The sequence below is a fragment of the Perognathus longimembris genome, chromosome 2, assembly GCF_023159225.1.
Source record: "Perognathus longimembris pacificus isolate PPM17 chromosome 2, ASM2315922v1, whole genome shotgun sequence".
Taxonomy (NCBI): Eukaryota; Metazoa; Chordata; class Mammalia; order Rodentia; family Heteromyidae; genus Perognathus; species Perognathus longimembris.
In genome coordinates, this window is record NC_063162.1 from 152,520,482 (window position 1) to 152,581,429 (window position 60,948).

Below are 60,948 nucleotides of genomic sequence, written 5' to 3' on the forward strand. Positions count from 1 at the left end.
TTCCCTCCCCACGACCACAATTCCGGGGCTTTCCCTTTACAACATAAGGCAGGCGAGTTACCAAACGTCACTGTTGCTTAAACTGGTCCTTCACTGACTGCAGGCCAGGTTTCAGGAATGTGTGCAGTGCCAAGTGTTTCAGAGATGGCTGGAAGCTCCTGGAACCTTCTTCAAAGGGGATAGCAGGACCCAAATGGCCCAGACCCCTTCCTAAGAGGCTGGGACCCACAAAGGCCTCCTTGTTCCGGACCCCAGCCTGGACATGAGTCAATCCAACACATGGGCGGAGGCTGCAAAGCCATCAATCAGCTGCCCTTGGGGGAGGAGATTATCCTGCTTCACCCATTAGCTAACCCTTAAACCGGGAGGAGGGAGGCAGAAGGCCGTCAAGGAATGAGAGAGAGGAGGGAGCTACAGGAGTCAGAAAAGGCTTCCTGCCAGGAAGATCCCCACCAGGCCAGCAGAGGACAGAGCGAGCCCAGAGCTGGAGCAGAAAAGAAAGCAGGCGACCTTGGGCCTGGCTGCACGGTGGGGTCACCTTGAGGTCTACAGCGTAAGTCCAGGAGGGAAGAGCCTGTAAGTCTGACTACTCTGGAGGCTGAGGTCTGAGGATCTCAGTTAGAAGCCAGCCCAGGCCCAGGTAGAAAAGCCTATGAGACTCTTATCTCCAATGAACCCACCCAAAGCCAGAAGTAAAGGCGTGGCTGAAGCAGTAGGGCACCAGTCTTGAACCACGACGAAGACAAAGAAGAGCTCTGTGCCTTCAGTTCAAGCCCCAGTATGAGGTTGACAAAAACAAAAGATACCGGCGTCAACACTGCTCTGGGCCACCCAAACTGTGATGGGTTCTCAACACAGCGAGAAGAGAACAACTTGCGAACAAAGAAGGACAGAGACACCCAGAAAACTACCAGGAAAAGAAAAGGAAAAACTCACGCTTCAGACCAAAGCCGAGAGGGGAAGGTAGTGTTGTAGGGAGCAGAGCTGACTCCATGTTGACTAGGGAAACATGGTAGGAAATGTTGGGAGTAGATTAGGTCAACCTGACCCCGAAATGCTGCCTCTGTAAATGGCTTGCTTAACTTGTTATTTGCTCTACCTCCTGGGTCAACCTCCTACATCTGTGAACTTATTGCGCGCTTTACCTCCTGGGTCAACCTCCTACATCCGTGCTACGCCTTTACCTTTATAAACCCCAATTTGAGGACTGCTCAGGGGTCACGGTGGCAGCTCCCGAGTCTGTGCTGCGTCCCTGGCCGGTCAGCCCATTTTTCAGGGGTGTAATTTCAGCTCCCAACTCTGTGCTGCGTCCCTGGCCGGTCAGTTTGCTTTTCGCTTCCCCAATAAACCCATCCTTTTGCTTGAGACAGTCTCTGAGTGGCGGGCTCTTGGGGGGACATGGAACACACACCCCCCCCGGACCCTGTAACAGTAAGAAGGGGTCCACTTCCGGCCAGTCCTGCCTCACATCCAGCCCTGTCCCGCCCTTGTCCATCAGTGACCGGGTCACGCCTCCTCGGGGGGCTGAGGTCCTGTGTATGCCGGCAGCCAGCACGATGCACAGGTGAATGCTACTGAGCGCGGCTGGCCTGTGCCCCGACCCGACCGGGAATTCTTAATGGGGGAGGAGAGAAACTTGCAAAAACTTTTTTTTTTTTTTTGCCAGTCCTGGGGCTTGAACTCAGGGCCTGAGCACTGTCCCTGGCTTCTTTCTGCTCTAGCTCTAGAGCCACAGCACCACTTCTGGCTTTTTCTATGTAGGTGGGGCTGGGGAATCAAACCCAGGGCTTCCCGTAGGAGAGGTGAGCCCTCTACCACTAGGTCTTATTCCCAGGCCCAGAAAAACGCTTTGAGGCCTCTTCCTGACAGCAGTTTAGAGTTAATTGCCTTTTCCACCTGACTGATCAGTGAGCTGCTTACGTGACTGAGGGCAGAGGCGGGACCCAACCTCAGGCCCCGCCCATAGCCGAGGGCCCAGCCATTCCCCACCAAGGCCTCCAGGCCTCCCAGGAACTCCATCGCTGCTCCAGGGGTTCAAAGGGCAGGAGAACGTGCCCTGGATCCCGTAGCTTGGTCACTTGCTTGTTAGGTGTTCCATCTTCAAGGAAGGAAGTCAGGTTGAGATAATGGTGTCTGAATGGCCCAGGTTCTGGAAGTGGCGATGTTGTAGGCAGGAAGTGGTCGTCCTGTGGACACCATTTCAGCCGAGTGAGCCCCAGGGACCGGCCAGGCCGCCCCAGGAGCAGAGCTCAAGTCGTGTCATGCCTTCGAAAGGCCAAGGCCGAGTTCAGCCAAATAAGACACTGGGAAGCTGGTACTGGAAAGGGGCGGGGTGGGGTCGAGGGAAAGCGGTGGACCAATGAAGAGGAGAGGAGGGAGAGAATGCTACGAAATTAACAAGAGTGAGGGAAGCCATGTGGAGGAAAGGGGAGAATGTTGAAAAGAATGACATTGATCTAGATACACTGTATTCATTAACTGCTTTGTTGAATGGCAACTCCTGCTTCCTCTGCCTAGACCTTCATGGCCTTCCAACCAAATACCACCCTGACACCTCCACAGATGCAGAAACAAAAACAACCATCAAAGCTTACTTTGTGCCAGGGCCAGTGGCCCACACCTTTAATCTCAGATACTCAAGGGCTGAGATCTGAGGACCCAGCTTTGAAGCTAGGCAGGCAGGCAGGCAGGCCCACGAGACTCTTATCTCCAAGTTGAGAAGCTGAGGCCCCGGGTTCAAGCAGTGCAGTGATTGCAGTCATCTGCGGGAGCTGCCCCAGACCGGTCGCTATGGATTTGGTATCCATTGATGACTAACACTGTCTATACTGTACTTTCCACAACCAAGAAAATCACCGCCGTTGGTAGAGACGCAGCTCGGCAGGCTGGCAGAGCAGGTTTCTGGCCTGCAGGCACAGACTGAAGACCAAAACAGTGTACAAGAGACTGCTCTGCAGGTGTGACTGTGTGTCTGTGGACTCGGGGTTGGCAGGGCACTGGCCCTAATTAGAGGGCATGCCCAGCTCACGAGCGAGGCCGGGCAAGGCCAGAGCCGGGCAGGCTGGGCGGCCCTGGGCCCTGGTGACCCAGCAGCCTATCATTAGCCTGGCTCGGGAGTAGGCCCTGCTCACGCCGTGCTGGCCTTTTTACTCGTTGGAGAAGTGTGGGTTCAATCAGAACGCGGGACCACTGCACACCCCAAAAGCCTAATTAGAGTTAATCATAATCCCTAAAGAAAACATGGGAACCCGGAAACACAAATAACCACCAAAGGAGCTCGCCCTGCACAAGCCTCAGCCACGTGAACACACCTAGCTGAGCGTGCGTGTGAAGAAAGGTGTGATGTTTCCTTTCACGCGCAATTGTGCAATAACTGAATCTAGGCGATGAGCGTCTCGACCGCAGCAATTCTCCGTGGGTAGGACCATGGGACGAGCCTTCTCACTTGGGCGAGCGCTGTGCCCTGTCGCTGTCCCCTCGCTGGGCAGGCCGGTCCCCGCAGTACCACCCCGGGGTCCCTTCTCCACACCGCCCCCCCCCACCTCGTAGGGAGCGGACGGTGCAGCAGCTCTCCGCTCCACGCTGTCTCCTTCCAGCCCCCGGGTCCCCGGCTTGTGCTGCCATCGAGGAGATGGGTGAGCGAGCCGGGGGGAGGGGATGGGGCTGCAGAGCTGGGGGGGGGGGGCGAGGTCACCGCCCAGCGGGGCCAGCGCGGCACACAGCAGGAGCGGCACTGCGGGCCGTGTCCTTCCATCTCACCAACCAGGTCCTTCCCGGTGCGCGAGTCGTCCAGCGTGATCCTTCTCAGGGTCACGCTTTACCTCACTCCCTTTGCTTTTTGTTTTGTTTTAATTGCTACCCTATCTGTCAACAACAATTGAGCAACAGCCAATTGGAGGCATCTGTTGTCAAACGTTGGGGTGCCTCCCCCCAATCTCTCTTTGGGCAGAGCCAGTCCGCGAGATCTACTCACCTGTCCTTGTAAGAGCAAGGGTCTCTGTTGGAAACGTCCCTTTGTCCCATCGGAAGGAACTGCAGGCTTTGCACACCTAAGCTGCCCATCGCCGCGGCCATCTCCGCTACCACCCTGCAGAGGAGCCCCCCCACCCCCCCGCCGTGGGCCCCCGCGCCGGCCCTCAGCCGGTGTCCACTGACAGCACTAGCGTGGTCTGTCTGGTGTGGACCAGTGATTTGGACGCTGGCCACCACGCAGAAGAGCCCCGGAGACACGCCCCGTGAAACTGACGAGTCACACAGCGCAAGTCCTGCACACCCCTTGCGAGCTGGCTAGGGCATAGTGCTCCCCCTTATCTGTAACATCACTTCCAATCATTGGAGCGGATCACAGTCCAACCTACCCCAGGGAAAGTCCCAGAAGTAAACCGTGCGTACGTTTATACTGTGACACACACACACACCCCCCCTTCTGAGCAGCTAGGAAAGTCTGTGAAGCTCTTATCTCTAATTCACCACCAGAAAAGCCAAGGGCAAACCTGTGACTCAGTGGTAGGGCACCAGCCAGGAGGGATAAAACCCAGGGACAGCCCTCAGGCTCTGAGTTCAAGTGTTTGTTTTTGTTGTAACAGCACACATTAAAAAAAAAAAAAGAAGAAAGAAAGAAAACAGCTCTAAGTTGGTTGCCCAACAATGCTTCTATGAACTATGTACTTTTAGAAAGTGGCTAAGAAAGGACATTTTACTGCAATCTAAACAACAACAACAAATAAGCCCAAACTTATTTCCCCCTTCAAAGTTTTCCCCCTGGGCCAAGCCCGGACAGCCCAGTGGGGCCTGAGCACATGAGTTCATAAACCCAAGGTGGTCGCTGGGAAAGAAATACAGACTTCCAGGGCCCTGGGGCGTGCTCCTCTGGGAACCTCGGTGAGGGGGGCGAGGGCAGGGGGCGGTAGGTAACCGTCATTCTTGTTTTCCACAGGCATTTATTGAGTGAGCACTTGGGTTGTGCCGAGAACCAGGGACGGCGGAAGCCCCGTCTCCCAGGGCCAGGACAGGAAGGACCCTTGGCTGTCCCCGCCGGTGTGTGTCCTGCCACCTCTGCTCTGGGGTCACCGCCGGGTGGACACCCACCAGAGGTCAGGGCAAAGTCCTGGCTCTCCCTGTTTTCATTCACAAGGAAGTAGGCCATTATAAAACAGGATTAGAAGTTAAATAACCCAGTACAATGGTGGGTGGCGATTAGCAAAGTGAAAGAACGAGAAAGCAAGCAGGAGGAACTTGAAGAGAAGACACCTGAGCCAAAACCAGCAGGGGAGCAGGCAGCTTGGGACGGGGGAGGGAAGGGGAGGGAAGGGAAGGGTCGGGCCCCCCCCCAGGGAGGAACTAGGACGAGGTGGGCTCCAGGGCTGGGAGGTACAGCCCTATCTCCGTCTGTGTTTCCAGAGGTTTCTCTGCACCAATCTAAACTGAGGAAGAAGCTGAGCTACACAGACCAGGGGGGATGGGGGTGGGTGGGAACAACGGGTAACAAACTCCGGGGACCAGGAATCTCAGGGCCGGTCAGGTCCAGCCCGGATGGGGCACCAGGCGGCTGGTTAGTTGGGAAGTGAAACCCGAGACTCAAAGACGCTTTGCAGGTATTTGCCTGAACACTTGGGCAACAGGCTGGCATTTGAACGGCACGGCAAAGAATGCCTGGGGTTCTAGCAAGGGATGAAGGGGCGGGACACTTCGGGAGGGGCGGGGGTGAGGAGAGGAAGTGGTGGGAAACACCTGCTGTCACCTTAGCTCCACGGGAGACAGAGGTCAGAAGGACCCCAGTTCAAGGCCAACCCAGGCAGAAAAACCAGGGGCTAGGAGGTGCACCGTGCCGGTGACCCCAGTGACCAGGGCGGTACAGGTGGGGGGGGGGGGCGGTCTCAGTACAAGGCAACCCAGGGAAAAACCACCTGGAAAATAACTAAAGCAGAACAGGGCTGGGGCCCAGCCGGGGCTCAAGGGGTAGAGGGCCGGTCCGGGGCAAGCAAGGCCCTCGGCACTACCAAAATATAAAAATCAAAAGACGAGACTATAATAAAGACAGTTCCGGATAGAGAATCATCTGGAAGTGGGTTCTCAGCACCATGGCCTTTGTTTTTACTTTTAATCGCGAGCGTGTGCGTGTGTGTGTGTGTGTGTGTGTTGGTACTGGGGCTTGAACTTGGGGCCAGGGCGCTGTCCCTTAGCTTTTCACTCTACCACACTTGTGGCTTTCTGCTGGTTACTTAGAAATGAGAGTCTCAGAGACTTTCTCACCCACGTTGGCTTTGAGCTACCAGTCAGATCTCAGCCTCCTGAATAGCTAGGATCACAGGCGTGAGCCTGGCTGACCACCGTGTCATTGTAAGGGCCCCACACTGGGTTGTGGAGAGGAATGGAACAAGGCCGTATCCCTTCAGAGAAGGACGGCCCTTTCCTCCCCACCCACCCCCCTCCGCCAGCCAGACACCTTGAGGTTACACATCCTCCTCCGGGAACCCTCAGAGAGGGCGCTGACCGGACTCTCCCATCAGCCGAGGTCCCCCAGCTACCCTGAGCCCCAGGGCTGGTTGACCAGCCTGCTTGCCTGTCCTCCGTCCCTCCCTCCTGCCCGCCCGCCCTCTCTTCTTGCGTGGTCAGGCAAACTGCTTGTTTTGCAGAGCAGAACAAGGGAGGTGGAGGAAGCTCTCGGTCCACCTGGCTGCCAGCCCCGCCCGCTGGCCTGCCCCACTCTGGTGTCACGAAGGCAGCGTAGACAGAGCGGAAGGCGGGGTTCTCGCGTCTGAAAGCCGTGCCCGGCACCCGGGGACATTTTGTGGAGGACAGGGTCAGCAGCCGGCGATGCCCCTTGCCCACTGGCGTTCGCGGCGAGCTTGCGCGGGGGTCATCAAGAATAAATACAGAAGAGATCCCTCTTCCCTCCACTTTTTGTTGCACACCCGTGTGTGTGCACACGCGGGCTCTGAAAGGCGGGGGGCGGGCATCTCGTCTCCAGGGGGACCCAGTGTGCCACACACAGGTGAGCTCGGCCGCCCTCAGCTCTGCCTGGCTCCCTCCTGCGGCCCAACGTCCAACACGATGGCTCTCTTCCCCAGACAGACTGCCCGGGCTCCCTCCCCATCCCCCCATCTCCTCAGTGCTCCCTCCCTCCCTCCCACAGCCCACCCCCCTCCCCGTGACCCGCGATGGGGTCCAGGCCCCCCCCTCCCGGGCGGCCTGGCGGGGCTCACGCGGCTGGCTTGCGGAGGGAGGGAGGGGCGTGGCTGCGGGCGAGCCCTCACCTTTAGCCAAGTCTCCTGGCGCACATTCCAGGGTGGCACCACCCTCGGGGACGGCGACCATGGCGCTGGGGCGCACGGCCTGGCTGACTCCGCCGCGTCCCCCGAGCCCCGGGGCCTCCGGCTCCGGTTCCCGGAGGAGGGGCCGAGGCCGAGGCACCCGGGAGAGGAAGATGGGGTCACGGGCTGCGGAGCTGCCAGCCCTGGGAGTCCGGGAGCCCCGGGCGCGCGGGGCCGGGGGGCGTGCGGGGTCAGGCTTGTGCAATCCGCGCCGTCACCATGGGCCCCGGGGAGCGTGGGCTGTGCTGGGGGCCCCCGGGCCGGCCTTTCCCTTCCTGGGGGGCACCCTGGCCGGCCGCAGCAGCCCGGAGGGCGGTTTGGGCGAGGGAGGGCATTCGCCAAGGCGCCCGGGCCAGCCCCGATCCGATGACCCGGAGGAGTTCATCTGCCCTCCATGAACAACAGACTCATTTGCGCCATTGCTGGGGCGCGGTGGACGAACCCGGGCAGGGAGGCGTGAAATCCCCGCGCAGAAACGATGCCCCACACGGAGGAGGCGGCGGCTCCCCCCCCCCAACAGTATTTGAAATACTTGAAATAGCGCGTCGATTGCCAGGAGCCCTTGAGGAATGCCGAGGTGGCATTCCAGAAGATTCCAGCCCAGGACAAGCTCAGGGAATACGCCACACTCCCCGCCGCTGCCCTTCCACCTATCCCAAGGTTCCGGCTTTCCGGCTGCTGACGGCCTCGTCCTGCCCGGCTCCCTGCCGGGCCTCGGGCCTCGGGGTCCCAGGGGCCCCGGGACGGCGCAGAGCCACGTCTCCCGGCAGCTTCGCTCCGCCGGTCACAAGTCCAGGCTGCAGGGAAGAGCGGCGAGCGGCCAGGAGGAGCCCCGGCTGCGCGCACGGGCACTCCGGAGCCATGGCCAGGGGCGGGATACCAGACACAGTGCCTGACGGCCCCCCGGGGCAGATTCCCGGGACCCTGGGTGCACAGCAGGCCCGGCAGCCCGGCGGGGTGGGGCGGCTTTCAGGACCACCAGGCGGGAGCTGCTCCAGCAGGGGGAAGGCAGCGCTGTCCCCGAGAGCCACGGTGAGGTGGCAGCCGCCCACAGGCGTCTGTGCGGCCCGGAGCCCTCCATTGGCCAGGGAGGCCCGGGAACCACACCCAACATTGCCTTTTAAATGAGATTTTAAGAGAGGAGGCCTTGCTCTGGCCCTGGGGCGCTGAGCTCATGACATCGTCGCAGTAAAGAATCTGACCTGGGCGTCGGTGGCTCGAGCCTGGAATCCCAGCTACTCGGGAGGATGAGATATGAGGATTGCGGTTCGAAGCCAGCCAGGGCAGGAAAGTCTCCAGGAGACTCTTATCTCTATAACCATTCAAAAACTGAAAGTGACTCAAAGTGGTAGAGCGCTAGCCTTGAGCAAAACAGCTCAAGGGCAGCACCCAGGCCCTGAGTCCAAGCCCCACAGCTGACCATAGGGAGGGGGCTGGGGATATGGCCTAGTGGCAAGAGAGCTTGCCTCGTATACATGAGGCCCTGGGTTCGATTCCCCAGCACCACATATACAGAAAGCAGCCAGAGGTGGCGCTGTGGCTCAAGTGGCAGAGTGCTAGCCTTGAGCGGGAAGAAGCCAGGGACAGTGCTCAGGCCCTGAGTTCAAGGCCCAGGACTGGAAAAAAAAAAAGAAAGAACATATGGAGGCAGAGACCAGGAAAATCCCCTGGCAAGGCGAAGCGAAGGAAGGAGAGAGAAAATGGAGCAGGGCGACAGCTGCTGGCGCGTCTGATGCTCGCTCTAACCGTGCACTCGAAACACAGGTAGTGGTGGTGGAGAATTCACCTTAGGTAAGTGACGCCCTCGCATCTGACACCTGCTCAGATCGGGCCATGGGTCATTTTTTTACTGTTACCACTGTCTTATCAATCAGGCCCCAAAATTTCAGACGCTGATCCGCTTCTAGGAGAGAGCACCGCTTTAAACTATAGCTGAATTGCAACTGGCAGGTCCATCATTTCCCTCCTTGGACTTGAACTTAGGGCCAGGGTGCTTTCCCTTAGCTTTTTTGCTCAAGAGTGGCACTCTACCACTTGAGCCATAGCGTCACTTCTGGCTTTTTGATGGTTATTTGGAGATAAGAGTTTCACAGATTTTGGTGCCCAGTTTGGCTTTGAACTGAAATCCTCAAATCTCAGCCTCCTAAGTGGCTAGGATTGCAGGCGTGAGCCACAAGTGCCAGCTTTTCTTTTCCTTTCCTTCCTTTTCTTTCTTTCTTTCTTTTTTTTTTTTTTTTGCCAGTCCTGGGGCTTGAACTCTGGGCCTGGGTGCTGTCTCTAAGCTTCTTTTTGCTCATAGCTAGTGCTCTATGTCTTGAGCCACATCGCCACTTCTGACTTTTGTGAATTGTTTATTGGAGGTAAGAGTCTTGTGGACTTTGCTGCCCAGGCTGGCTTTGAACTGTGATCCTCTGATCTCAGCCTTCTGAGTAGCTGGGATTACAGGTGTGAGCCTTGGCTCCCAGCCAGTGCCCAGCTATAAGCACTATTTTTTTTTTTTTTTGTATTCCTGAGGCTTGGGTGCTGTCCCTGAGCTTTTTCTGCCCAAGGCTGGTACTCTAGCACTTGAGCCACATTCCCACTTCTAGATTTTGTTTTGTTTTGTTTTGTTTTTTGGCCAGTCCTGGGCCTTGGACTCAGGGCCTGAGCACTGTCCCTGGCTTCTTCCCGCTCAAGGCTAGCACTCTGCCACTTGAGCCACAGCGCCGCTTCTGGCCGTTTTCTATATATGTGGTGCTGGGGAATCGAACCTAGGGCCTCATGTATCCGAGGCAGGCACTCTTGCCACTAGGCTATATCCCCAGCCCTACTTCTAGATTTTTGATGGTTAATGAGAGTCTCATGGACTTTGGACTTTCCTTCCCAGACTGGCTTTGAACTGCGATCTTCAGATCTCAGCCTCCTGAGTAGCTAGGTTTATAGGCATGAACCATCAGCTTCCATCTTAAATAATTTCCTTCACATTGTGTGTGTGTGTGTGTGTGTGTGTGTGTATGTGTGTGTGTGTGTGTGTGCTGGTACTGGGTCTTGAACTCTGAGTTCAAGCCAGGGAATCTGTCTTAGCTTCTTCACTCAAGTCTCAGCTTTCCATCCTTGAGATAAGCAATTGCCTTTGCAAACGTTTTTCACCCCCTCTAGCGAGTCCTATTCCCCAGTGCTCCCAGGGCGGGATAGGTCTGCTCGTGCCCAGAGTGGCCTGACTATTTGGGTAAGAGGCCGAGCCAGGCTGGAGGGAAAGGGCTGCTCTTCTTCCAGACTGGGTGTGTTTGTGTTGGTTTTCCCCAAACGCTGGAGAGGGTGCGAAGCTTAACGCGGTTGTTCAGGCCGTTCACACGCGCGGCGTTTCCCTGACCTGCCTCCCGCTCCGCCTTTCCTGCGGGCCCTGCCACCGCACCGGGCAGGGTGGAGGGTGGGTTTCGGGGTCTCGCCCTCTTTCTGACGGGTCTCTACCCCTCGCTGCCCGCTGGCTGGGGGCCGAGGTGGGCAGGACTCCCTGCAGTCCGCCCTCTGCTCTTCGCGTCGAGCCTCTCGGTGTCTTCATTGCGCCGAAGCACCAGGAGAGGATTTCCGGGCTGAGTTCTCGCAACAACACATCCGGGCCTCTCCACCCAGGAACAGACCTGGCCCCCCCACTGCCCCCCCAGGGCGCCGGTCCTGCCCCTCCCCAGCCGTGTTCCTCCCTCCTTACCCCCACTCAGTCCTGGTGGAAGGCCCCATCAGGCTCACTTTCTAGATGCTTCCAGGAGCTCCACCAGGCACGAGCGCCTCCTCCCGACTGGGCGTGAGTCTCCAGGGAGGGGTTTGCAGGGCTGTTTGCCTAGCTCGCGTGGCTGCCCTGTGACCCTGTGGCGGTGTCTTGGTGACGGGGTAAGGCGTGCTGGAGGAGGGCGGCGTGGGAGGGAGGGAGGGAGGGAGGGAGGGAGGGAGGGAGGGAGGCCTGGGAGGCTAAGTGTGTGAGGATGGCGCATCTTCGTGGAGCTGTTGGAAAGTCAGGCCCCGTCGGGCCACGCTGGCTTGACGCGCACCCCCAGAGGAGAGCAGACGCGGCGGGCCTCCTCCTCTGCACCCCAGTCAGGGCCACGGCCCAGCAACCGGAGGACCGGACGTTCCTGGGGAGGAGAGCGTCCTTGGGTGCCATCGCTTGAGCGAGCACTGAGTTCAAGTCCGTCCCGTGGCCTCCGCCCGGTAGCTCTGAGCCCCGTGATCTGGAGTTAGTAAGGAGGCGGATCGCGGGTGGAGGGTCCAACCTTCGGGATCTCTGGGCGACAGTAAGGCTTCCGGGGCGGCCTGGGATGGAGGCTGGCGCCCTTAGAGGAAGAGACTGGGCCCCTCCCCGTTCTCTGCCGTGTGGGGAGCCGGGCCGTCCTCCGTCCACAGGCCCCCCGGCCCCCCCCCCCCGGCCCGCCACCCCCTGGCCGTGGCTCCGGTGTCCAGCAGTGTGCAGCAGCCCCTTCTGCCACTTGAGCTGCGGCCGGCGGGGTTGGGTTCGGTGGTCTCAGTGGTGACCCCGGCTCCGGGCGGCAAGGGCCAGCAGGCGAGCGGGCGGAGCAGCGAATGATTCCTAGAGGGCGCCAGGCGCACAGCTCCGGGATCGAGGCCCAGAGGCCAAGGGCACAGAAAGCCCGGGCCGCAGACGCGGCGGGGCCCGGCGGGGACTCGCTGTGTGACTTCCAGCGTCGAGTCCACGGGCTCGCCGTTCCCTGGGGAGACGGGACACCCGTGCTCGTTCGTGACTCAGGCTGTTGTTTATCCCGCTCTCTGAGTGGGAGAGGAGGAGAGAGTCCGGCCGGCCGGCCGGCGGCTGGGGAAGGCAGGTGAGGAGGCCTGCGACGGAGAAGAACTCACTGTCCTCACCACCCGCGCCGACAGCTGGGGGCGAGGGGGCGGGCGGCAGCCTCTCCTGGCACAAATAAGAGCTTGTCTCCGGGGCTCGGGGCGGCTCTGTGGCACAATGTTTGCCTGCTAGGTGACATCCTGGATTTGAACTGCAGACACACACACACACACACACACACACACACACACACACACACACACACACAGAAAGAAGGGAGGAAGGAAATTCACCATCGACCACCACTGGGCTTCTTTCTGTCCCTCCGTCTTCTGTGATTTCCCTTCACTCACGGGCTCACAGCCTCTAGGTGACTAAACACACTGACCCCTGAGCCACGACGGGGACTGAGCGTGAGGGAAGGGAGGGCCAGAGGGGTTTGGTCGGATTCAAGTACTGGCCATGAGAAACGCCACAGTGAACCCCCCCCCCCCCCGGAGCAATCCGCACACACTAGGAACGAATGGCAGCGAAGTAAAGCAGGTCCCGTCGGGTGTGGGAGACCAGAGGGGCTGGTGTGGCCCCCGTGCTTGGTGCAGGTGTGCAAATGCAAGCGTGAGGCTGGCTGAGACCGGTTTGGGAGGAAGGGACGAAGGAGAGCGACGGAGGCGGGAGTCTGATCAAGGCTGCTTGATGGATGGACGTGTCAAAAACACCTGCCGTGAGCTTCACAGGTCTGTTTGGCTGACATGCTTTTACCGTCCAGCGTCACGGAATCAAAGAGGAAAAGGCGCCTCAGAGCCTGAACACCAAAGAGTCCCCGGCTTCCTCAAGGGCAGAACTTTGTGTAAAAAAGAGTCTTTGGAAAGCACTGGCCCCCAACTGCCATTGATAGCCTTGCTCCAGGGGCCCCCACAGAGCAGGCAAGGGGACCCCCACAGAGCAGGCAAGAGCGGAAGCCTTGGCAGAGGGGACCGGAGCTGCAGTCTACACTCAGCATCTGATTTGAGGAAGGAAGACGAGCGCGGGTTGGGAGAGGGAAAATACTCTGAATTGTGCGAAAGGTCTCCTAGGAAGCGGACGGGCCCTGAGGCAGAGAGTTACTCCACGGGACGGACGCCGATCCCAGCCTGGCTGCGGGGGCCGGGCCGGGGCCGGGCCGGGCCGGGGCGGGAGGATGGTGTGACCCCAAGGTCGTCCAGTCACGCGGCTGGGGAGTCGCCGCCGGCGGCACCCGGCGGGGCCCCGGGGCGGAGCGGCTGGGCTGGCGGCCAGCTCCGGGACCCGCCGTCCTCCTCCGCTCCCTCCTATTGGCTAGCCCGGCCCCGCCCAGCTGTCATCTGACCAGTATAAAGCTGGGGTGAGCTGGTCACCTCACTTACACAAACATTGCTGCCTCAACTTTGGTTTCCCAGTAGTTACTTCTGATTACCAAAACAATGCAATAGCACTCCAAGGAACGAAAACACCTGCTTCACACGCAGCTGATTCCCTCTCTCTCCTCTGGAGGTGACAGTCCAACGCACCTCCAAGGAACACCGCCTGGCTTTACACAGATCCTCTTTTCTCAGTAACCGGGGGGGCCGGGAAGGACGGGCAGTGGGCAGCGGTTCCTGTAAGAAACATGTCCCAGGGGCCGGCGGAGGGGCGGAGGGGCCAGGCGGAGGATGGGGGGTCACGGGCACTGAGAGCCTGGCCAGGAGGGGCTCCGGGAAAGGCAGAGGTCTCCGGAGAGTGAGTACGCTCAGGGCCAAGGCGGCGCACCCTTCGAGAACAGGGGTCTGAATTGCGCTCTTTGGTAAATTAAGAAACGAACGTCGCCGGCTATGGACATGGAGGGCTGTGATCCCAGCACTCCGGAGGCTGAAGCAGGAAGTCTGAGAGTTGGAGGCCAGCCTGTCTCAAAAAACCTGGGAGGGGGGGCTGGGAAGGTGGCTTGGTGATACAGTGCTTGCCTAGCGTGCATGAAGCCCTGGGTTCGATTCCTCAGCACCACATACACGGAAAGGACCGGAAGAGGCGCTGTGTAGAGTGCTAGCCTTGAGCACAAAGAAGCCAGGGACGGTGCTCAGGTTCTGAAAATTGGGAGGGAAAAAGAAGGGACAGAGGGAAAGAGAAAAACTATGCCTTAAGAGCTAGAGGACTGGAAGATGGTTGGGTCATTTACACAATAGGCACTAAAGGAGTATTTGATTGAATTAAAGTTTCCTGGATTTATTTTAAACGTCAATGTCAGTCTCCTTCTTCCTTTTTTTTTGGCCAGTCCTGGGCCTTGGACTCAGGGCCTGAGCACTGTCCCTGGCTTCTTTTTTGCTCAAGGCTAGCACTCTGCCACTTGAGCCACAGCGCCACCTCTGGCCGTTTTCTATATATGTGGTGCTGGGGAATCGAACCCAGGGCCTCGTGTATCCGAGGCAGGCACTCTACCGCTGGGCCATATCCCCAGCCCTCCCTGTTTCTTAAAAACAAATTATTCGGCCCTCAGAGACACCTTACCGGGACTGAAGGACGTAAAAATCTAAAAAGCCGGAGAGTGTAAGAAACTTGGTTTCTCGCCCTCCCGACGACGAGAAAAGGTCACATTCAGCGCTGCGATTCCCCCTCGCTTCCTGGAAGGGACGGCAAGCTTGGAGTTTGGGGGAGCGTGGGCACAGCAGCCAGCTGAGGCGCGGAGAAGCTGAGGCGCGGAGAAGCTGAGGCGCGGAGAAGCTGACTGTGCTCACACCCCGGGCTTGGGAAATCACTCAGCATTTTGTTTTTCTCACTTGGGGTTAGCAGCCCGTCCGGGTCATTCCAGCGCCAGATAGCCGCGGTGTTGAAACCCGGCCAGCCTGGAGAGTCCGTCCACCCACGCGGGTCAATGGCCTCTCCTTCCAGAAGCGGGGGGCATCCGACCGGGAACGCGCCTCAAGCCCTTCGAGAGTGGGGAGGGGCGGGGGGACCCGGTCTCCCCACCTTCCTGGGGATCCAGGAGGTTCTGTCTAACATCAACCCCGAGTGATACGTAACTCCGCACACCTCCTGGCTACGGTAAGCAGCATTCCGGAAAGTTCTGTGCTTCCTCCTCTTCTCCTCCTTCATCTTCCTCCTTTTCTTTGGGGGAAGTTGGGGCTCTGGGCCTCGCTACCTAGCGAGTTTTCTACCATTTATAGCCACACTTCCAGCCCAAGGAGGCCCCTCCCTCCCTCCTTCCCTCCGTCCTCCCTCCCTCCCCCTCCCTTCCCCCCTCCCTTCCAGGCTGGTGACTGAGCCTAGAGTCCTGCACCTGCTGGACAAGTGCTGGACCCCCCTCCCCCCCCCGAACATTCTCTGAAATGCTTACCTGAAAGGACACAGGCCATGGGGACTCAGGCTCCACGACGCCTCCTGGTTCCAGAACATTCTGTCGCTCCCATGATGTTCCGGTGAGCCCGCAGACCTGGAACACAGATGCAGCGTCCGTCCAGAGAGCTCGGGTTCCTGGCCCGCACCAAGACACAGTGCCCCCCCAACACCCCCCAAAGCCCCTGAGTGCTGGCCACACCCAGCGTCGGAGAGGTGGGGGGGGGGCTCCGGGGCGAGGCCGCCTCGGCCCGGCTCCCCAGGGCGCACAGAGGCGCCCCGGCTCCGCTCAGGAAGGAACCCGGCAGGACCAGCTGACAACCGGGGCAGACTCGCACTCCCCAGCCACAGCCACGGGCCAGGGGCAGAGGGAACCCCGGAAACCGGGAGCGCCCACCGAGCCCCGGGCCCCGGGCGGGATGCAGGCACTGCAGGGGTTAATTCAGGGTGGGAGGATTCGCTTTTATTTGCTCAGCGATTCAAGCGCACAGGTTAGAAAGCGCTCGCCCAGGCCGCCAGCGTTCACCACGAAGGTCACGCAGCGAGGGACGCTTCCATCCGCCCCGGCAGTGGCCTCCGGGCGCGCCCCGTCGCGGGGCGGCTGCCGTGGACTGCCCGGGGTCACGGCGAGCATGTGGCCACCCCGCAGACCCGCTCTCCTCTCTGCTCAGGCCGGCCAGCCCCGCCCCGCTGCCGCGGACACCTCCACCCCACGACGTGCCACCGCCTTCTGTTCAGACAAGCCCCAGTCCTGGGGCTTGAACCCCGGGCCGGGGTGCTGTCCTCGGCGCTCTACTTGAGCCACGGCTCCTCTTCTGGCTTTTGGGGTGGTTAACTGGAGGAAACAAGAAAGGGAGAAAAAGAATCTCACGCGCTCTGCTCTTTCCTGCCCGAAACGGCTTCAAACCACCGCCCTCAGCGCTCAGCCTCCGGAGCAGCTGCCCGGCCGTCGTTTTCTATTTAAACACAGAAATGCAAGCGCAGAGGCTCAGTAGGCTGCGGGACCCTGTGGCAGGGTGGGGGGGCGGGGTGGGGGGTAAAGGGTGGGGGGAAGGGGGGCCGCCCACCCCCCCCCCGAAGGTCTGTCCGGTTTCCTGTGCACTGGGCATGCACGCTTCTGCTTTGTTTTTTTTGCCAGTCCTGGGCCTTGGACTCAGGGCCTGAGCACTGTCCCTGGCTTCTTCCCGCTCAAGGCTAGCACTCTGCCACTTGAGCCACAGCGCCCCTTCTGGCCATTTTCCATATATGTGGTGCTGGGGAATCGAACCCAGAGCTTCATGCGTAGGAGGCAAGCGCTCTTGCCACTAGGCCATCTTCCCAGCCCTTCTGCTTTGTTTTTGTTTGGCTTTGCGTCATAATAAATCTGCTCCTGCTCCCATCTCCTCCGTGTGTCTGTCCTGGAGTTGTTTTGCCCATGCGACCGAGAACTTTCTGGCCCCTGGATTCGGTGACCCAAATCCAGCTCCGTGTTTGCGGTGAAACTGGTTCTGAGAGTCACGCGAAGCCGGAGAGGCATTTGAGCAAAAGCGTGTTTGGAAGGCCAGCGGTAGATTTCACGTCCCCGCGGCCAAAAACAACAACACCCTAAATCCCTTAAACTGGGGAACCTCCGCCTCTGAATCCCCGGCGAGACGCTGGGATAGCTCTTGGGTTTTTAATTTTACCTAGAAAGCAGCTGGGCGCGCCAGCGGCTTGGGGTCTTGGGCTGAGGCCAGCCTGGACGGAAGCGTTCTCCAGATCGATCGCTCCTCCACCCCCGGCTCTGGGCGGCGGTGCCCGGCGCTCACGGTGGCACCGGACCGTCTAAACTAGGCAGGTCGGTCCCGGCTCGGCAGAGCTCCAGGCTCTGCTGGAGTGGAAACCCCGGGGTTGCCGGAAAGGGGAAGGGGAGGGGCTCGGGGGAGGGGGGAGGAGGGAGGGGAGGGGAGGGGAGCCGGGCAGGGGACTGGAGACTCTTCCAGAGATCGGTGCTGAGCTGCTGTGCCAGGTGAAACAGGAATTTCCAGCTCCGGCAAAGGCCGCGGCGGCGTCTCAGCTCCGACTCCAGACATCCGAGGGTGCTGGGGTCTCCGGCCTCTCAGCCCCCGTGTGAGAAATGGGGGTGTGTGTGTGAAATGGGGGGTGCACCCATTCCACTGAACTTGTCTGCCCCCCCCTCCTCCTCCCCTGGCAGGTGACACCCCGGGCCTACCGCCCCACATTTGCCCGTTTCTCAGCGTCCTCCTCTGTTTCCTCGTCGTGTGCCAGCCGCAGAACAAGGAAATTTATCATCGAAAGTGTTTTGATGATGGCGCACCGTGCGTTCTTGTGGACAACAATAAACCTGTTTTCACAGCCATTGATCTCTTTCCCCTGCATAGAACAGCGAAGGTGTAGGTAGGGCCCAGGCCCCCTCGCAAGCTGGGTGAGCTCCTCAGGTGTGTGTGGGGGGGTCTGTTGGGGGGGGGTCCTTAGAACCCATCTGAGATCTCCTACAAACACAGAGGCCCTCCAGGGGAAGAGATCCGCCCTTCCTCAGAGTCCCCTACAGTAGGCACCGTCCCCTCCTCGGTGGGCCCTCCCCCCGCGGGGCCTCCCTCCCCCCCCCGCCCCCCGTGGGGAGGGGACAGGGAGCCGGTCAGCTTCCCACCCAGTTCCCATCAATTTGCACAAACCTGAGATCCACAACAAAAAGCCTGTCAAGCGGTCTCACAAGGCAGAGGTTTAGCAGGGACTTAGTGGGGTCAAAGAAGATTAAAAAAAAAAAAATAGAGAAATAGAAACAGGAGAAATGGGAAAGGAGAAACAGGGAAAGGAAACATCTGCTTCCTGACCGGCGGGGCGGCTCAGCTCGAGGCGAAAGAGGGCTCAAGCAAGACTCCACAAGAGCGCCAGCGGCCCAGGCCTGCAATCCCAGCCGCTCCGGAGCATGGCCGGCCGGCGGAAGCCAGCCCCGGCCCGGGTGGGGTGGGAGAGTCTGTGAGACTCCCATCTCCAACTTGCCAGTAGAGCGCCAGGGTGGAGCTTTGACTCAAGTGTGGAGTACAAAGAGCCGCCGAGAGGGAGCGCGAGGCCCTGAGTTCAAGCCCCGTCACCGGCCCCGAAAGAAAAACACAATCAAAGGTCGTATCCTCCCACAACATGGAAGCCAGTGGGTGGCCCACATCTGCCGAACCGCAGGCTGAGGGACCGCCAGGCCGGCCCTTGCTGCCCTCTCTGTCCACGCGTCCAAAGAGCCTGCGCTTCCGGAAGGCAGCCCGCCGCGTCGGAAAGGAGGGCGTGCCGCTCTGACCCCGCGTCTTCCCCCGCCTGCTTCTGTTGTAGCGCCTCCGTACTTATTATTATGATGCACGCCCCGGTGCTTCGGCCACCCCAGCAGGTGAGCGCAGTGGCGAACTGGAATCCTCACAGAGGCTTCCGCCGTCGGCGCTGAAGGGCGCGGACGCCTTACTTGGGGCTCGGGAGGAAAATCCAAGCAGAATAAAAGCTGGGGGTCCCAGCCTCCCGTGCCGGTGCCCTTTGCCCCGAGCCCATTCCGTCACGTACAGACCTCCCGGCACGCGGGATGGACCGGGCACCTGCCGGGCACGGGCGTCCGCTGCTGAGACCCCGGGCCGGGCCTCGGCTCCCCCCCGGAGAAGAGGCGAAGCCGTTCTCCGTCCACTTAAATCCACAGCTCAGGGCTGGGCCCTGAAGATGACCGGGTTCGGGCTGAAGTGCCGTCTTCCGGTGACACACGCGTGCCCTGTAATAAATCTTCACCACGTCTCTTTGTCTGGCATTTTGGGGTGCGTGGAGCCCAGGGGTCTTGGCCTGGGGGCTAGGACTCCAGTTTCGTCATGTCCAAATTATAATCCCTAAGGTTTTACTTACTGCAAACGCAGGAATACATAATTCCACTACCTAGCTTCAATGGCTGCTCAGCAAAACCGAACACATAGCAAAAGCAAACGACATCTGGCAGCAATGAATTGTACCGATTCTGTTTTCTAATATCATTTTAAAAACTACCAAGTACAGAGAAGTCTGAACAGCTTGAGGGTGTCCAGTGCGGGCATACCCCACCGCAGCCCTGCGAGACACACCCCCAGATCCAGCTTCAGTGACCCTAGAAAACTCAGCACTGTGAGTGAAACACAGCACAAGAACACCAATGGACAGAGATGTGGCCTGCGATCGCCACACAACCGGGAGTGTCGGGAAGGTCTCTCGTCCCAGAAGGATGCTTGCCCGCCGTCGCGGGAGGAGAGTGCAGTCCTATGTGGAAGCATGGTTTTACTTGTAAAAAGATGGGCACACATTTACACGGATAACTAGACATACAAAGGAACTCAGTGCTACGCATACCGAATGTTAACCGTGATCATTCCTGAATCCGAGATCTCCTGACTGTGGGTTGGAGATTCACTAACCGAGCCATGCCTTTCAGCCCCAACTGTGTCCTCCTAAGAGGAGGAGAACACATGGTAAGAATACTACATGAGCGGGGTGCTGGTGGCTCATGCCTGTCATCCTAGCTACCCCCGAGGCTGAGATCTGAGGATCTCGGTTCAAAGCCATCTGGGCAGGAAAGTCCACTGGACTCTCATCTCCAATCAACCATTAGACAACGGAGGTGGTGCTGTGGCTCAAAGTGGTAGCGCGCTCGTCTTGAGCTAAGAGTTCAGGGGCAGCACCCAGGCCCTGAGTTCAAGTCCTACAACTGACAAAAACCCCACAAGAATACTACAAGACAAACGGCTATCTATCTATCCATCTACCTGTGTGTGCATATATATGTACATGTATATAATATCGTATCCTAGTATCACTGGCTGGCTGGGCAGCTGCGTGTCCGGTCTCTGAGGAGCCGCGGACGTGGGGTTTGGCCTCCACACCCACAGATCCAGCACTTGACAGCAGCACAGTGTCTCAGCCCCGCCCCGGGGGACCCCAGCTTCCAGCACTGTGTTTGGGAACTGGAGCAGAGGCCGCCCAGGCGTGCTGAGGTGTCAGCTCCTTCCGGAAGCTTCTCACTGGGACAAGGACGAGAGAAGGAGGCTGGCTCCCCGCCATCCCCACCCCCCCCCACCCCCCCCACCCCCCGGCAGGACACAGAACCCTCCTGGATGTTTAAGGAGAGGAGTCCAGAGGACACAGGGAACACACTTGGGAAACAACTAACCTCCCTCCCTCCCTCCCTCCCTCCCCCTGGGCATCCCCCGCCCCCCCCCCCCCCGTCTCTTCCTGGTTCACACCCCAAACCCAGGGAGCAGTGGAACCCAGGCTGGGGGCACGCCTGTCAGCTCTCAGAAGCACGCACTCGGGTGGCGCAAACACGCTCCGCGGGGTACAGCCTCCGTCACGCCACTGCGGGCCTTCCTCGTCTTCCGGAAAGGAAGTTTCTGACCCTGGCCTGGGAGCCCCCAGCAGGCACCGCGCTACTTCCTGCGCTCACGGGGAGGTGACATCGCCGGCCCTCGGAGACGGTCACGTGACCTGTGCTCAGGGCACCTGACAGCAGGGACTGCTTCGGGTCCGCTCAGTTCTTTGGCCGGTCTCCCTCGTCCCCTGTCCCGGCCGGTTGAGACAAGATCTCGGCCTCCTGAGTAGCCGCGGTCACAGGTGTGAGGCACCGGAGCCTCGTGTGCATTCGCCGTCTTCTGCGTGCGTGCGTGCGTGCATGTGTGCGTGCGTGCGTGCGTGCGTGCGCGTGAGCTCACCGGCCATTTATGGTTCTTGGGTTTCTTCCCTCTTCAATCCACGTGATGGTGAAGGCTGCCGTGGTTTGCACCCCACCTGTCCCCACCCCTTCCTGCCACCCCCGCCGGCCATGCACACCGCGGACATTCGTGCCTGTCCCCAGGCCGCCGCCGTCCACGCCTCCGCCCGGTCTCACCCAGGCTGACCGGGACCCGGATGGCGCCACGGGCACCCAGCTGCCGGCCTCCCCGAGGACGCTGGGCCACGGCCGGGCGTGGCCTCCACTGCCCCACCCCCCACGCTGCCCCCCCAGGCCCGTCCTCTACCCTTCTGCCCCGCCCCAAGCCCGGCTGCAGAACAAGCGGTCCTCCCTTCCCTCCTTCGGGAGCACCCAGCACGGACCCAACCCCGGGGGCCGCCCTGTATCGTCGAAGCTTCTACTGCCAACACCAGCCAGGGATTTAAAACCGAGCAAGGGTTTAAAAACAACAACAGCGAGGAAAAAGAAGCGGGGGGAGGGGAGGGCTGGGTAGAGAGCTTGCCTTGCATACATGAAGCCCTGGGTTCGATTCCCCAGCACCACATATATGGAAAACGGCCAGAAGCGGCACTGTGAGTCAAGTGGCAGAATGCTAGCCTTGAGCAAAAGGAAGCCAGGGACAGTGCTCAGGCCCTGAGTTCAAGGCCACCAGCCACGGGCATCCCGAGGGCCTGAGTGTGAATCCCCGCCCAGACGCCCCACTCGCAGCAGACAGCGCCCCCCCCCCCGCCCCGGGGGCAAGAGGCTTCTAGAAGGAGCTCAGCCGCAGCCAGCCATGGCAGCCGCTCCTCTCCTCCGTGTGTGCCCTTTGCCCTGGGGAGCAGGTCCCCCGGCCCCGCCTTGGGCAGGCTCCCGAGCCCCGCGGTCTCCAGTTAGCAAAGTCCAGGCCGCTCTCCGAGGCCATGGAAGGGCAGAGGCTCCTTCATCTCGGGGCAAAGTACACCATGGAAGCCTTCACCAGGACCGGGAGCACGCACGCACACACACCAGGCTGCCAAACAGCCCTTCACTGTCCCCGAGCCGGGCTTGAGGGAGGGAGCGGTGTGCACCCCCAAGCAGTGTGACCTGTCCACCCAGTGGAGCCAAGTCACAGCCCCGCCCCGTCCCCCTGGGGAGGAGGGAGGGAGGACAGGGCCGGGAGTGAGAGCTGTCCTCAGTCCTCCTGGCTGAATACGTACGGAGCCACCCCCGACTCCGATGGAGGCCGGGAAAGGCGGCCTCGGCCGTGTCCAGACCTGGCGGCTAAAAGTGCGTCTGTGCGTCTCAGACGGCGCGTACGAGGTAGGGGAATCCGCTGAACTTCCACCAACAGGGACACAGGAGCAAAACATGGCTCGGGAGCCAGGCACTCACTGGTGGCTTACGCCTGCAATCCTAGCCACTCGGGAGGCTTGGTTCTGGAGGATTATGGTTCAAAGCCAGCCCAGACAGAAAAGTCCATGTTTGGGGGTGGGGGTAGGGGGTGGGGGAAACGTAGGGAAAGTGGAAGAAAAATGAGGGAGGGGGATAGCAAGTTTGAAAAGAAACGTACTCACTACCTTAAGTATGTAACTGTCACCCCTCCGAACATCACCTTGACAATGAAAGTAAAATTTCTGAAAGTCTGTAAGATCCCATCTCCAACTGACTTGCAAAAAGCTGGACTGTAGGCTTGACAAAAGTGGTAGAGCATTCGTCCCGCAAGCAACCAGGTTGGACAGGTTTGAGGCCTTGAGTACAAACTCAAGGACTGATATATATTTTTAAAAAGGCCAGGTGCAGGGTGTCCCACGAGGAATCCTAGCTATTCAGGGGCTAGCTGGGGCAGACGCTGGGGGGGGGGGCTGTCTGGTGAAATCAGTGGGGGGAGGAGGAGGAGGAGGGAAGGGAGAGAGAAGCTAGCGTGGGTGACCAGGACCAGCCCCGCAGACCTGGATTCCACCCGCTGCTTCGTGGAAAGGGCGGCGCGAGGAAAGATGAGGGGGTTGGGAATGGGGGGGGGTCTCTCCGTGTCGGGTGCCGGCTGGGTGCTGAGCGGGGAGTCCGGGGTGCGGCAGGCCTCTCGATCCATCCTCTCCCTGTCCTGGAGGCCAGGAGCTCGCATTCCTGTGGGGTCAGGACATCCCTGGCAGCCCCGGGGACGCCGGCTCCGTGCCCCCTGCATCCTTCTCCCCTCCCCCCTTACCTCCTGCCTCCTCCTGATGGCCCCACTCCACGAGAGCTGTCCACACCCACAGCCTCCTCCACGCTCGACAGAGCTTCTCGGGTTCGGAGCTCCGTCCTGTGCTCTTTGCGGCCGGGAGGGAGGCCCCCGGGGCTGGCGTCTGCATGTCTTCACCCTCCCTGCTCCTTTCTGGGCATCTGTACAGGACGGGCTGCTTCTGGCCTCCCCGCTTCTCCCACGTCTGCCCCCCGTGGGCCCCGCCGCCACGGGGCTACTGCTGGACGCGGGGCAGCGGAGGGGCAGCAGCGAGGGTGAACCGGGGCCGGTTTACAGGCGGAAGAGCGGAGCCACAGGTCCGCCCAAAGGACCGGCCTGGCACGGCATTCTGGGTCCCCCCGGCTGGGGAAAGATGGTCCGTGTGACTCCGCACCCCGTGTGTCCCTTGCAGAGCCACGGGGGCTCGGCAGCACCACCTGACATGAGCTCCTCCACCGGCTGCCCTGCACTCACTCACGAGACCCCGTGACAACGCGGAGCCGGCCAAGTTGGGGGCCGCGCCCCTGAAGGTCCAAATGGCGTGCCTGCTTTGGGAAAGGCTCCAATGACCCCTGAAACAACTCCATGCGGAGCTTCTGCAGGAACTGCGATCCTCCGTCATGCCATCTAGGAGAAGTACACACACACACACACACACACACAACTTGTACATGCTTATAGCAATATTATCCATAACAACCACACACTTACCAACTGGAGCACGAAGGCACACGTAGTGTGGCTAGGCCCACGTGATGGAATACTATGCAGCTACAAACACTGATGCAACATGGAGGAATCTTGAAAAGATTATGCTAGAAGCCTGGCTCAGCGGATTGCATGTTAAGAGTCGGCGGCTGTGACACCCAGGGAGGAGACCTGCAGAGAGGAGATCCGTGGGCCCAGGCGGGGGTGGAGGGAGAAGGGGGACAAAGGCCGTGGCCGTCTCCCTCCTCTGTGAATACAGTGAAAACCACTGAGTTGTGCACTTCAATGGGCAGTTGCACCACACGCAAATTAGGGCTTAGTAAATGGGCACTGGTTGACTCTCAAGACACTCCTAGTCACTTAAGAACTGGTTGAACCACACGCAAAGGCTGACCCTATTTTTGTTTTATTTTTGGCAAGGCCTCATGCTTGCTAGACAGATGCTCTATGGCTCGAGCACTCTGACAGCACATGACCTTGTTTTTAAGTCACCGATACGGGTACACAGCCCACGTCGGTGACTTCTTAAAGACACGACCCACCTCTGGGCAGATGGCAGCGGGCCTGCCTAGCAAGCTTGAGTTCAAACCTCAGCACCACCGCAAAAAGAAAAGTCCCATGCAACAAGGCACAGTGGCACCTGCCAGTCCCTTCAGCGGTTCAAGAGATAAGGAGATGAGAGAACAGGAAGATTTCAAGTTCAAGACCAGCCTTGGCAAAGTTATCAAGATTCTTATCTCAAACAAGAAAATCAAAACAACTGGAAGCATGGCTCCTGGGTGCATTCCCCAGTCATGCTTGCGCGTGTGCGCTCTCTCTCTCACACACACAAACACACACACACATGCTCGTTCTATCCCCCCCCACACACACCGAGGAACCACATACATTTACGCATAAGAAAACACCTGGAAGTACAGTCCAAACAATCAAGTGGTAGTCTCTAGGCAATGGCATTACAGATGATGTTAGTTTTTAAAAATTTCTGAATTACCATATGTGAAACTTTCAGACTGGAAAGAACAGGTGCATGTAGTCACCCCCTCTACTTGACTCTGTAGGACTGTAAAGGACTGTGACCAGCGAGGTAGAAAGCAAGGCAGGAGTCCCCGCTGCAGGAAGTGGCCGGCTCACCCCGGGGCATCCTGCTCTCCTCTGAACCAGCAGCGACCAGGCTCAGACCTAAACAGTACCATCATGGCCAGGCTTCCCTAGAGTGCGAACCCAGCGGGGATGGTGGTGGAGAATGGGCCCTCGGCAACCCCTGGCGCACTGGATATGGCTTCTGATAAAGAGGCTGGAACTCCAGGGGAGTAAATTCTGCCTCTCCCAATCCCTTGACAGCCCTGGTGGAGGGGTGGGGAGCCATGGGCCCCGCCCAGCAGTGTGCCCCCACATTCCCAGAGCAGCGGCCACTAGGGTTCCCAGGAGACAGCACCACCGTTTAGGTCTCCTGACTGCAGGTGGGGCAGACAAGGCAGTGGCTTAGCTACCTTGACCTGGGTAGGCACAAAGGTAGCAGCGGCATGCCATACCCATACTGTGGTTTGAACTCGGGGCCGGGACGCTGTCCCCTACCTGTTTTGCTCAAGGCTGGTACTCTACCACTTGGGCCACAGCCCCACCTCCTTGGTAGTTAATTGAAGACCTCAGTCCTCAAGATCTCAGCCTCCTTAGCAGCTAGGGTTACAGGTGTGAGCCATGGGCACCAGGATTTCTCTCAACGGAGCAACTGGCCAAGGGGATCTGTAGCCTTTCTCTACTGCAGGGGGGGAGAAAAAAAGCCCTAAAGTGTTATTGCCAGCTATGTACCTCTCAGCACAGGGACTCTGGCAATGAAAGCAGAGTCTGCTCAGCCAGGCAAGGCTCAGGAAAGAGATCTCAACCCGTCAGGAGGACGGAGCAGTCCCGCCACCTGGCAAGTCTGGGGCGAGCCTGAGCGATCTGCTGGGCTCAGAGACCAGAATCTTCTCCCCACGGGGGAGGTGAGCTCCTCAGAAGCTTCCTGAACGCGCTCACGTTTCACCGTGGGTCGGTGACACCCCTGCCTGCCTGCCTCGCAGGGGGGTGCTCCACGCCCGTCAGCTGCTGTGGTTCTGCCACACCTGCAATCCTAGCTGCCCGGGAGGCTGAGGTCGGAGGATCAAAGCCAGCCCCGGCGGGGGGGGGGGGGGGGGGGAATCCGTGACACTCCCCTCTCCGGTGAACCGGGAAGAGGCCGGCCCAGGGGCGGCGCAGCACCGGCCTGGCGGGAGAAGGCGGAGGGAGGGAGCCTGGGCCGAGTTCGAGTCCCGGGGCCGGCACGGGGCCGCACAGCTCCTCGGGGCTCCGCCGGCCGGGTCCGGGGCTCGGTCCGCGCTCGCACGCGCGCGTGACCTCGGTGGGCGTCCACGGGGCGGGGCCGGCCGGCGGGGCCCGGGGCATTCCTGCTTAGGGACCCCGGCTGCAGCGGGGGGCGCGGGGTGCCGGGGACGCATTAGGCCCGGAGCACGGGGGGCGGGGGGGGGGCGGCCCGGGCCCGCGGCTGCGGATCCCCAGGCCCCGCCCGGCGGACGCGGCGCCCCGCCGGCCCGCGGGGAAAGGCCGCCGGGAGGTCACCGCGGGGCGGCCACGGCGGCCGGGCAGCCCGGGTCACCGCCCGCCCGCCCGCCCGCGGCGTCCCCGGGGCTCCCCGACCCCGCCGGGCCGCGCGCGTCCGCCCGAGCGCGCGTGCGGGCCGCGGGCCGCGGTGGCGTGTGCTCACGTCATATGGGCCGCCCGCCTCCGATTGGCTGCGGCCGCCTCACCAGACCCAGTGCGGCCGGGCGCGCGTGCGGGGCGGGGCCGGGGCAGGCCACGCCCCCGGGCGGCGCGCGCGGGCGGCGGGTAGGCCGGGCGCGGTCACGTGACGCGGGGCCGCGGCCCCCTATATAAGCGGCGCGCCGGCCCGCCGCCGCGGCCGCGCTTGGGCCGTCCCCGGGTGGCTCCCGCTCCTCCGCCTCCTCCGCCTCCTCCTCCGCCGCGGCCACCGCCGCCCCCCTCGGCAGGTACGCGGCGGGACCGGGCGGGGTCCGAGGGCGCGGCCCGCCCCGCGACGGGGGACGGGGGAGGCGGGCGGGGCGGGGGGACGCGGAGGGGGGGGCGGGCGGCCCCCGGGCCTTTGTCCCGCCCGGGCGCCAACTCGCCCCGCGCTGTCCCGCAGGAGCGCCCTGCTGCGCGCGGCGGGCCCCGATGCCCAGGCTGCACGACCACCTGTGGAGCTGCCCCTGCCCCTGCCCCTGCGCCGCCGGGCACCTGGGCCGCCCCCCGCGAGCCGCCCGCCCGGCGGCGGGCGCGATGATGGGCGCGATGATGGGCGCGGCGCGGCGCCCGCGGGGCCCCGCCGCCCCGGACCCCGGCCCCGCGCCCGCCGGCCCGAGCGCCCGCGCCGGCAGCTGGCATCACCACCTGGTGCGGCGCAGCCTCGTGCTCTTCCTGGTCGGGGTGGTCCTGGCCCTGGTGCTCAACCTGCTGCAGATCCAGAGGAACGTCACCCTCTTCCCCGACGAGGTGATCGCCACCATCTTCTCCTCCGCCTGGTGGGTGCCCCCGTGCTGCGGGACGGCCGCGGGTGAGTGCCCTGCCCCGCCCCGCCCCGCCCCGCCCCGCCGAGTCCCCACCCGGGACCGGCCGCCGCGCGAGGAAACGGCCCGGTCAGGAGGGGGTCACCGGAGGGGGTCACCGGGTGCCCGCACTTGGTCAAGTCCTACGGCCTGCCCTCCCCATCCCGGGACGGTGGAATTCCTCCTCCGCTTACCGTTTATCCAGCTTTAGAGAAAGCTGTTGGTCAGGTCGCTGTCTGCGGCGGAGGAAGCCTCCCCCGGACCCCCGTAGAGTCAGGCTGCATGTAGCTCGTTTGTCCCGCGTGCACGTCCGGCTTGCCCCCCCTGTGCAGGACTGTGCTGTAGCTCCAGCTCTCCAAATGCAGGCCCAGAGGCGCACGAGTGCCACGCGCGCACCGTGGTCAGCGAGTTGCATGCACCTTCTCCCCCCTCCCCCGGGGTTCACCTGGAAGCGCTTGGACTGTGTGCGGGGGCAATGAGCATAAGGCTTTCAGCCTGCCATCAGACAGGATCCTAACTTTTTCTCTCTCAACACTTTTAGGGTATGACTACATACAAAGGGAAGATAGTTTTTTCCTTCCTTCCTTCTTTTTGTTCCCTCCTCCCTCAGGAAGAGGTTCCAGGGGGGCTTGTGTGTGTGGTAGATAGGCAAGCACCCTGCCACCAAGCGCACCCCAGCCCTTGATAACTCTCTGGAGAAGTAGATCCAGATTTTGGAGTTCAGTTTTCATCGCGCCGTAGTAGTTCTTTCTTTGAGCCCCAGATCTGATCTTCAAACTGAAATGCTTAGAGGATTTGCCAGTGGAACTTCAAGGAATTCCATGAGCTTCTGAAATGACTTCTCATAGTCCCCGCTGGGTGTTGGGTCAAATCTGCATCTCTGCTTCACTGTGGGTGCCCGATTCCTTCCTGCTGGGCCGGCTTTGCAGACCCTTAGTTTGGCTGGCTGTGACCCCAGAGGAGCACTGGACTGACTGTTTCAGCAGTTACTGGGGGGGGGGGGAGGAATCCCCCCCCCCCCCGCCTGGACAGCCCTTGTGTGCTCACTCTTAGCCTTCACCACAGTTTTCACTTCTGGCTGCCACGTCTCCCTATCGTACACATGTTTTCAGGGTTCTGTGAAGACAGCTGTGGGCCATGTGTTCTCTTCCCCTGTCCTCCAGTTACGTAATCCCCGTCAGTTCACACATGGGAAAACAAACAGGAGGAGTCACGTCTGCCAAGGGTAGCCTTGGGCCAGCAGCCCACTTTTCCCTTCCTGGGCCGGGGCCCTTTCCTCGGTGGGCGTGGCCACGGGGGACAGGGAAAGCCCTGCCCTTAAATCCCCCCCCCCCCCCACACACACGGGCTCTTACAGTAGCTGCTAGTAGAGTCCCTTCACACAGTCCGGTGCTCTTCTGGGCTTCAGACCCAGGGCCACCTGGTCAGGCTCAGCCCTCTAAGCATCTGTTGGGGTGTCCGCACCAGTGCCAGGACTCGTAGGACTTGCACTGGGACACCTTCCACTGTGAAAAGGGAATCACACTGGGTGAAAGCAGAAGGTGGAGCCAAGGGGGTCCAGGAGTCGGTGAGACTCCATCTCAGTCAGTGGCTAGGCCGAGTGCCCCTTGCTTGTCATTCTCAGCTGCTTAGGGAAGAGTAGAAGGCTGGCTAGCCTGGGCGTCCAGCGACACCCTACTTCAGAGATGACGTCAAAAGGGGCTTGCGGTGTGGCTCGGGTGGCAGAGCGCCTGCCTAGCAGCTGGGAGGCTCCTAATTCAGGGAAGGTATGGTGCAGTCGTAATGGTTTTGTGTACTTAAGGCCAACGTGCATGTTAAGTGTTACAAGTCTTTGTATTGCCTTTGCTCACCACGGATAACTACGTTGCTTGATTGGTGTGCCAATACCTTTTTCTTTTTTTTTTTTCCAAACTTTTCAAACTTGCGTGAGGATTGGTATACACCACAGAACACGCCGTCAGGCCTGCAGCGTCGGGGAGCACGGCTGGGTGTTAGAGGCGCTGTGAGGACGTGCACTAACCTGCCCCCCCTTCCTCCTCGCAGCTGTGGTCGGCCTGCTGTACCCCTGCATGGACCGTCACCTCGGCGAACCCCACAAGTTCAAGAGGGAGTGGGCCAGCGTCATGCGCTGCATTGCCGTCTTCGTTGGCATTAACCACGCCAGTGCTGTATCCTCCCCGGCGAGCCGCCGCGGAGCACGTGGTTAGGGCCAGGGGAGGGGTGGGGGGGGCCGTGACGTTGAACACTCGGCACTCATCCCCCGGAGGGCACCGGGCAGGAGCCACCGCAGGCACTGCCCCTGGGCACTTGGCGCGGATTGTGGAAGTTCACCGTTACCCGTCTTCCTCCTGTTCATGCAGCTTGGTCACTCGTGGTTCCCCTGACCACAAGGGCTTGGGGGAGCGTGGCCCTGGCGCTATCTTACCGGGAGGCGTCTGCCCACAGACCCACAGGCTGTCACCGGAGGCCCTTGGCCTCCACCCTGCCAAGGAGAATGGTCCTTGGTTTCCTAGGAAACGCTTAGCAAACAGGGTTTCCTTGGAGCAAGTGGGAGGGCAAAGTTTTCTGGGGACAGCCCCCCCTCCTGTACGCACGCGCACACACACACACACACACACACACACTGGGTCACTGCCACTAGTACTCAGTGTGAAGGGGCTTCCTGACCCCGGTGTCTCCTGATGGGGCGGCAGGACGCAGGCGTGGAGGGAGGCCAGAAAGGAGGGAGATAATAAAGACCTCGTAGCGAAATGCTGCGGGCCCCTGCCGTGGTCAGCGGCAGCCGCCTCGGGTAGTGGATTATGACTGCATGATAAACACCCGCGTAACGGTTTCTGTAGGCTCCATGTCCCATCTGGTGTCCTTAACGTTTGCACGATCAGAAATTGGACTTTGCCAATAACGTCCAGCTGTCGTTGACCTTGGCGGCGCTGTCCCTGGGGCTGTGGTGGACCTTCGACCGCTCCCGGAGCGGCCTGGGCCTGGGGCTCACCATCGCCGTCCTCGCCACGCTCATCACGCAGTTCCTCGTCTACAACGGCGTCTACCAGTGAGTGCGCGGCGCTGGCTGCTCCCTGGTGCTGGGAAGACGCCGTCCCTGGGGGCGGTTTCTGGCTGTCACCGGCCGTCAGTGTACAGTGGCGCACATCGCGGCAGGCGTGAAAGTCTCAAGGCACTATCCTTTCCCGGGCTCCCTGGAAAGGGGGTGCTGCCCGCTGAGAGCCCGGAACCGCTGCTGGGGGCGGGGAGCGGGGCTGAGAGCCAGCCAGGGCCGGAGTGTGAGGCGCTTGCCCCTCCGTAACCACCCGGAGCCGCTCGGTGGTGGAGGGCTAGCCTTGAGCAGGAAAGAAAGGGGGCGGCGCCCGGGTGACCGTGCCCCGCCCTGTCGGGCTGGAAGGCCCAGGCACGCGGCCGCTGAGCGCGCTCCCCTCTGCAGGTACACGTCGCCCGACTTCCTCTACATCCGCTCCTGGCTGCCGTGCATCTTCTTCTCCGGCGGCGTCACGGTGGGGAACATCGGACGGCAGTTAGCGATGGTGAGCGCCCAGCGCCACAGCCAGGGGCGAGGGAGGGAGGGAGGGACGGACCGTGGGGCAGAGCGTGCAGGCCTGGCGGTGGCGGGGACGCCCAAGGCCCAACGTGAGGGCCGGCGGGCGTGGCACAGGGGGCTGAGGCGCAGAGGACGCGCGTGGAGGAGCCTGCCCTTCCCCCAGGACCTGCGTAGCGGGCTGGGAGGCTGGGTGCTGACGCGGCCGCCGCTCTGTCCCCCAGGGTGTTCCCGAGAAGCCCCACAGCGACTGAGGCGCGCGCGGCGGCGCCAGCCCGGGGACCCCGGGGCCGGCTCGGCGACTCCTGGAAGGTGGCCACGTCGTCTAGCACAGCGAGACGGAGGTCCCAGCTCCCCACCTCCGCGTCCTTCCTCGCCCGCCCCCCGCCCGTCTGCTCGGAGCGGCGCCCGGCCGCGTGGGAGGCAGGTGGCGGCGGTTTCCCGAGTATTCGATTTCATTCATGATTTTCAAAACAAGTTGCCATATCGCAAAGCCTTGAACCGGAACTCAACCCAGTTGCCCACAAGCAGTTTCACGTCCGCGCCGAGGAGACGGGCCGGCGGTGCTCAACCAAGACCAGGCGCGCGCGCCACAGACCCGCGCAGCCAGAACGCGTTCACGTGGGGTGCGTGCGTGGAGATGGCGCGGCCGGCCCGGGAGACGTGGCGGGAGGAGGCGGGCCCCCCCGCAGACCGTGCGCAGGGCGGGCGAAGGGCACCGGGCTTCCGCACCTGGGCCGCGTGCCCAGTCCTCGGGCCCCCGGCCCCCTGATTCTTGGTGGCCCGGGGTGGGGGGGGAGGGTGGTGTCTTCCCGCAGCCCCGGGGGGCCTGCACTCTGTGACTGCCCTGTAGAGGGAAGAGCGCGTGCCCCCCGCCCCACGCTCCGCGGGCCCCTCCGCGTCCGGTGGCGCTGGCGAGCGCGGCGTATTCGTCTGATGGCGTAGACCACGGCGGACCTGATTTGCAAGTATTGGGTCTTAAAACTTCAAGTGCAATGTATATGAAAACCAATCTGAGCCTTGTATTCTCTTAAATATTTATTTTTTTTAAACGCGTGAGATGTTCATTTCAGAGCTGCGCGGGGCGGAGCTCGGAAGCTCGTCCAGGGGCGCCCCCTCCCGCGGACCCCGACCCCCACCGAGCCCCCGGCCTCCCGGGACTCCTTCGGAGGGCTCCGGTCGTCTGTACTTACACATGGACCTTTTTTTTTGTACTTTGCATTGTTTTTGATTCTGTGGAGATGGGGGAGGGGGAGAGGTGCCCGCGGTGTCCCCTCCCCGCCACCGGGGTGGGGTTCTGCTTATTCTGTTTTGAGGAGATACCTTGGAACAGCCTTGAGGCTTTTGAAACTAGGTTTGGTTTTTTGTTTTTTTTTTTTTTAGAAGAATTTCATTTAAAAAGCGTAGGTCCTTCCGAGCTCCAGTGACCCCTTAGAAATAAACCTCATCGTCCAGTGGCATCGGAAGTCACTAGAGACAAGGCAGCGAGCAGACCTCAAGGGTGTACGTGGCTGTACACAAACAAGGAGTATTTTTTTCTCTTCAACTGGAAGTATATCTGTTAGAAATAACGTAGCCAAAAGAGGTGAATCTGAAGAAAAAAATTTGCCAATTTTTTAGTTCGTCGCAGATACTTGGAACCAAAGTGTTTTAAATTTATAAAGCTGTAAACATGGTGTGGACAAAATTTGCACTATCCCAGGTCTGAACATCCAGCGAGATTCACATTCGTACTAAGTTTTCAACATTGTGTTCTTTTTGCATTTTTTACTTTTATTAAAGGTTCAAAACCAACTGTTGTACTTGCGAGTTTTTCTTTTAAAACCCGAGGGATTCGTGCCCCTTTGTGTGGATTCTTGCATTTGTGAGCAGGAAAATCGATTCTTTGGGGTTTGACAGAATTTCCACCGCAGCCTCTTGGGCGGCTTCTGAACGGGGCTCTGTGGCGCTGGGCCCGTCGAGGCCGGGGGCCGCGGGGACCCTCTGCTAGGCGGCCTGGGCCGCCCCCACCCCGAGGTCCGCTCGCGTCCAGCTGCCACGCGTGCTCCAGAGGTTAAGGTTCCCAAAACTCCTCCTCGAGCAAACGGTTGGGTTCAGCCAAAGCGCAGGACTCGTGCCGGTGATCCTCCCTGCTCAGGAAGCCGAAACGTGAGGACCTGGCTCCAAGCCATCCGGGGCAGAAAGTCAGGGCGCTTCTCTCTAACCACCAACAGGCAGAAATCGGGCTGTGACTCAAGTGGTAGAGCGCCAGCCTTGTGCCAAATGCTAAGGGACAGACCCAGGCCCTGAGTTCAAGCCCCAGAACCAGCACACACGCGTGCAAACACACAGGCACATAGACACGTCGCACTACTTTGAATCTAATCTTGCCTTTCTACTCCATAAGTTTAACTGCGAAGCTGTGGCAAGGATTTCCTTCCTCCGCTTCGGACGCGTCTTTTAGCACGGGCAGCGCGCTGGGGCCGGCAGAAAGCTCCCCGCCCGCGGGCCAAGGGCCTCGCCGCCACCAGAGTCGCCGCCGCCAGAGCTCAGCCCTCACTTCAGGGGCAGCCCCAGGGCGCCCCCCTTCCTCAGCCAGGAAAGGCGGGGTCTCTGGGCCCCCAGGTGGCTCTGACATCAGCTGGAGCCAGCAGGGCTCCCGCACCCATCTTAGGTCAGCGAGTCTCCCTGCAGCCCGCCCCGCGGCGGAGGGGGGACAGACGCGGAGCCCCGGCCCGCCCAGGGCCGGTCCCCCACCCCTCCTCCCTGGGCGACAGAGGACCCCAGAGGTGCTGCCATCCTGGGGATGGGTGGCCAGAATGCCCTCCTGGCATTCGGAACCAGGTCACATTGACAATGAAAAGCAAAAATAACAAGCCAGTCCTAAGTGTGTGCACACCCGCCACGTGGCCCCCCGGCCCCCCAGCGACGGGCACAAGTGCCCAGGAGGAGGTTGGCAGCCCTGTGCCTGCCAGCGCCTTGCTCCTAGGCCGTCCACGCTGCGGCCCCGAGCCCGGCCTGCAGCCTGGCATGGTCCCAGTGGCGTCGATGAGGCCGGCCCCCCGGCCCCCCGGCCCCCGGCCCCCCACTCGGGCCCTGGCCCCCTCAGCCACCCTGTCCCCAGCTTCCGGCCACACGGAGCGCGTGGGGGACCCGGGCACGCATGCGTTTTGGGTTCGCGTGTGCAGCACGAGGGCACCAAGTTGCCCTTGTTTCCCGCTTTGACTTGTGCAATAAATCCCCTAGGGCAACACCCTGATCACAAAATCTGGTAGCTTTGGGGTACAGTCCACCCGGCTTCGGCACGTTCCCAGCGTCGTGAAGCCCTCTCCGCACGCACGCCGGGGCTCCGTGCCCCTCGCCTCTGACAGCGCGACGTGAAGCCAGGGACCCAGTCGGCGGAGAGGTGAACCACGCCGCCTCCCTGGCCTGGAGAACATCGTCAGCAAGCCGTCCTTTCTAACACCCAATGCTGCTCCGTTCCGCACGCACCCCACGTTCTAGCTCGTCGTGCGTGGGGACTTGGTCCGGGCTCGCCCCGGGGAGGGAGGGTAACACGTGGGACCCGGAGCCTGCCCGGGGAGCCGGGAGACCGAACGCCTAGCACCCCCCTGCTCTCTGCGGGGGGGGGGGGGGGGAACCAGGCCGGGGCGCCGAACCCATCCCGCCGACCCTGGCTTTACGGTCGCTCCCACAGAATAGACAGGTGACACGCAGGCTCGCATCGCTGAAAAGAGAAGTGCGTGTCCCCCAAAGACATTCCTGCCAGAATCTTCTCCGGGTTGGGGACGGGGCGGCCCTGCTGTCCCGGGGCGGGGGGGGGGGGGTGGCCCTCGCGGCCTGTGTCCGGTCGCTCCCCCGGGCTCCGGTGGGCACCGCTGGCCGGTCCCCGCAAAGCCAGGCGCCGGGGCCCGCGGCGGAGAGCAGAGGAGGAGAGACTGCCGGCGGGCCGCCCTCGCTTCCCGCAGCGCCCGTGGCTTTCGGGACGGGCTCTCGGCGCCCCCTGGTGGCCAGCCCGCCCCCTCCCCGCCCGCCTAAGCATGGCGCCCGCCTCCCTTTACCCAAGGCAGACCCGGGTCCCCGCCTCCCTTTACCCAAGGCACGGCGGGGCGCGGCGGGGCACGGCGGGCCTCCAGGCTGCTGAAGGGTGGGGAACGTGACATGTACGCGGCCAGAATCTAAGCTGCCGGACGTTCGATTTAAAAATGCAGAGAAGGGAGGGCTGGGAATGCGGCCCCGTGGCAGAGCGCTCGCCTAGCACGCATGAAGCCCTGGGTTCGATTCCTCGGCACCACAGACACAGAACAGGCCGGAAACGGAGTTGTGGCGCAAGTGGCAGAGCGCTAGCCTTGAGCACAAAGAAGCCAAGGACGGTGCTCAGGCCCTGAGTTCAAGTCCCAGGACTGGCAAAAAAAAAAAAATGCGGAGAAATAGCTGCCTGACCCCTCAGCCCCGTGTGACCGCTCCCTTTCCTGGTTCCGAGGGTAGCCCTACTCTGGCCACCAGGAGAAAACGCCCCAACCTTGTGGGCCTCCCTCTGCGGGCCTCCTTCCAGAAACCTCCCTCTGCCCGGGACCCTTAGCCAGGTGGACTCGACCCTCGCCTGAGCTGAGGGGCTGCACCGCGGGAATCCAGGCCCTGGGGCACTGGGGGCCGAAGCAGGCCAGCCAGAAATGGGGTGCAAGGAAGGAGCTGGCCCTGATGCCCACCTTCAGCCAGCTCTGGACGGGTGGGCGTGGCTGCCTTCCACGGCCTGCAGCGGCCAGACGTGGTGCAGAGCGGGGGGGGGGGGGCTCCCCTCAAACCCGTGCGGAGCGGGGGCTGCTGTCAGCCCCGGGTGGGGAGTCCGCCTGCGATCACTCGGAGCCGGCCGAGGAGGAAGGTGCCACGCGAGTGACAGCAGAAGCCGCTCCTGTGCGGAGCTGAGCCGGCGGCCACTGCGGGAGGGCTGTGCGGGGGGGGGGGGGGGGGCAGGCTTTCCTTCCAGGGGTGGGCAGCTGCAGACTCAAATCACCGGGGGGGGGGGGGGGCACAGAGAGGGCGGGGCGCCTTCCCCTCGCTGGGGGGGGGGGTGGCCGCGGTTCTTCCCGTCCTGACCCATGGCGGCCCTGTAGCCGGCGGGCGACGGGGCCTCCTGGTGCTGCTTCGTGGCGCGAGCCTGCGTGGGCAGCCCCCCCGGGGTTCCCAGGGGCGGTGGCCGTGTGGAGACCTGGGCCCAGCCTTACGGGTCCGCCGTGGAGCCCGGGGTCCCGGGCTGCAGAGCTCGGCCCACCCCGGCGACAGCTGGGCTTCGGGGCCCGCCCTGGAAGAACGGTCACAGTCGGCGGCGATCTCGTGTTCATTATCAAAATGATCACAGATTTAAAGTCACGTAGCTCCACGTGGCTCTGAGAGTTCCGCGTGGCTCCGCCCCGCTCTGCACCATGCACTTGGCGTTCATCACGACGGAAACGGCTGCTTGCGAGTCTTCCTGTTTCTAGAACCTTCCTTGTGTCCATACATGATGTGCTTCACCTGCTGTTTCTTACTGATTCTACGGTGGCCTCAGCAAGAGTCCCTCATAACGCTCTCACCTCCCACCTTCTCTCTATTGTTCCCAACCGATTAGATAAATAGCACCGTGCAGCTTTCCTTGCAGCTGGGGAAGGGAGGCAGGGCCTTGAACACCCAGGCCACCTGCGTCCTAAGCCTCACTGTGAACACACCGAGTCACTCGGTGCGCACAGTCGCGTTTCTTCTCTTGTGCAAGCTTGTCTTTTTCCCGACGTTGGGAATCGCCTCTTTTTTCCTCCGCTCATTTCCTATTCATATTCACTGCTTACGGCCCGGTCTCCGAGCTCCCCGCCAGCCCAGCTCCACATCTACGCGCGCGCCAGGGCGCCTGACTTCCTGGAGCTTTCGTGTCTGCTGTTGTGCTTGATGGGGGGTGGGGGAGGGGCTGTTCTCTGCTCCCACCCAGTCCGGACCAATTGCCAGCCAGTGCGCCAGCCTCCGGCACCTCCTCCCAACTCCTCGCCTCCCTTGGCCCGTTCCTCTCCATGAAGGGGAGATAACCTGGCCGTCCCCCCGTGACCACGTTAGGGGTGTGCTCAGGCAACCTGGCCGTCCCCCCGTGACCACGTTAGGGGTGTGCTCAGGCAACCTGACTGTGTCCTAGTAACTGTGTTAGGAGCGGGGTCAGATCACTTGCTCCCCTGGTCTGAACAGATGGCTCCACCCGATCGGGAAAGCCTGCCACTCAGAACCAGCTCCACCCGGGCTGGGATGTAGCTCAGTGGCAAAGCGCTTGCCTGGCAAGCGCAATGTCCTGGGTTTGATCCCCAGTACCAAGAAAAAAGACAAAAAGAACCATCTCCACCCGATGTGGCCAGAACCAGCTGGCGAGTCATTTTCAAGAAACTACCACCATTGGGTACACCAAAACTCAAAACTCTACCCAGTAAAAGTGTGGTCGGGCCGAGTTCGTCCGCTGTGGCTCCGAGTTTCAAGTGGAACCTCTTCGGATCCCGCCGCCGTAAACAAAAGTGAGCTCTACGTCTCTGAGTGGTGCTTGGTTTCTTGCCAGTCTGCTTTTCGGTCACACACCCACGGAAGGGAGGGAGGGAGGGAGGGAGGGAAGGAGGGAGGGAGGGAGGGAGGGAGGGAGGGAGGGGGGAGGGAGGGAGGGAGGGAGGGAGGGAGGAAGGAAGGAAGGAAGGAAGGAAGGGTGTGGTGTGCGGATTTGAACCCAGAGCTCACTTCGGCTCACAGTGTTGAGCATCTTGCTCCCTGGTAGAGGCCAAAGCCACTTGAGATGTGGAGGAAGCCCAGTGCCCTCCCCCTCCCCCCTCCCTCATTCCGTCTCCCCCCCCCCCCCCCCCGCAATCTCAGGCCTGGCCTACATTCCATGGCTCCTGGTTGTCCTTGGAGGAGATTGGGGGGGGGGGTCCTGTGTCCCCCAGTAAGGAGTGCACTTCCACGCCATGCCCGGTCCTGGGCGCGCTTTAGTACTGCCCGGTGCCCAGTGTCCTTCGTGCGCGGGAGAGCGTGGCCGGCCGGGGCGGGGGATATGCGGCCTGAGAGAGGCCCACGCCGCGCGGGGGGGCGGCAGAGGGCAGGCGGGGTGGGCAGACCCCAGCGGGCGGCGCGGCCCGGCCCGGGCTCCTCCCGGCCGCTCCTGCCCAGAGACGGCAGGGTTGGGTGGGGTGAGAGGCGTCGCGGCGTGCCTGACTCGGTGCTTTCTTCCTGTAGAACCTTCTGGAATCCTCGGGTCCCCCGCGAAGGGCCTCACTCCCCCGCTTCTGGGAGCGCGGCGTGGGAAGTCCTGCACGTGATCCCACTCGTGCGATCCGGACGGGAGAAGCCCGAAGCCTGCCGAGCGGGTGTGGGGGAGACCCCACAGGAGGAGACCCCACGGGAGGAGACCCCGCAGACCCCACGGGAGGAGACCCCACGGGAGGAGACCCCACAGACCCCACGGGAGGAGACCCCGCAGACCCCACGGGAGGAGACCCCGCAGACCCCATGGGAGGAGGAGACCCCACGGGAGGAGGCCCCGCAGACCCCACGGGAGGAGGAGACCCCACGGGAGGAGACCCCACAGACCCCACGGGAGGAGGAGACCCCACGGGAGGAGACCCCACAGACCCCACGGGAGGAGACCCCACAGACCCCACGGGAGGAGGAGACCCCACGGGAGGAGGCCCCACAGACCCCACGGGAGCAGACCCCACGGGAGGAGACCCCACAGACCCCACGGGAGCAGACCCCACAGACCCCACGGGAGGAGACCCCGCAGACCCCACGGGAGCAGACCCCACAGACCCCACGGGAGGAGACCCCACAGACCCCACGGGAGCAGACCCCACAGATCCCACGGGAGGAGACCCCGCAGACCCCACGGGAGGAGGAGACCCCACGGGAGGAGGCCCCACAGACCCCACGGGAGCAGACCCCACGGGAGGAGGCCCCACAGACCCCACGGGAGGAGACCCCGCAGACCCCACGGGAGCAGACCCCACAGACCCCACGGGAGGAGACCCCACAGACCCCACGGGAGGAGACCCCACGGGAGGAGACCCCACAGACCCCACGGGAGGAGACCCCACAGACCCCATGGGAGGAGACCCCACGGGAGCAGACCCCGCAGACCCCACGGGAGGAGACCCCACAGACCCCACGGGAGGAGACCCCACGGGAGGAGACCCCACAGACCCCACGGGAGGAGACCCCACAGACCCCACGGGAGCAGACCCCATGGGAGGAGACCCCACAGACCCCATGGGAGGAGACCCCACAGACCCCACGGGAGGAGACCCCGCAGACCCCACGGGAGGAGACCCCACGGGAGGAGACCCCGCAGACCCCGCAGACCCCACGGGAGGAGACCCCGCAGACCCCACGGGAGGAGACCCCACAGACCCCCACGGGAGGAGACCCCGCAGACAGAGGGGTGGTTGGGCCTGAGGACTCTCCGAGGAAGGAAGGCCACGGTGCCAGCTCCCCGGAGACTCGCCCCTGAGACTCTGCCTGGCAGACTGGCCCCAGGGCCCCAGGCCAACGGAGCCCAGGGGACCCCGGGTCCGGAGGCTGCGCCCTTCATCCGAGCCAAACCACGGACCTCGCGGGCAGGGGCGGGGGCGGGGGCGGGGCTGCAGGAGAGATGCCACGACCGCGTGTCCCTAGGGATCAGAGTCCTGTTCTGAGCTGGGGGGCATCTGGCTCAGTGGGGAAGGGGGGGGACACGCCCTGTTGTATTTGGTGGGGGCCGCAGGGAGGCGCCCCCGAAGGTTCTCTACTTCAAATTATCGAGTGGGTTTTCCTTTCTTATGGTGGTGGGGCTCGAACTCAGGGCCTGGGCGCCCTCCCTGAGCCCCTTCTGCTCAAGGCTGGCTCTACCACGTGAGCCACGGCTCCCGTTCCTGCTTTGTCTGTGTACGGGGTACTGAGGATTGGTCCCAGGACTTCACGCGTGCTAGGCGAGCACTACCCACAAAGCCACTTTCCCAGCCCCGGACTGAGATTGGAACTCGGGGCCTTAATCTTAAGTGAGGTAAGCGGTAAGCTTATGATGGACTTTTTGGTGGTTGTTTCTGGGGTTTAAACTCAGGGCCTCAGCTTGCTAGGCAGGCGCCGTACCACGTGAGCCCTTCCACCGGCCCCACAGACGGGTATTTCGCATGTGTGTTATTAGGTTTTAACTGGGAGCGATCTTTTTTTTTTTTTTTGGCCAGTACTGGGCCTTGGACTCAGGGCCTGAGCACCGTCCCTGGCTTCTTCTCGCTCAAGGCTAGCACTCTGCCACTTGAGCCACAGCGCCGCTTCTGGCCGTTTTCTGTATATGTGGTGCTGGGGAATCGAACCCAGGGCCTCATGTATACGAGGCAGGCACTCTTGCCACTAGGCCACATCCCCAGCCTGGGAGTGATCTTGTTAAACATTTTAGACTCCCTCCTGAGTGTTAGGTCCTCTCCCTGAGGGCTACATGCAGATGCCCCCACCTCATTAAGTCTCCACCCAGTTACCTGGGTAACCTGCAGACCTGGAGGCAGTTACCTCCCCTTTCCCTGAGGTCACCTCCTAATCCACCTGGCCACACCCCTTGCCCCTGCCCTAAATAAAGCAGGGCTGGGTGGGGGTCTCTCTCTCTCTCTCCCTTCTCTCCGGCCATGGATCATCTTGGCCACAGGCCAGCAGTTCGGTAATAAACGTTCTCTCCTGCCTGAATACCGCGTGGCGTTCTCCTTTACCGGCTACCTACTTTAAAAACCTAACATATATGGTGCCGTGACTCGGGAAGGGCTTAAGAGTCAGGACAGGTGGAATTCTCATCTATTTTTCTTCTTTTTCTGGGAGTATCCCCAGTCCTGACGGCCCTTTTTCCGCGAACCGAACTGCTGCGAGTAGCCACGCGGCACTTTTCACTAATATCATTGCTGGCCTCCACATCCACCTCCACCTCCACACCACTTGTCTACCCTGGTGAGTGAAACTGCTGCTGCTCGGGTTCTCTGCCGCTCCGTCCGCCGCCTCTGCCGCTCCGTCCGCCGCTTCTGCCCGGTAAGCTCATTCACTCACCAGGCGCCTCCCTCCCGTGCTTTTTGGGTTGTGCTTCACAGTCACACCCGAGCCGGGACACTGCTAGCACGCCTCTTGACAATGAGGCCTGCTCGAAATACTCGCTCAGATACAGTTTTTGCCACTGCAATGAAGACTCTGCTAGCACGCCTCTTGACAGTGCAATGAGGCCTGCTCGAAATACTCAAACAGATACAGTTTTTGCCACTGCAATGGTAAATGGTTAGAAGTCACTTATATTCAGGCTCTCTCTCTCTCTCTCTTTCTCTTTTCCTCTCTTTCTCTTCCTTTTTCTCCCTCTCTCTCATCTTCCTGCTTACTTGCTTACTTTATAAAATTCCCAAGTCGTACCATCGTTGTGTGCCTTGCTCACAAAGCTGCCTCTTTTCACAGACCTCTAAAACTGAGGCTTGACCACCAATGTGCTTTGTCAGCAAAGATATCTAAAAGTTCTTTTCTCTAGCATTGACCACGTGGTGAATGTTGGGTTTAACAGGCATCAGCTCAGGCGCCATTATGCCATGCCACGTGTTCTCTGTTAGTGTGTTTGTGTCCTGCCACCCCCCTCAACATGGCATCCCACTGGCATTTATCAAAATATGGTTTCTTCATTTGATAATCTGAAAATTGTTGTTTGCTAGCAAAATTGTTTTTCTAACCGACCACGTGGTTCTAAAATATTGGGGAAAAAAAAGTCATTTACTATTGGAATTCCAAAAGAGTCTACTGCTGAAATTCATTTTTGCATGCTGTAAAACCTATGTGCACAGTGTGTATGTCTGTGTAAATGTCATTTGTTAGTATGTCCATCTAGCTATATATCTGTGCTAAAAACTCATCACATCTACTGAGTTTTGTCATTGCAGAATTCTGGCAAGTATTTGGTCAGTTCTTGACAAGGTACAGGTAAGCTCTAGTCCCCTTGGTCTCCTTGTTGTTTTAATTGGAAATCAAAAAGGGCTTTCATGGCAAAGACTCCTTGGATTGCAGTTCGAAGCCAGCCAGGGCTGAAAATCTCTCTCAAACTCTATCTCCCAACTAACCAGCGAAGAGCCAGGCTGGAAGCATGGCTAAAGAGACCGATCTCTAACCAGCCAAATGCTGGAAGTGGAGCTCAAGTGGTAGAGTACTAGCCTCGAGCAGAAGTGCTCAGGGACAGTGCCCAGGCCCTGGGTTCAAATCCTGTGAATGCCAACTGCGGCAAGCCATCCCAGCAACAAGCACCTAGATAGATCCCTGGGACTCAGCCAGTTCAGGGAACAAGGATCATGGAGAGGAGTAAGAGGAGAATTATGTCAGATCCTAAATGGAGTCACTTTGTCTCGCCTTTGAAAATTAATCAGAGCCGGGGGATCAAGAGATAGTAGCTTGTCCATCTAATGTCCATGCCTGAGTATAAGAACTGTCCAAGTAATCCAATTTTTAATTTTGTGCCCTAAACCCTTCCTTTTGCCTTAATATTTTTTTTTGTCCAGCCCCTGCCTCATGAGACTTCTTCCAGGCTTCATTCAAGGACTGGCATCTACCACCAAGGGACCCTGCTGCTCGCCTTCTCCAGGAGAGGCCACATTTCTGCCTTTTACCCCTAATGCCGACGCCCCTTGCCAGCAGGAAGCAGCCAGAGAGAGTCGTTGTCCTTTTTCATTACTATTAAAAGGCTGGAATGTTAGGTCCTCTCCCTGAGGGCTCCATGCAGATGCCCCCACCTCATTAAGTCTCCACCCAGTTACCTGGGTAACCTGCAGACCTGGAGGCAGTTACCTCCCCTTTCCCTGAGGTCACCTCCTAATCCACCTGGCCACACCCCGTGCCCCTGCCCTAAATAAAGCAGGGCTGGGTGGGGGTCTCTCTCTCTCTCTCTCCCTTCTCTCTGGCCATGGATCATCTTGGCCACAGGCTAGCAGTTCGGTAATAAATGTTCTCTCCTGCCTGAATACCGCATGGCGTTCTCCTTTACCGGCTACCTACTTTAAAAACCTAACACTGAGGATGGCATTTTACAGAACGGTGTGACGAGAACATCAGAGGGAAGCATGCATTTTCTAAAACCCATTCCCTCCGTGCCGTAACTGCACGAGGCAGTGGCCACTGCCCAGCTGTAGGGCAGCCGGTCAGCAGGTGCCTTTCCTGTGGTCCGTCACACCTGTCCCCTCTGTCCCTGGACGGCCCATCTGCAGTCACCGGCCAGGCCGAACGAAGACAGGCGATGTGGATTCAAGACAAGGGAGGGTCTCGCTTCCGCACCCCCACCACTGACAGTCCTCATTCTCCCTGTTAGGTTTTTAAAGTAGGTAACCGGTAAAGGAGAACGCCACGCAGTATTCAGGCAGGAAAGAAAGTTTATTACCGAACTGCTGGCCTGTGGCCAAGATGATCCACGGCCGGAGAGAAGGGAGAGAGAGAGGGAAGAGAAGGGAGAGAGAGAGGGGAGAGAAGGGAGAGAGAGGGGGGGAAAGAGAGAGAGCGACCCCCACCCAGCCCTGCTTTATTTAGGGCAGGGGCACGGGGTGTGGCCAGGTGGATTAGGAGGTGACCTCAGGGAAAGGGGAGGTAACTGCCTCCAGGTCTGCAGGTTACCCAGGTAACTGGGTGGAGACTTAATGAGGTGGGGGCATCTGCATGGAGCCCTCAGGGAGAGGACCTAACACTCCCAAAGCAAGGGCCTCTCTGGATCTCTCTCCCTCCTCCCCTCCCCCTCCCTCCCCCCCACTTTTCCTCGTGCTCCCGGCTGCTATTGGGACAGCCAGGAGCCAGGGTAGGACAGAAAGTCAAGAATCAAAAAGTGCGGGCCGGCACAGTGCCTCACACCTGGAATCCTGGCGACTTGGGAGGCTGAGACCTGGAGGACTGAAGTTTGAGGCTAGTGCTGGCAGAAAAAAAAAAATAGGTGAGACTATAGAACCAAAATCACCTCCCCAAAGCAGATCTGGAGGCCTGGCTCAAGCGGTCCTGAGTCCACACTCCAGTGCAAACACAAAGCCTCACAAAGCCCTGCTGCAGGTCCGGCCTCTCCTCCAGCCTCCCTGCCTGCCAGGACGGAGGGCAGCACGGAGACACCCAGTGAACGACAGACGAGGAAACGCGGACGGGCGCAGGGGCCAGCGGGGTCGAGTTTCTGAGCCCTGACCCCGTGCCTCCTGGCCTATCCATCTCCTGTGCCCCCACCCCGCCGAAGCTGCCCCCCCCCGCCCCTCGCCGAATCCCTACCGAGGTCAGCAGTGGGGCCGGAGACCTCAGGAGGTGCTCATGCCAACAGGGGCCGGGGCGGGCGAGCCTCCCCCACGGAGAACGGCCCGCGTTCCTAGCTACTCAGGAGGCTGAGACCTGAGGATCCCGGTTCAAAGCCAGCCCGGGCAGGAAAGCCTGTGAGACTCTTATTTCCAGTTAAGCCACCAAAATGACAGACGTGACGCTGTGGCTCAAGTGGTAGCGTGTGTGTCCGCCTTGAGCGGGAAAAGCTCGAGGACAGAGCCCAGGCCCCAAGTTCAAGTCCTGGGACTGGCACCCAAACCAGGTGAGAACGGGGGAGACAGCAAGGCCCTTCCCACCTCGTCCAAACACCCACAACAGCCCACAGCCTCCACTGTCCACAGAGGAGGCGCGGGGTGCTCCCGCCGAGCCCCCATCACAGGACTCCATGACAAGGACGGTCGCATGGCCGTGGGCCGGGGAGACCCCCTCCCTACACCTCCCGCCCGGCAGAGCCCCCTGATGTCCATGTGGGCAAAGGCCCCATGGGACCCCACACAGCCATGATTTGTCTGCAAACATCTGGCTAATCTCAGACTCAACATCTGGAACTTTCTCCCTCCTCCTCATGCTCTGGCAAACACAGCTTCCACACTCGATTCCAGCCCAGCCCCGAGCAATGTGTGTTAACATTAATACACTTGATTCCAGCCCAGCCCCGAGCAATGTGTGTTAACATTAACACACTCGACTCCAGCTCAGCTCCGAGCAATGTGTGTTAACACCATCTTCCTGTCTGCCCCCCCCCCCAGCCTGGGCCCGGGGACCTTGTCTATCTTTGTCATCAGTGCCTGTCCACCTGCATCAGAGCCTGGCCTCATCCCATGCTAGTGCTCAGTGAATCCTTGCTGGAGGTCCAGCAGACGGGTAACTCCCTCCCTCCCACTCCCGGTGTCCGGAATCTGTGATTCCAGCCCATGTCACTGACTTAAAGCAAACGCGGGGTCGGCCCTATGCTCAAAGTCAGAGCACGGTGGGGTGCGGCGGGTGGGGACAGAGCCTCTGCCGGCTGGTTGTGGATGCCTGGGGATACACAGGTGTCCGCATCCTTGCAGTGAAAGGTGATTTCCAAGAAGGAGAGATGAGCAGGGGCAGAGCGCTGCTGTCTGCGCAGATGGGGAGAGCGAACACTGACAGGCGCGGGTGCAAAGGGCCACACTAGCGGGCCCTGGGCACCAAAGGCAAACAAGCCCCTCTACCACCCAGTGACTCGCCAACTGCTTCCGTTTGGCCTTCAGGTGGCAGATTGTCACCTCACTGTGGTGCCCGTCCACCCCAGGCCGATTTCTGCTATGGAATAGGGTTCCCTCGAGCACCCTAGGCGCTGAGGGGTGCTGTAGGAGAACCCCAGGGGAAAGGCCCAGCCGGGCAGAGCCACGGGGTCGGGAGCTGGGACGGCGCAAGGTCGGGGCTGCTCTCTGGAGCTGCGGGAACGAGGAAGGGCCCGGTGGGCGAGGTCCCTCCCAACGCAGAGGTCTTTTGTCCTCCTCCCTCCTGTCCTGGCCCGCAGACTCACCGCGGGGAAGGGCTGGGGGGGGGGCGCAGGACGGGCTCCCCCCGCCCCCGCGTGGACAGGGCCTCCCGGGACCCGGGGAGCCGCTGCCCAGGAAGGACGGCTGACACATTCCCGCGCCGCCTTCCCTCTCCCTCTTCAAGGTCACCGAGCGCCAACTCCGCCAGGCTCGGACGGACGGAGCCCGGAGCCCAGGCCGCCGGCAGATGGAGAGCAGCGTCGCGTCCTCGGGCACCGCGCGGGGCGTCAGGACCCCCGCCGTCTCCGCACCCGGCCCGGCGAAGCGCCGACGCGCGCCCGCCCGCAGAGCAGCCGCTGCGGCCGCGTCTGCGTCTCCCCCGGCCACCTTCTTCCCGCACACAGAAGACACAGGCCGTCTGCGAAGCGGAGGCCGCGGGTTACCCGCCGCTGAGCGCGGTGGGTCACCTCCGTCCACGCATCCGCCGGGACCTGCCTTAAAAGACTGCACCACGGCTGGGCCCCGGCGGCTCCGGAGGCTGAGATCTGAGGATCAGGGTTCAAAGCCAGCCTGGGCAGGAAAGCCTGAGGCTCTTATCTCCAGTGAGCCAGAAGTGGAGCTATGGCTCATGTGGTAGAGCACCAAAAAAAACCAAAAAATCCCTCACGGAGAGTGCTCAGGACCTGAGCCCCAGGTCCAGCACACGCGCATGTGTCCACACACACACACACACACACACTACTATAGTGGATGAGACAGCAGTGCAAATCCCACCACTGAGCAGCCATGAGCCAGCTGGGGGTTATGACCGGGGTAACAAGCCAAGATGAAGGATGAAGTTTCCTACCGCTGCAAATCAGCCCCCGGGGTGTACTGGGCACAGGTGCTGTAAGAGCAAGAAAGAGGCAAGAGGGAAGAAGGCTGGGGGCTTCTCCAGGAATGGGAGTCGAGTGGCACCCGCAGCCCACGCTGGAGGGCGCTGGGGCCCGGGGGGGGGGGGGGGGACGGGTCCTCTCGGGGCACCTGAGGCTGCGGGCCCACGCGGGAGGAAAGCTGCGTGCGCCTGTGCTCTTTGGGACCCTGGGGGGCTGTGGGGTTCTGCGACACGGGGCGGGGTGCAGAGCTGGGCACTAGGGACGGCGGAAGTCCTCCTGAGCTGGCAGGCTCGGCCTGGGTGGAATGGTGGCGGCCCGGCGCTCGGAGCCACGTCCTTGCCAGAGTGCTGGCATCCGCGCCCCTGCAGAGTCCGGGAGACGCCGCGGTGGCATCCGCGCCCCTGCAGAGTCCGGGAGACGCCGCACCCGGGGCAGGGCGGGGCCCGCCTCCCTCTTGGCCCAGGTGCAGGCAGGGCTGCGTTCCCCAGCCAGGGCGCTGGCTTCAAATGCCCAGTGCTTACGTGGCAGGCAGCCCTTAGCCTCTGCCCAGCCCACGCCCCCTCCGGCCCCACCCCAAGAGAGCGTCCTGTTCTGTGAATGAAAATCCACTTGCCACCTACCAAGTGCCGGGGAGCGCGGCTCCCCCACTTCAAAGGCTTCGCCTTCCCCTCCCCGGCCAGACCATCCCTTTTTAATCTAAACTTTAATTCTGCAAGGCTGGAGGAAGCGAAGGGCAAAAGTGTGGGTTCCTCCAACTCCAGGACAGTCAGTGCTGGCCGAAGAGGAAGTCAGGAGGGCAGCAAGGCAGCTCTCGGCTCGTGGGGGCCCGAGGGACCCCCCGAAAGCCCTGTGTCCTGCCTGCTCCACCTGGGGACCCTGCACCTTCCCGCAAAGGGCCGGCCGGTGAGCCTTGCTGGCAGGGGAGCCCACCCCGTGGCCCGGGCCCACGCTGGAGTGTAGGTCCTCCCCGAGAACGTGTGCGCCCCTTCTGCGGGTCCCCGGTGAAGGAGGGCGGAATTTCCTGAGCTGTTTCCGTCCAGCAGAGGTCTAAAGGGCTCTGGGGCCTGGACTCCTAGCAGAGCCACAGGGCTTGGCTTGAGGGGTGCAGGATGCCATTCTGAAGACAGGCCAGTGATGCCCGGGCCCGGCTTCCGCTCAGCATGGTCAGTGTGCACTTGGGGCCGGGCAGGAGGTCACGGCAGAATTCAAGTGCTGCACACCCTGCCCAAGGGGCTCCGGGGGCAGGACGGGGGCAGGACGGGGACACGGAGCCGATACGGCCAGGCCCCCGGCGGCCGGTCGTCCCAGCCCTGCCGGGGTCGGGCACAGCCTCCGCCATCTGCGGGTGGCGTCTTCCTGACACAGTACTGCTGGGAAAGCCTCTGGGCTACGCTCCCTTCTTCCTGCTACTGCCAGCTGGCCTTGGGGACACCGTGGCCTGCAGGCGAGGAGTCCGGGGCATCTTCCCGTGTCTTCTGAACGAAGACACCATCACCACTGCCCCACTGGAAGCAAAGAGACCAGGCTCACAAGGTCAGTGACGTCACAAGGCTACTGGCACCTCACTGGGGTCCTCTGAGTAGCAAAGCCTTGCAGGGACGACAGACAAGCCTTTCCTTCCTTCAAGACGGGGGGTTTCCAGATGTGAAGAAGACAAGGGTCTGAACTTTTCTTTTCTGGCCAGTTATGAGACTTGAACTCTAGGCCTGGGCGCTGTCCCTGAGCTCTTCAGCTCCAGGCTAGCGCTCTACCCTTGAGCCACAGCGCCACTTCCGGTTTTCTGGTGGCTCATTGGAGATAAGAGTCTCATGGACTTTCTTGCCCCGGCTGGCTTTGAACCTCAGTCCTCAGATCTCAGGCTCCGGAGTAGCTGGGATTGCAGGCGTGAGCCGCCGGCGCCGGGCTAACGCCTGCACTTTTAAAGCAGGTTTTCCCTGGCGGCAGCGGGTCTCCCAGCTTCCCACAGAACCAGCACGGACAGGCTTTGCTCTTGGCCCAGCGTCCCGGAAGGTGTCTGCTGGAGCGGCGACAGCCCCTCCGGCGGTGACCGGGCCTCTCCGTGCTGCTGGGAACAGGTCTTTAGAGGAGAGAACCCCAGAGAAGCTCACTCTACTGCCAGGGAGGGGGTGGCAGGGCAGGGGGACAGGGCCAGGCTGCCAGCAGGGATCAAGACCGCTAGATGAAAGCCCGAGGGAGGGGGGGTGGGTTACCCCACATCTGCCACCACTCCAGTGTGGTGCTAGGCCCCCCCCCGGGCCGGGGAGCCTCCTGTCCCTGTCTGCACAGTGCCGCGGGGGCACAGGCAGCTTCCAGCAGAGCACTGGGACGCTGAGTGCGCACCTCTGCCTTTTCTCTCCTCCAACCTGCCGATCCCACCGCCCAGCTCCACCCTAGAGGCCCTCTGCAGCCCGCTGTGCTTTGCTTTTTCCTGGCACGGGAGGAGTTTGAATTCAGCAGCTCGAGCCTGCTCCGCTTGCCAGCTCAACTGCCATTCTCCCACTTGAATCACACCTCCAGCCTGGCCTCTCGCTGCTTATTTTGGAGACGGAATCTTGCGACCTTTTCTGCCGTGGGTGCTGCGGCAAGCTGGGGGGGGCGGGGGGCTCAGGTCAACACCTACAGACCTCCCCAGGGACCTCACGCAACATCCGCCCCATACGAGGTTTGAATAACTACCGGTTGGCCTGCATAGCAGACTCCTCCGTGCCGCCCGCATGCTCTTGTCTCCCCGGGGCCTCTCCCTGAGCCACTTCGGCTGGGGGGGTGGGGTGGGCACTTCAACAGATAAACGTTCATCCAAGGGCAAAAGGCTTTCCAGAAGAGCGGGGGCTCTGAAGGGCCAGGAGACAGCACCTGCCGGAGGAAGAGCCCAGTAGGGACGGGGTACTGGGGCCACACTGGCCTTGGGGGCACCAAGAAAATCAACGTCCTTCCCCAGGGCAAAGCCTCCCAGTTTGGGCTCTGCTCTAGCCAGGCCGGAAGGCAGACCGATCATTTTCATGTCCTCAATGCCTAGTGTGAAACCACAGGCCCGGGACTCCCTGGGGTGTCCGTCCAGGGTGGGCAGGGGCAGGGCCCCCCGGAGTCTGAAGGCCTCACCGAGGCAGGCAGCGGGTCTCTCTGCAAAGCTTCTGCCTCGGTTGTCTGTATGTGAACCGGACATACAGGTGGGGGGACATGCCTCTCCCATGAAGTCTTTGGGAGGACTCAAGCAGCCTGGAAGAGTGCGGCAAAGGGCACCTGGCCTTCCGGGGGCGTGGCAGGAAGCGGCTGCTGACTCCGCCCCCTCCACAGCTGAGCACGCCCCCTCCCCCCAGTGCCCTGGTTCCAGACCCGGGAGCCCCTACCCCCAGTGGGCACTGCTTGTCACCCCAAGGAAACAGTCACAACCCCAAGGGCGGTTCTCGAAATGCTCAGCCCCTCCGCGGGGGGCTGGGGGCCCCATCTCGCCCACAGGGTCACAGAACAAAGGCTGGTGTGCGCCCACACCTGGGAACCGTGTGGTTACGAGTGGAGACGGAGGCGGGAAACCAAGCGATTTGAGGGGCGAAAGGACAGGCTCCTCTCTGCATTTCGGACTCACTCGGGGCCTTTTTCCAACGTCCCTGGATGTGTGACCCCCCCTCCAGCCCTCCCCCGCAAAGGGTCCTAGGACTCCAGGCGGCACCGCCAGAGCCCGCCCCACCTGTCCCCCACCACACCCGGGGCTCCAAAGCCTGGTCCGCCCCGCCCCGCGACGCCTGCCATTTCACGGGTCCCGGGCTCCGGAAGCCTGGGTCCTGCTTTCCTAAGCCCCCAGTCCGTGGGCCTCACTCGGGGCAGGTTGGGAAGGGCGGGGGGGGGGGGGGACCGGTCGGGTGGGATGGTGGTGGGCCGCTGGCTTCCCTGGGTGTGCCACGTGCGAGGAGCGCGTTCCCGGGGAAAGGCGCGTCCAGGTTCGGATTTGGGGAGTGGGGCGCGAGGAGGAGGAAGGCGCACGGGGGACGTGTGAGGAGCTGGGGCCCAGCCCAGGGCCTGCCGAGGCCCCGCGCGGCCCTCCCTCCGCCCTGTCCCGGGGGGCTCCGTCCCCCTCCGCGCCTCCCTCCCCGGCCACCCCACTCCCCGGGCCCCAGGCACACCCTTGGGGTTCCGGAGCCCCCTTCGCGCGGGCTGCGGCGCGGGGAAGGGCGGCCGAAGCGTCCCGTTCGACCGACCGCAGCCCGCGCAGCCCCGGCCCCGCTCCGGCCTCCTGGGCCAGCCCGCCGGGGGCGCGCGCGTTCCGGGGCTCTCGGGGTTGGGGGCCCCGGCGCCCGGCGCTCGCCCTGCCCCGCACCGCTCGGGGCGCCGGGGCGCGCGCGGGCCGGGCCGGCCTTCCTCCGCGCCCTCCCCGCAGGCCTCCCGCCCTCCCCGGCCCACGGAGCCGCGCGCGGCCGGTCCCGCGACGGGGCGGACGGGCGGCTAAATGAATTGCAATTTGTAATTTCTATGGTTAATTTGGACGCGCGCTCGCCCTCGCCGGCTAATCCTGTTAGTTGGTGGCCGAACAAGGAGCCGCTCGTGTCGTGGCCCGTGGTGACTCTAATAGGCATTTTATGTCACATTACGGCCGCGGGCCGGAACAAAGGGGCGGCCGGACCCCGCGCCCCGCCACGCCGCCGCCCCGCACGGCGCCCGGGACCCCCCTGCCCTCCCCCACCCCCACCCCCCCCACCCCCGGTTCTCCAGACTCCCAGGCCCCAGGCCGGACCCGGGGCTTCGCGGAGCCCCGCCGACCCCAGCCTCCCCTCCTCCTCGCCCTTCCTGCCTGCGTGCGCCCCGTGGGCACCAACTCGAGGACCGGGACCCGCTTTCCTCTCCGCGGCCTCCCGGCCTCGGGCGACTCCCCTGGGTCAAGGCCAGGTCCGCGGCCCCGGGACGGGGGGGGGGGGGGGGGAGGGCGTCTCTGCGGCCCGGGTCCCGGGGCCCCGGTTCGGACCCCGGCGTGGCGCGCGGGGCGCGGCGCGGGGGCGGGCGGTCGCCGGCGTCGTACCTGTCGCAGGCTCGGTGCCTCCCGGCCGGGGAGTTCGGTGGCGAGGGCGGCCGCCTGTGGGTGCAGCGGGGCCCGCGGCGCGCCGGGCGGGGGGACCGGGCGGGGGGGACGGGCGGGGGGGACCGGGCCGGGGGACCGGACGGGAGGACGGGGCGGGGGGGGGGGGGCCGGGCGCCGCCGCTCCGCTCGGGGACTGCTATTTTGAAACGCGGCGGCCGCGCCTCGGGGGCGAGGACGCCAGGGTCAAGGGTCACTTCCTCCGCCGCCGGCCTCCGGGGCTCCCGGGATGCTTTCGAATGCGCGAATTCACCCGGGGAACGGGCGGGGGGGCGGGGACACGAGGCCGCGGGGAGAGGGTGAGCGGGGGCGCGGGGCCGCGGGGCGCGGGGCGCGGGGGCACCGGGCCGGGGGGGGCGCGGGGCCGGGGAGCGCGGGGGGCGCGGGGCGCGGGGCGCGGTGCGCGGAGCTGGGGGGCGCGGGACGCGGGGCGCGGGGCCGGGGGGCGCGGGGGCGCGGGGCGCGGTGCGCGGTGCGCGGGGCCGGGGGGCGCGGGGCCGGGGGGCGCGGGGCGCGGGGGCGCGGGGCGCGGGGGCACCGGGCCGGGGGGCGCGGGGCGCGGGGTCGAGCGCTCCGCCATCGGCGGCCACCGCGGTTTCCCGGGCGCGGCGGAGCGCGGAGCCCCGGAGCCCCGGGCGGTGCTGCCACCGCGGACCCCGGCGCCCCTGAGTGGGGCGGGCACACGCGGCACCCCCGGCCCGCCCCCGCCCCGCGTCCACGGGCGAACCGCACGGTCTCTCTTTCCACCCCCTCCCCTGTTTAAGGCGATGCTGGTTGCGGTTTCTACACCGAGGCTGAAGTTACCTGGGGAGACTGTGTTTAAAGGAAATGTCCTGTCCCCAGCCACTCCAGACACCAGGAAGCCCAGCCACTCCTTCCTGGGTTGCCCTGGGGTGGGGGGGAGGAAGGGAGGGAGAGAGGGAGAGAGGGAGCAAGGGAGGGAAGGAGGGAGGGAGGGGAGAGGAGGAGGGAGGAATCCCATGTTCATGGAAGCGCGTGGGCTGACCCGGCCACGAGGTCAGATTTTCAGAAGCAGTGACTTCTGTCTGTTCATAGCACACTGGGGGGGGGGGCAGTAGACATTTTCTTCAAGGTGTTTACACGGAGGAGTAAACACCAAAATTTGGGGAAAGAACAGTCCCCAAGAAAGGGAAAGGTGGCCTTCCAGTTAGGATCTCCTACCGCACCCCGAGCCCAGCCTCCCATCCCACCGCACCCGGAGCCCAGCCTCCCATCCCACCGCACCCGGAGCCCAGCCTCCCCACCACGGCACCCCCAGCCCAGCCCACGGTGGCATCTTCACTTTCTTTACATAAGGCGGAGAGGGAATGGAGGCCAGTGTCGGTGTGGTCGCTGTGATCACTGTCCAACTCTCATCTCCCAGAGCTTTAGACCACTCTTTTCCACAAAAGGTCGATTTCTGTGAAAGCCAGATGTGAAGATTTCTTAGCACACGCGTTCTTTAATGGAGGGTCGCACCTCCCTTTGTGGTCAGATGATTCATTTTCACCATCACTGGAGAGGCTTGGTGGTTTGGTTGGTAATAGGGTGTTTAAAGTTGCCTGCAATTTGGTTAACCTAAAACACACCCCTCTGCAGAGAACAGCTCAGCTTTCCCTGGGCGCCTCCCCCACCCACCCCCCACCCCCGGGGTGCGGGAGGTTGTGTTTGCATTCTTGTGCCATTTGTGAGGAAAAGAGCAATTTGCTTATTTTAAGAGGTGTGTATAAATAGGCGCATGCAAAATAATGTAATGAAATTAAAAGTCAAGACTTTACATCTTAATACTCTACAAGATTCCAGGTTTCTTTTTTTTTTTTTTTTTTTAAAGAACCAGGGCACCCTGTTGTTGTTAGTACTTCCATAAAGCACGCCTTTTGGCAATTTCCCACAAAATGCATTCCTTTTTTTGTTCCCCCCCCCCCCCCCCGCCTAGAACCAAGCCACTCAGATATTAAGTCTGTGTTCTTATTGCCCTGTCTCCTGTGAGCCTCTGTACCAAAATCGAAGGCCAAGCATTTGGTTTCTATTCGTACACATTAGAATTTCTCCTAGGAGTGAAGTTTCCAAACACATTGTGTCAGCCAGGACGGGAAGCGAGCATTGTTTCAGAGCCGCTTTCCCTGACAGCCCCATTTCTGCAAACATATCTGAACAGAAAGAATCATTTCTGTTAGTTAACATTTTTGAGCCAGAAAATTAAAAACAAATATTTAACTTCCCAATTTAGAATTCGGGTGGGCATGGACGGCTAAACTTTTACAATGCATAATCAATGAATTAAACACAATCTTTACTAACCAAATAAAACCACCCTTCCTGTGGCTCAAAAATAAGTTTGAGTAAACTGAAGGATAAATAAAATGCATGGGAAAGCCCACGGAAGAACCTGAGGAGCTTGAACGTGGCCAGGAGACAGCTTTAGGACTCTGCTCAACTCACAGGTTTTGAGGCACCTAATAAAGCTATATTTAGAGAAGACAAATAACTAACTACATATATATTACAAACATATTTAAAAGTTTTGTTTGTTCTCTCTCCAGACTACTTCTTTAAAACAAATCATTAGGAACGAGCTTTCTCTACTTCTCATCTCAAATAGGGAAAATTTCAGAAGCTTCCCTAAGTCTCCTTTTGTACACCCCCCCCCCCTCACACCTGATCAAGTCTGGATTTATCCCTGCCCCTCAACAGACTAGTTAGAGGCAGGAGCCAGAGTCCCACGGCTCAATAGATTGCCAGGGGACCTGTGGCACCCACTTGTCCTTCAAGGCTGCAAGGCAAGGCGATTTCTGACGTGGGGGGCCGTGCCCTGGTGCCGAGCCCAGGGAACTAGCCTTCAGTCTAGTCTTGTCCTGGGATGCAGGTGGTGGGGCGTTGTGAAAACTAGGTTTCGTTGGGCTCCTGCGCGCTGATGCTCAATTCCTACGGGTGTGTCTCCAAGTACTTCCTCTCTACCTTGCCACAATGCAGCACTTTACATCTTCCAAAGTCCTCTCCCCAAACAAAAGCACATCCAAGAAAGCCGCCTGGGGCGGCCCAAGAGGTCCAGGGTGGCAAGAGCCAGAAAGCCCCGGCCACTACACCCTGCGGATGTGTTTGACCCGAGCCCCTGTCCCAGCCCGAGAAGGCGCCCAGTGCCCCTTGCAGGAGCCCTGGCAGGGGTGACACTTCCCATACCAAATCCAGACCCCCGGGCCTCGGTGGGTCATTGGAGCCGAGGGTTGCTGGGGGCTGCCGTCTCCCGGCCAGCAAAGGCGCAGCCCAGTGCCCGGGGCCCACCAGCCTCTCCTCATCTCCTGTGTCTGTGGAAAGGGCCGCAATGACAAAGCCTAGGTCTAAAAGAAAAGCAGGTTCTGGGATTGTTCTAGCTTCGCCCTCGATTTCCCAAATAAAACATGACCCTTTCCTTCCCCCCCCCCCCCCCCTACTTCTCTCCAATGTAAATGGAAAAGCCAGGTCCTGCTGGCGGGTCCTGCTTCAGTTGTTGCTCCATTTCAAGTGTTTCTTGTTTCTTCACTACGTGAGCAGTGTCAGTCACCGGCAGAAAGAACCACAAACAGGACGCCGTGGTCTAACACACCTTGTATCAGCTACGGAGCCTGGGAATCAGCATAGGAAAACACACGGAGCAGGGTGCCTGGGGTGAATTACACGAGGGTGTTTCTACACCTTCGGTGTGTGGTGCTACTGGCAAGCTCTGCTCCTGGCTAGCTTTCACCCACCCCCTTGCTGTCCAGGGGCCAGTCCCGGGGGCTCGAGTCCTTAGCTTTTTCACCCACAGTTGGTGGTGCTCTACCACTTGAACTGTGGCTTTACTTCTGGTTTTTGTTTTGTTTTGTTTTGTTTTTGGTGGCTAATTGGAAAAGCAAGAGTCTCACTGATTTCCCTGGCTTTGAACTTTTATCTTTAGCCTCTGGTTTAGCTAGGGTTCCTGGCGTCAGCCACCAGAGCCCCTCTCCTTCCTTCTCGTTCACCAAAACATGATTCAATGTTGTCCTGTCCGCACAGAGAATAAGCCAGGGGAGGAAGTTTAGGAAGTGCTGCGTTCGGCCCTCCCCTCTCCCCTCTCTGTGGTAACTCTGGGTACCGGAGGCGGCCACCAGAGCAGACCTGAGACTCCCCAAAACCTCAGAGCTTTAATCTGGGAGAGGGGGACCCAGGCCTAGAGGAGTCTCAGGAAAACCAATAACTTTTAAGGTTGCATGTATTAAATAGCCACCTAAATAGTCTTTAGACCAAAGAGATTGGTGATCTTTTCCTACGTCTGAGAACATATTAGATCCCTGAGCTCCACAGCCCTAGCGTGAGCTAAGTTATTGATTAGTTTTTAAAGAGGCACCCATGCATGAATTCACAGACCAAGCCATTCAAATCTGGACTCCACCAGATTTGGCTTTGCAGAAGTCTATCGCTTCTTCTACACGTGCATTTCCAGGTTAAACATGGAGAAAGAAAACAGAAAGTTTGAAGATTTAAGAAGCCTTGACTCTCCTTTTACCGGATTCATCAAAATGGTAGGTGCCTCACATTTACCTAATGGTGCCACCCCGAGAAAGCTGTAGAAACACCCCTGACTTCTCTGTAGCAAGCCCTTGGGCAGAATCTACACATGGAGAAAACTCGCCAGCAGGTTAAACAAACTTCTGCTGCCTTCTCTGAGCTGACAGAAGCCCCCAGACCTGCACCCTAGAAGTGTGACCCCAACAGTCCTTTTGGGGACACATGTCTCCATTTGCAGAAAATCAAATGCCGCCCCCACCAGCACTGCCCCGGGAATGGGCTCAGTGCTCCCATAACCCAGAAGGGAAACTGAACTCCCCTGCCCCTTTCTTCCTCAGTAATCTCCCCAAAGGGGAAACTGATCAAACAACGTTTTCTTTTCTCTTGTCCTTCTCCCCACTCCTGCAAACCCCTATTTCACTCTCAGTCAGAACAGCATAAACATTTTGCATTGGAATCCGTCCCCTCTGGCTTTTTGTCTGTGGTTTAGCCCGAAAAAGACCTTCAGAAATGCCACAGACAGATTCAATAACTTGCAAATGGTTCGTGAACCGTCCTTGGCTACCGGGGGAGCTGCAGCCCTCTGCCCCCAAAGTTAATTGCTAAATGATGTGCAAACTTAAACAATTATAAATTCTCTTTTGCTTTGCCCCAAAGAAATTGTGTTAATTTACGATATGCACAAGAGCCTGATTAACAAACGGAGACTAAATTTACACATAGCAAAAGGCAATACAGATTTATTAAAACACACACACACACACAATCAAAGGCAGATTTGGGGCGATTCTTTCCTCCCGTGATTTTGTGGTCTGTGATCCTTGCTCATGAGTTTTTAACATCCGGCTTTGCCAGGATATTTAAAAAATGAATCGATTTGTAGTCATGTCTGTGGGCGCCTGTGGGCAGACACCTCAGCCGCCGGAGTGGGGTGCCCTTCCATCAAAGCAACGCCAGGGGGCAAAAAGCGTTAACAAAGGCAGGCGTTCAGTGCTCTGCCTTTATCTGCCCGTGCGTGTCACACTTTACAGGGCGAAATGTCATTTTGCAAGGTTATACGTCTGCAATTCCACACAGAGCCTTATCGCTCAGCGTTTACCTCTTGGGCACAAACAAACAGCCTCTTTCAATAAAGCCAGAGAAGGGAAGCATACACCTCCGTACAATTAAAATTGCAAAAGAAAGCCAAAACCGGACTGAGCTTTGCTGTTAATCCGACTTACCTTGCTGATACTTTGGCCTAATCCTATTTTCTCTTCGAATTAGGACGCTTCTGCAAGGCCATGTTTTGTTCTTCGGGAGAGGATGGTTTACCATCTGCAGGGGCGAGGGCCGGAGAAATCCCTGCCCACACGTGCTGGGCACAGGGTCTCCTGGGCTGCCCTTCTGGCCCAGACACTTGGGGACCCCCAGTGCAAAGCCTGCTCTGCGGCGGTGGCGACCAGACAGAAAGCAAACGAAATCACTCAAGGGAAACTTGGCTGGAGACAAAACACAATCAATTTCCTGATGACTCCGCTAGCTCTCCCAAATTATTTGCTTTCGCAGAGGCACATTAAACAAATTAAACACTAAAAATGGAACTCCCTGGCTTAGAAAATAGCGCTTTCCCCCCCCCCCTTGAAAAGGATATTGTAATCATAATAAAAATGAAAGAAAGCGATAACACTCTACGTTTTTAAAACAAATTCATGTTGGCACCTAAGGTCCTTCCAGGCAGATTCTTGTCTCGCAGGGCCGGGCAGACAATGGGAACCTGTGTTCGCGTCGGCCGCGCCCCAGCCCGCGGGTCCGGCGAGGGTTCCACCCGCTTGGGGTGGGGTGGGGGGGGTATCTTTCACACCTTCCCCTCCCCAAAAGCAGTCCCGGTGATTGACGGGGGCATTTCTCCCGGCTCCCCTTCCAGAAACGTCTGGAGAAAGGGGTTCTAGGCAGGGGTGAGGCCCGGAGGAAGGAGTTTCCGGGTCTGGTGTCCCCCCGGGGCCCTTTCCCACCCCGTCCGGGTATCAGTTCTCTTTGAAATGTCATGAACTTGGCGCTTTCAGGCCGAGCCGCGGGGCTCAGGCCCGAGACAATGGGCTTGTCAGCGGGCCAGCGCCGGCCCGGGCTGCGTGTTCACGGAGCGTTAAGCTTTTATCCCACAGAACGGCTCCTCTGACCGGGTCAGACAAAAGCCAACTTCCATCTTCCGCTCCGGGGGGATCTGGGCGGGCCCGGGGTCCGGGGCGCGCGGCCCCGCCGGGGTGGGGGGGGGAGCGCGGCCTCCCGGGCGGCCTCGGCGGGCACCGGGCCCGGCCCCTCCACTCCCTCCTCGGGGCGGCCACGGGCAGCGGCGTGCTTGGGGGCTCCGCCCGGGCCGTGGCCCCGCTGCCCCCCCCGTGCCTCGCCCGCTCCAGGCCTCGGGGGCACCGCTGGGCACCGCTGGGCACCCCGGGCGCGCGCGCGCCGGCCTGCGTGTGCGCGGGGGTGGTGGCCCGCGCGTGCGGGGGGGGGGGGAGCTGTGGAGAGTGGCCGAGGCCTCAGCTCCCTCCCCCCCCCCTTCCCAGGAGCCCCCCCACCCCCAGCCCCCCAGCGCTGGGCTCCCCGGGGCCGCGCGGCGAATCCCGGCGCCCGCCCGTGCGCCCGGGCCGGGTGCGGTGAGTGTCGGGGGTCCCCCGCCGGGGGTGGCCGAGGCCCGGTGGTCCCCGGGCGGGTGGGCGCGGGGCCTCCCCTCCCCGCGGCGCGCCCACACCCGTGGGACGCGAGCGCTCCGCTCCACCAGGTGAGCCGGCCGGGCGTGCGCCCCCCCTGCGGTGGGGGACCCCGGCGGCGGCGGGCCGGGTCTCCCAGCCTGGCGGGTTCGGGCCCCGCCGGACTTTTCCTGCGGTGGAGCTGGGCGGGCTGGAGGGCGGGCGGGAGGCGCGGGGGCGGGAGACGGGAGGGGAGGGAGCGTGGCCTAGGAGCCCTCGCCGGGCCCCGGGGCTGCAGACCCCGGGCAGGTTGGCTTCCGAAAGCGGGGTTCGGGCAGCCCGGCGGAGGCGCGCGGCGGGGAGCGGGGCCGGGGCTGGAGACCCGCGCCCTCGCTGCGGAGCCCGGCCTGGGGTCGGACGAGGCCCACGGGTGCGGGGCAGGCGAGGTGGGAGGGGAGAAGGCGCCCCCAGATCGCCAGGCCGGGCCGCGCGGCCCCCAGACGTGACCCGAGCTTGCACTTGTCCACTTCTCGGCTTCCAGGCCTCTGCTGCCTCCTTAAAGAAGCTGGCGTGTGCGTGTGCGTGTGTGTGCGTGTGTGTGTGCGCGCGTGTGAAGTTCCCGTCCTCTCTCATGGTGCCATCTGGTTTCCGGGCCTCCCAGGGTGGAGGACCAGCAACCTGATGAAGCTAAATGACAACAAAACCATTTCTCCAAGTAGAACAAAGCCAGGGTTCTCGGATGGCTGCCTGGCGGGGAGGAGGAGGAGAGGGGCTGCTGGGGCACTCTGGGGCCCTCCCCCAGGGGTACTTCTGGTTCCCCCAGCCCCCAGGAGCCAGGGTGAAGGGGGCAGGTGTCCTCTCTCCCACTGCTTCCCTTCACAGGCACAGGAAGTCTGAGGAGTTTGGTGAGTGTGTGTGTGTGTGTGTGTGTGCACGCGCGCGCGCGCGCGCGCGCGCGTGCCAGTCCTGGGGCTTGAACTCGGCCTGGGCACTGTCTCTGAGTTCCTTTTGCTCAAGATGAGCACTTGAATCACAGCACCATTTCCAGCATGATCTGTGATTAATTGGAGATAAAAGTCTCATAGACCTTCCTGCCCAAGCTGGCTTTGAACTCTGATCCTCCCATGTCAGCCCCCTGAGTAGCTAGGATTGTGGGCATAAGCCACGGGCTCCTGGCTAGGCCCGTGAGGTTCTAGACATTGGAGGCCCAGGGAAAGCCCAGCTTGGGGTCTGAAATCCACACACCCTGTGCCTGCTCCTCTACTGCTTGGGTCCAGACAGGGCTGGAAATCCCGTCGGCACCTGACCTGGACTGCCAGTGACTCAGCCTCCCTTAAAGCCACAGGGCACCGAGGCACAGCGGAAGGTGTCTACCCGAGAGCCCTCAGAACCCTCCACTCTGCCAGTCTCTTTAACTGTTTGCGCTTTGCACCTTGCATTTTCCCCCCAGGAGGGGACTTGGTACTAGGGATTAAACCCGGGGCCCGCTCCATTCTCGGTGAGTACTCTAACTCCGGAGGAGCCTTTCTGCCCAGAGCCCCCCGCATCTGCATTAGGCTCAGAAGCCGGCTCCCTGGCGCCCCCTCTGCCCGCATTGCTCCTAGCTTCCCCGCAGCTCAGGGCCGGGCTCCTGAGGCCCTCACACCACCAGCCCACCTGCCATGGGCTCTGCCCTCGGCTGCCTGCCTCGCCACGGGAGGCCCAGCAGGCCGCACGGAGTAGGTGCTCAATGCAGGGAGTGCGGCATCCAGTCCACCCCCCACCTCCCACCCCACCCCCTCCCGGCGCAGAAGACATGCTTTAGGGGGAAGCTCTGAAGGAGACGTGAGACAAGGCAGTGGGCAGAGGCAGGGTGGGCAGAAGCCGGGGCCTCAGGCCTGGGCACCGGCCTCCCACAGACTTGTCCGGGCTTTCCCAGTCTTGGAGGATGAGTCCTTTTCCTTCCCCAGCCAGAAC

At 61.3% G+C, this 60,948-nt stretch overlaps 1 protein-coding gene and 1 long non-coding RNA gene across 2 annotated transcripts; one reads left to right on the forward strand and one right to left on the reverse strand.

Annotated features, from left to right (window-relative positions):
* Positions 1–27,323: 27,323 nt before the first annotated feature.
* Insig1 (insulin induced gene 1) lies at positions 27,324–32,943 on the forward strand. Its single transcript, XM_048340522.1, has 5 exons — positions 27,324–27,585; positions 29,621–29,745; positions 30,460–30,626; positions 31,014–31,113; positions 31,349–32,943. Exons 1-5 carry the CDS (start codon positions 27,324–27,326, stop codon positions 31,376–31,378), a joined length of 684 nt encoding a protein of 227 aa, XP_048196479.1. The 3' UTR covers positions 31,379–32,943.
* LOC125347349 lies at positions 30,528–55,640 on the reverse strand. Its single transcript, XR_007210150.1, has 3 exons — positions 55,629–55,640; positions 38,314–38,319; positions 30,528–30,657 (listed from the first exon to the last, which is right to left on the reverse strand). It is a non-coding gene; the product is annotated as an uncharacterized LOC125347349 (long non-coding RNA).
* Between the last annotated feature and the right edge of the window lie 5,308 nt (positions 55,641–60,948).

Bases quoted from the DNA above. Each gene is read 5' to 3' on its own strand.
- Insig1 (XM_048340522.1), top strand. From the start codon at position 27,324: ATGATGGGCGCGGCGCGGCGCCCGCGGGGCCCCGCCGCCCCGGACCCC. The intron at 29,746-30,459 runs GTATCCTCCCCG...TTGCACGATCAG, and splicing joins GCATTAACCACGCCAGTGCT to AAATTGGACTTTGCCAATAA. The intron at 31,114-31,348 runs GTGAGCGCCCAG...TCTGTCCCCCAG, and splicing joins TCGGACGGCAGTTAGCGATG to GGTGTTCCCGAGAAGCCCCA.